This window comes from Amphiura filiformis, chromosome 11, assembly GCF_039555335.1.
Source record: "Amphiura filiformis chromosome 11, Afil_fr2py, whole genome shotgun sequence".
Classification (NCBI taxonomy): Eukaryota; Metazoa; Echinodermata; class Ophiuroidea; order Amphilepidida; family Amphiuridae; genus Amphiura; species Amphiura filiformis.
In genome coordinates this window covers 47,481,225-47,553,313 of record NC_092638.1, presented here as the reverse complement: position 1 = coordinate 47,553,313, position 72,089 = coordinate 47,481,225, and the positions used below count along the sequence as shown (strand labels likewise).

The following is a 72,089-nucleotide window of genomic DNA, read 5'->3' as shown; positions in this document are numbered from 1 at the left end:
TTTTCTGGTTCATCTTATCAGGAAGTGATCTTATGTAAATGACACCACAAACTTAAAGCTCTTGTAGCAACGTTCGGACAGTATTTTTTTGTGGGACATGAGAGCAAATTGATAATTCGAATTGCATTCTGAATACGAAGAATGCCGTTCTGATATCAAATAATTTTGATTTTTGAAATTTGCGATATAATACACATTTTATGGCAAATGATTAAAATTATATTTTTGATATTTAATCGTCCTCGAAATAAACTTTATAAATCTAATGATATGTACTTAAAGTGTATGTACTTCGAGGATTATTAAATATAAAAATTTAAAAATATCAAATTTGAATAATTTGTCACAAAATTTGTATTATATCGTAAATTTCAAAAAAAAAAAAAAATAAATAAATATAAAAATAAAATCAAAATTTAGAGAATAAATATATTGTTTTTAGCCGCTGGAGTGCATCTATCGTCTCATATAACACGGGCGACATCATTCAAACTAAATATTAAAGTATTACACATTTTACTCAAATTAAACCCTACATTTTACGAGGAATTACCTTAAAATCGATCAGTCCCGTTGTTGCTATGCCCATCCGATTGGTTCAAATAGCGACTACGCGTATCGCGTAGATGCACACGTGCTGAACCCGTGTTATATCGTGTCATATCACTTTGGTAAGAACCAATAAGATCGGAGGAACGTTCTCAAGTGCTTAAGAATATTTGATATCAGAAGGACATTCCTCATATTCAGAATGTAATTGGATATAATAATAATAATAATAAAACAGTATTTATATAGCGGATTGTAAATCTCAGATTCCTCAATGCGCTTTACAGATTTAAAAACTACCAAACTTAATTTACAATATATGATTTTAACTTTTACAAACAATACTAAGCATAAAAAGCAGACCAGCTGCAAGCAAACAACTTTAGAGTTGCCAAGAGTAACACCAGTGAGAGGCCCACCGACAAAATCCCCAAGGGGGATCGTCGGTGCACCTTACACAGGCATCAACAATAAATAAATATACAGCAAGATAAAAATACAGTTTTACATGATAAAAATGGCACTAATATTCTCATCAAAAGCACACTAAAACCAATTTAAATGACACAGTACACAACCATCTCCATCCAAAGATGGAGATGCATGTGTAGAGTGTGTAAGAGACTCATTGATGTAAACACATCCATGAGCCTCCCACACACCAACAAAATTATACTCAACAGCAATAATACATGGCAAAACAAATTAGAACACCAGCAAAAACAAACCAACTCCATCCAAAGGATGGGTGGGGCTGCCTATGTAGGAAGAATAAGAGACCCACTGATGTAGTATAAGAGCCAATCCGTGGGCCTCCCATGCCCCCTGAACATAATCAATGCAAAAACAAATATGACACCAGTAATATTATAACTACAATAAATAATACATTATTCTCATCAAATAAATACCACACACAAAATTGATAACGTACATTATTGGTGTACTCTCAGCTACCATAGAAAATACATTTTTTTACTGTTGAAATGAGGCATACCAACATAAAGTTAGAACGCTGGACAACTGATTCTTTAGAAAGGCATAGTCGCGCTAAAAGTCGATCGATACATGTTAAAATCAGCACAATTCAGATATACACCTTTTTGCTATGAAATTAATTTTCTCGGTCAAATATAAAGCAATATTTTTTTTTCTTCAGTAATGTCAGTTAAAAACATAGTCCTTTTTTCTTGAAACAGATTCATCAGGATCGTTCATAGTTCAATTTAGTAGAAAAGGTTCTTTTTCAGATCCATTTATTCTGGTACTTACTCAGAAATATTTCAATTCCTATCAGGAATCTTGATCACTCTGTTGTGGTGTTTCTAGATGTTTGATGAGACGGCAACTGTTTGGTCTTGATGACGTTTCCAAACTTCCTGGTTGCCGTTTGTTGATGAGTTGATCGTAGATCTTGTCTAGTTTGTAAGCCCCCTCGTCTTTTGTTCATGGTGTTATGCCCCCTACTTCTTATCCAGATTGCCTCCTTCAGCCAGCGTGTTGTTTTGTCTGCTTCTTGGTCAATGATCTGTGCCTCCTCCCACCCAATTACGTGATTTTTGCTGCTACATGTTCTGCTATTGCTGATTTATGAATTTCTGATGTTGAGACTTTTCTTTGAGCCCTAGTAAAGCTTTTTGCACTCACTTTCTCAGTTTCTGTTTTGTGTTCTGAAAGTCTTGTACCGAACAAGCGACCAGTTTCACCAATATATGTTTTGGGACAGTTTTGGCACGGTATTTCGTAAATAGCCTCTGCTGTCTGCAATGGGTCGCGTTTGTCCTTAGGGTGTACAAGTAGGTTTCGTAGTGTGCGGTGGGGTTTGAAACAAGTGGAAAACCCGTGTTTCTTGAAGACCCTGGAAACACGCTCGGACAATCCCTCAACATAGGGAATGACCACAAAACCTTTGTTCTTTTCTTTACTGTCATTGGAAGGCTTTTTCTTTGGTTTTGGATTCTCTTTTCTCCTTTCACCTTGTTGATGGTCCACGCTGGGTATCCGCACGTTGCGAGCGCTTGTTTGATGTGTGACTCCTCTTTTTGCCGGTCTTCTGGCTCGGTGACTATACTATCCTTCCTGTCGAGCAGAAAAATCTCCCATTTGGGTGCTTTGGTAAATTAAAGTGAATTTTGGATATTTGCTTCCGTGATCATGGTGATAGCCTGCATTATGGTTTCCATGATTATGTCGACCATTTGTCTGTTTGTTTGTTTACCTAGGTTAGTCCGTATTATTAGACGCACGTTGTACAGTCCAAACCTAGAAAAATGAGTGTGTTATTATAGGGGATTTTAATTTTCTGTCCCTCCTATCTCCAGGTGAAGTTTGTATGACCCCCCCCCCCCATCGCGGGTTGGCATTTTCATTACACCCTTCAGACTTGTGTTCGGGTTTGTTTTTAATTTGACATGTAGGCCTGTTTGTCATAATAGCGATATACTTTTTAAATGTATAGCTATAACGTGCTATATAAATATTATTATACCGGTATGTAATATTATGTATAGGTCTATAGGGGTGGGGTGGGTGCAGAGGTGTGTGAGGTGGGTAGTAGGGGGTGTATGTAGGGAAACTTTGGGGTGGTACTCAACACATTTTAAATATGACTTTCAATGCAAGGCTCATTGTTGCCACAAATGTTATTTAGGTTATTTAATAGGTTTTTTTTATAAACTTCCATGTTTAACCTTGTATTGTTTTGGCTGCCTTCTTATGACTTTCGCTGGTTTTCCAAAAGCAGTTTCAAACAAACACAAACAAAAGGCACCATACCCAGTCACCTTCATGACAATTGAAACACTAGGTCAAGTATTAACATCCAACTTATTCTGTTTTTAAGCAAGCACTTTTAATTAATTGCTTGAACAGGTTTAAGTTTTCAATGATAATGAATAGTTCTTATAAGGCACATTCTCTTCCGATGAGGAACTCAAAGCGCGTAAAGCACGAAATTGACAAACAAACATGAAAACAATCAATTTACAAAAATTGGTTTTGAGCTGGCGTTTAGATACGGTAACGAAAGTCTGGGGATGTTACGAAGGTTATTTGGAAGTGTGTTCCAAACAGTTTGCTTGATAAAACATACAGCGTAATATTTATGTTTTGTAAATGAAAGTTTTGTTTAAAATATTGCCCAATTGCATGTAAGATTGTTGATTTTATTTTACCGAATGTTGGGCAAAGTTGTTTTGAGGAGAAGCAAATTTCAACACATTGGTCCGATGATCACGGTGATGAAGAAATCAAATAATTAATCACTCACAGTGTCATAGAGGCCTTGCATGTGACGTATCATCCCGTAAATATGGCGGACTACTCAAATGCATTCAACAAAATCATGATTGCAATCTACCGTGACAGTTCGTCGCACACACATAACCCTGCACTACGATCAAATAGGTTGATGACAACATTTGATTGAATGGACTGTACTCCGCCATAACTACGGTGAAGGACACCGGCTCAAATCCTTTGTTTGGAGCCAATCGATCATTTCATGCAGGGCCTCTATAGGAGCGCTAGGCCTGGGAATTTCTTTGCTATATTGAAGTTCTGGCAACACTGTAGCCAGGCCGGTCTTCATATAGCACCCAGGGATATCGATTTACTATGCCTCAGATTTCACGCGTTGATTTTGAAAATTTTTCAGCCGGCAGTAAAAAATGGTGAAATCAAAACGGAAATTCTCACAAACTATGATATATCGCTCACGGTGATGTGCGTTAGAAAGTTGGGAAAAATCTTTCGTTAGCCAACTATATTACTTTGAAAAGCTAAAAGGTTCATCCAAAAAAGGCTCGCGGGCAGAGTTGAAGCCAATCAAAATCGAAAATCTTACACTAAATGACTGAATTTCACGCCTAAGTTTAACACTAGGATTTGAAAAAAATACAGTATCAAGCATTACAGTTTTTCCTGATATTTACTGAAAAAAATGAAATTATTGCTTTTCATTTGGCCGAGAAAAAAATTTTACACCGAAAAGGTGTAACTCAAAATTGTGTTCATTTGAACACCAAATTAAATTAAATACCTCATTAAATGACTGAGTGAGCCTTGCAGAACAAAAGAATCGGTTGTCCTGCGTTGAGACTGAATATAGCAATGTCAACACTGTCAAATGCTATATACTGATGATAGCCTTGTCAAATGCTACCCATTGCAAATAGCAATGTCAAATTTGTCAACTGTATTGTTACTAGCAATAGCAGTGTCAAATGATATTGAAGATAGCAATGTCGAATGTTATCTACTATAGAGTGCACAACTTATAAGTTCCCCCCTACATATTTTTTTTTTTAAATCGAAAACTATTTGACGAAATTCAAACCTGTAAAATGATATGGGTAGCCTTATTTGTTTTACACATGTGGACCAAATTTTAGCGTCACACGTCATTGCGTTCAGTCACAATGGTTCATTATGTAAAAAAGGAGACCGTTTTAAACAGTGTTAAAAGTTGCATCTGAGTCCATAGGACTCAATTCTCAAACAATACAGTAGGCCAGGGATATTCATGTGTTTGTAAAAAAAACGTAATCTTTGGTATTCTTCTTCTTCTTCTTCTTAAAAAGCAAAGCAGATGTTTTATTCTTTTCTTTTTAATGATAAATGTCTGAGATGGAAGGGATATGTACTGCTGTGAGAATAGACCACATCGCCAGTAGTTCATCACATGTGAAAAGTCACATTTTAATAATGCCGCGTTTGCCCGAATTTCTTCGCGGTAGAGCAATAGGTTTGCTGGATGAAAATGTACCGATGAAAGAAATTGCTCGTCGTATGGGCCAGCAAAATCTCCTGACATAAACCCCATTGAGCATCTTTGGGACATGTTAAAAATGAAAACACAACACTGCAAGAGCTAACCCGAGCAATCCAACATGTATGGAACAACATGGACCAGCAACGGGTCCGGAATTTAATAAACATCATGCGGCGACGTTGCAATGCACTTGTCAACAGTGCAGGAGGACACATCCCCTACTAAACATCTAGACTTTAAGGTTTATTTCCATTACAAACACATGCATGGACAGGCCTAACATACTGTATTGTTTGACAATTGACTCCTATGGACTCAGGTGCAACTTTTAAAACTCCCTCTTTTTTTACATAATGAACCATTGTGACCAAACGCAATGATGTGTGACACTACAAATTGGCCCAGATTTGTAAAACAAATAAGGTTACTCATAACTTTTTGCATATTTTGCAGAACATATTGTAAACGTAACTATAGACTATCAAGTATGTCGTATTCACTAAGCGTGATCGTATCTTTACTTGTGTCAATGTATTAAATTTTATGATATCGATCGTTAGTATTGAATGTTAGACTATAATGTCTTGATAAATTAACAGAGCTATTGTAACACTTTGCACATTTTGCAGAACATATTGTAACCGTAACTACAGACTATCAAGTATGTCGTATTTGCCAAGTGTGAGCGTATCTTTACTTGTGTTAATGTATTACATTTTATGATATCGATCGTTAGTATTGGATGTTAGACTATAATGTCTTGATAAATTAATATAACTATTGTTACATTTTGCACTGAAGATAGCAATGTCAAATGCTATCTACAAAATATAACACTGTCAACTGCTATCCAATGCAAATAGCAATGTCAAATGTTGTCAACTGAAGAGAGTAATTATTGTTACTAACACAAGCAGTGTCAAATGATATACAGTAAGTCAAAGAATTAAGGTACCAGTTGTGTTCACCCCTGTATATCCCTAATAAAGACAAATATGTCAAAATTAAAACAAATAGGCAATACCTGTACTATTTAGCATGGATTTAAGACCTTATTTGTTTAAATTGGTTGAGAATTAAAGAAACGGTGATCTAAAACATAACGAAGAAACCCGGGGAAGAAACGAAATCAAAAGTTGCACTTTCGTGTTCTAATCAGTCAAAGCACGACGCTAGTTTTAACGTGCTAACCACTGGAAGTGCGGCGCTAGTTCTCTTGTTCACGAACGCTCTGTGTACAAATCAATAGGGCATGCAATGAAGGAAACTGCAACTTTTACATTGGTATCTTCCTTGGGTTTTGGGATCGCCGTGTCTTTATTTCTTGAACAATTTCAACGAATGAGATCTTAAATTCGAGCTAAAAGATGTAGCTATTGGCTGCAGGTTCCAATTATGACATATCTGTCTTTGTTTAGGATATACAGGAGGTGAACATAACCGGTACCTTAATTTTTTGGCTTACTGTATAATATTATTGCAGATAGTAATGCCGAATGTTATCTACTGAATATAGCCGTGTTAAGTGTTGTATTAATAGGTATGTCGTATTTGCAAAGTGTCATCTTGTCTTTACTTGTGTCATTGTATAAAATTGTGTAAAATTAAGGATGATATTGATCGTCAGTATTGGATGTAAAAACTATGTAGCTTGATAAATTATTACATTTTGCACTGAAGGTAGGAATGGCAAATGTTATCTACAGATGCTATATATTGAAGAAAGCAGTGACAAAATAGAGTAAGCCAAAGAATTAAGGTACCAGTTGCGTTCACCGCTGTATATCCTACATAAAGACAAATATGTCAAAATTAAAACAAGCAGCCAATACTCTTTAGCTCTAATTTAAGACCTCATTTGTTGAAATTGGTTGTCAATTAAAGAAACGGTGATCTAAAACCTAATGAAGAAACGAAATCAAAAGGTGCACTTTTGTGTTCTAATCAATGAAAGCACGACGCTAGTTTTAACGTGCTAATCAATGGAAGTTCTCTTGTTCGCGAACGCTATTATGTGCAAATCAATAGGGCATGCAACATGTGCATTAGAGCAAACTGCAATTTTTAAATATGCATCTTCGTTGGGTTTTTGGATCGTCATGTCTTTATTTCTTGAACAATTTCAACAAATGAGGGCTGAATTTTGAGCTAAAAGATGCAGCTATTTGTTGTTGGTTCCAATTATGACATATCTGTCTTTGTTTAGGATATACAAGGGGTGACATAACTGGTACCTTAATTCTTTAACTTACTGTATTGTGTACTTAGATACTATCTGCTTACAATTGAAGATAGCAAAGCTGAATGTTATCCATTGATTATAATTATAGCCGTGTCAAGGGTTGTCTACTGAACTAACAAGTATGCCGTCGTCTTTGCTCAGAGTCATATTATCTTTAATTGTGTCAATGTTTTCAATTTGGTAAAATTAAGTATGATATTCATCGTCGAATATAAAGCTATGTAACTTGATAAATTAATATAGCTATTGTAACATTTTGCACATTTTGCAAAACGTATTGTAACCGTAACTATAGACTATCAAGTATGTCGTATTTGCTCAGCGTGATCGTATCTTTACTTGTTGTGTCGATGTATTAAATTTTATGATATCGATCGTTAGTATTGGATGTTAAGCGCGCTTCAGACTCCGAGTATTGTACGTACAATATTGTATGTACAATACGTACGTTATTTAATCTATTGCCATTCTATTTCCAGTAATGTTTAAGTTCTAACGAATGTTTGATGACGAAAAATCGATAATATGTTACATACAATACCTAGCAGAAATATATTATCGATTTTACGTCATCAAACATTCGTTAGAACTTAAACAGTACTGGAAATAGAATGGCAATAGATTAAATAACGTACATATTGTACATACAATATTGTACGTACAATAAAAAGTCTGTATACTGCTTTAGACTATAATGTCTTGATAAATTAACAGAACTATTGTTATATTTTGCACATTTTGCAGAACATATTGTAACCGTAACTATAGACTATCAAGTATGTCGTTTTTACTAAGCGTGATCGTATCTTTACTTGTGTCAATGTATTAAACTTTATCATATCGATCGTCAGTATTGGATGTAAGACTATTTGTCTTGATAAATTAATATAACTATTGTTACATTTTGCACTGAAAATAGCACTGTCAATATATTGATGATTTCCATGTCAAATGCTACCTACTGCAGATAGCAATGGCTAATGATATCCACTGATGATAGCAATAATATGATCTACTGAAGTGATTACTGTCAAATGGTAGTGAAGAAAGCAGTGACAAATGTTAGATACTGAAGAGAGTAATTAAAGTTAAATGATATCTACTAACAATTAGTGGGGTTCCCAGCTATTGTTCCCATGCACCCAGATGATGTATTTTTCTAACCTATTTCTTCGTAATCCTTAAAGTCCCTAGTACACAAATTTGGTTGTTTCCAAAATAAAATAGTGTCCCATGGGTGGGGGAAAGACCATTGGACTTTACATGGGGTCAAATTTCAAAACATTGCTAATGTATTCCTCTGGTCATATTCCCCGTGTTTTGTGTGCTGGGAATTCTTCAGGGCTGATCGTTCGAACGCCCGTATGGTGTGTTGTGGTTTGGTATAGTGTGCCGTGATTCGATGTGGTGTGATGTGGTATGGTGTGGCGTGCTTTAGTGTAATGTGATTTGATGTGGTGTGGTTTGGTTTTGTGTGATATGGCCTTACGTGTCTGTTGCACCAACAGGAACAACTCCGTCTGATGGATCATGTGATTGGCCTAAGAATTAAGGTACGTAGTAGTAGCATACATAGTTGATGTATTTCAGCATATCGACGAACAACTTTGATGAAGAATGCATTCCATCATTTCTTCCAAATCCAGGAATTAACTTCTGGTGCATTTTGTGGTGAGTTAGACCATTTTTACAGGTGACAAATGGTGAGTTAGGCAGTTTAGCACCAGAATTTACGCCTAACGCAGCTGTTTGTGTCTAAGTCACATACCAAAGTCACTGAAAGTCACATGAATCACCCCCAATCGTTTCTGATAATTGAATACATGAATGCAAAAGCCACCCAAGTCCATTGGAAGTGATTTTGAGAGAAAACCCTGTGTATCATTTTAATTCCTTCCGTTAGATTTACCTGGTCAATATGGTAAGTTTTACGTGTAAATGAGTGGATTAACCTGTATTAGGTATGTCGATTAGCATTTCAGGGACTTCGTGGGGTTCATTTTAAATTTTGGACTTGGGTGGTGTGTTGAATCATATACAAAGACAACAATATTAGAATGAGATTACCACTAGTAAGATAATACAAAATAAAGCACACAGGTATGTATAATGTTGATAAGCATTCTGCCATGTAATATAAAGCACACACTTTCCTTTATTAAACCCATTTTTTCCAAAAGTCACTCTCTAGCAATGAATGTGTTACAAGTGGACTTTTATACATACTGGATTTCAATCAGTGTGTTACAAGACTCAAATCATGGAATTGGGTGATTCTTTCATACATGCTATTTTTCACATGCTCAATAGACACAGAGGATGAATTTGAGTTGTATTTTCATACATATGACAGGCCTATGTATAGCAACAATTTACCATGCTTAACTCAATTTGGCCAACGTATGGACTTGGGTGGCTTTTGTATTCATATATTCAATTCCTTTCAATTTGTCTCATTATCATTTTGTTCTTGTCTAAAGATTGGTGAATAAATATGTTTATATGCATGGTTCAATCATATTTTGTACTTTTTCTCAAAATGACAAAAATTATTGTAGCAGAGTGACGATATACTGTATACCACACCACACCACTATAATACCACCCGCTCCACTCCACTCCACGCCACACCACATCACATCACTCCAAATCACCACACTCCACTCCACACTATAGCAAACCACACCACAGCAGTCCACACCACAGCACACCACACCATTCCGCACAACACCACACCACACCGCACGACAACACCAGGGGCGTAGCCAGCCCTCTATGCCAGGGTGGGCAAGGCTCCAGAAATTTCCCCCAAGTTGGGAATTAAATAGAGCGTAGCGTCCACCGGCGTGGGGTCCAGGGCCCGCTTTAGGGCCCCTGGTGGTGGTCCATGGGGCGAAGCCCCTGGAAGCCCATGGGTTTTGGGCATTTTTATACCATGAGGAGAAGCCTCCTTGCATACATTTGTAACATTTTTGGTGAACATTTTACCATACAAAATACATTTCCCTTCTCAATCCTTATCTTCTGCAGACTGTTAACTTTTCTTTAATTCCTCAATGCATAGGAATGCTATCTAAATTGCAGAGAGTCTTGTCTTAATGCCTTTCCTTTCACTTTCTTCCCCTTTCTCACATTCCTTCCCATCTATTACATTTACTTAAATTATTTCCCTTTCTCCCCTTTGTTCTCTTTCCTTCTTCTTTACATTCTTTCATCAATTTCTTCCCATTCTCTCATTCCTTCCCCTTCCTTATTACTTCCCCCTAAATTACTTCCCCTTCTCTTCCGTAAGTTTCCCTTCCTTCTCTTTTCTTCTTCATTATATTCCAGTTTCTTCCCCTTTCTCTCATTCCTTCCCCCTTACATTAAATTACTGCCTTAAGTTTCCATTCCTTCTCTTTCCGTCTTCTTCATAATCAGTTTCTTCCCCCTTTTTCTCATTTCTTCCCCCTTACACTCACTTAAATTACTTCCCCTCAATTAAGTTCCCGTCCCCTTCCTTAAATTCCCTGTCCTTCTTCATAATCTTCAATTTCTTCCCCTTTCTTTCACTCCTTCCCCTGTGCATTTCTCCCAATAAACATGCAAGTTGGATTTTTCCCTCTTTTGTTCCTCTCCCAATTCCTTCCCCCATCCCTCTTAGACTTCCCTTTTGTTTGTTTCATTTCCCTCTTTTATATTTATTCACGTTTCCTCTTTGTTGCTTTTCCTTCCCTCTTGACCCTCTCTTTCCCCATTCCCTCTTCCTTTTCTCTTCTTTCCTTTCCCCTTTTTTCTTTTGTTCCTTCTTCTTTCCCTTCTTTTCTTTTTTCTTTCCCCTTTCCTTTCTCTTTTTTCCCTTCTCCCTCTAAAATTTCCCCCCAGATTTTTCCAGGGTGGGCGAGTCGCCCACCCTGCCCACCCCTAGCTACGCCACTGGACAACACACTACTCTACTCCACACCACACTGCTGCACACCACAACACGCCACTCCGCACCACATTGCTGCACACCACATCACACCTAACGGTTCAAACTGATGTACAGTAATATAAGGCGTAAGCCTATCATGTTGGCAATGGCAGATCACATGTATTACCGTCTTTAAGAAAAACGTAGATCAATCTATAAATCAATCTATCTATCAAGTATAATTATTATCCTACTAAAATAATTACAATATACACCTGCACTCCTAAAGGGCATTTCATAGTAGCAGTCACAGCATGGGATTCAAAAATCGCTAATAATTCATAAATCTTATGTTACACGATGCTGACTATACATGCCATTCAATTTAGTTTGTGACATGTTTTCTCTAGTATATTTGAAAATTGCGGCTAATAGTTTACACGTTACATATTATGCCTATATAGGTTAGCAGGTAGTGTAATGAAAACACGTCCCCAGCATTTACATCGCTACATAAACATCAAAACATGTATATATAGAACATCAAGGTAACATTAACACACAAAAGAAATGTAAAATTGTCAAAAATGAGAGCTATGCTAGGCGGTTTTGTTGATATATGTGACCATCCACATCGAAACGCTCGTAAAGTCGGCCCCTGGTCAATTTTGTTTTCTTCCATGTTTAGAAAATATATATGATAAGCTTTACAATAATATATCATTTGACTTCAAACGATATCCAGAAGTGGAGTTATGGCTTGTTAAACTTTGCTCTTTCAGTAAAAAGGTACATTATTTTGGTGCTACAATATATCTCTTTTTCTACATTGCTGGTATTAAATATCAAATGGTCATAATTGGCGGTCACTTCAAATCATCCCCAAGTCAACGAGGTTCAGGAATGTCCTCTCATTGTTAATTGCTGGTTAACCCACCACTTGAACAGGATTTAGCCAAAGCAAACAAAGACTAAAGCTATTTACTCTAAGTATAAGCTTATTATCCTCTTTAACAATAGGATTAAAGATTGGTATAAGACTGGACTGAAATGAGAAACTTGTAGGACAATTATTAGGTACATTATGAATACAAGCTTTATGCACATTTTGGACTGTAACTCGAAATTCAATTTGCCGACTTTACGAGCGGTTTGAGATGGATGGTCACATATGTTAGCAGGTAGTCTAATGAAAACACGGCCCGTCATTTACAATGCTACATAAACATCAAAACATGTATAATATAGAACATCAAGTAACATTAACACACAAAAAAATGCAAAATTGATTTGTGACTGGATCCCACAAAACACGTAAAAATTGCCAGAATGAGAGAATATAATTATGCTAGGCCGTTTTGTTGATATAGGTTAGCAGGTTAGCAGGTAGTGTAATGAAAACACGTACGGGCCCCAGCATTTACATCGCTACATAAACTTCAAAACATGTATATAGAACATCAAGGTAACATTAACACAGAAAAGAAATGTAAAATTGATTTGTGACCGGATCCCACAAAACACGTAAAAAATTGTCAAAAATGAGAGCTATGCTAGGCGGTTTTGTTGATATAGGTTAGCAGGTAGTCTAATAAAAACACGGCCCAGCATTTACATCGCTACATAAACATCAAAACATGTATATATAGAACATCAAGGTAACATTAACACACAAAAGAAATGTAAAATTGATTTGTGACCGGATCCCACAAAACACGTAAAAAAGTGCCAAAAATTAGAGCTATGCTAGGCGGTTTTGTTGATATAGGTTAGCAGGTGAAGTAATGAAAACACGGCCCATCATTTACAATGCTACATAAACATCAAAATATGTAGAACATCAAGGTAACATTAACACACAAAAGAAATGTAAAATTGATTTGTGACTAGATCTCACAAAACGCGTACACATTGTTAAACTCAAACTGAGAGGAGATATGCCAGGCGGTTTTGTTGATATAGGTCATGATGCACTTATGGTCCATGGCAAGCCCGATTCGACCTTTGTGGCATTAAACCCAGTTAACAGGAAATTAATCCAGTAAATCGATTCAATAAAGCAAATAAGCTCATGCATTCGATCACTAACGGCAACCAGCTTCGGTCGATTACCCCAGCTGCAGCGTGTGTAAACTCTAATTTGCATAGAGGCTGTACGTGAAATTATTGATTGGCTCCAAACAAAGGATTTGAACCGGTGCACGTAATCATGGCGCAGTGCAGTCCATTCAATCAAATGTTGTCATCAACCTATTTGATCGCAGTGCATTGTTATGTGTGTGAGACGAACTGTCGCGGTTGATTGCAATCAAACAAACGATGTCTTATGTATTACTTTGTTCCGTGATGAAAATCGTGATGTTTTATTTAATCACTCTCGAAAAATGTATTTCTTTTGTAGGCCTATTACTTTGTTTTGTGATGAAAATCGTGATGTTTTATTTCATCACGCTTTAAAACAAACGATTTCTTATGTATTACTTTGTTTCGTGATGAAAACCGTGATGTTTTATTTCATCATCATGCTCTAAAACAATCGATTTCTTATGCATTATATTTGTTTTGTGATGAAAATCGTGATGTTTTATTTCATCACGCTCTAAACAATAATTATAGTTACATGCATTTCAAGAAAAAAATCTTATTAAAACGGTAGGCCCTATGTTGTTTAGAAAAATGTAGAAAGTGATGATGATGATGATGTCGATGATGATGATGATGATGATGATGATGATGATGATGATGTCTCCAAAAGTGTCCCGGTTTTTTTTTTTGCCCTAAATCGTGCGTATCTATTAATAAGGCACTTCAATAATCAATAATCAGTCCCGTGACGGCCTCCACTAACTAGCTACTAACTTGGGTTATGGGCCCTGATTTTCATGTTCACTGTCACTTACTCATCAGCGAAGTACGACCCTTTGTCAATTACCTACAGTACCAAATTTCGGCATACTATTTAAAAAACTCATCATGATGATCGAACAGAGAGTACTTTAAATGTAGCTTGTACCGTTTTCGTGTGGCATTCTTCAGAAGTGAGCGGTCCGTTTACCAAAATTTTCGGTCAAATCTCCATTCAATTAACACGGGATTTGGCTAGCTATGCCTTGCCCTCACTCACTGTTTTACCAAAGTACGAATATTTCTGAACATCTAACCTAGCTGTAATTTTAGGTCATGTTAGAGAAATATATTTGCTAGAAGTTTTTGAGAGTACTTTTAATATTGGCCGGTTATTTTTCACACATTGACGTTAACTAGGCAAATGCCTATCCTTTTAACGTGGCACGATTTGTAGAGGTCACAGCTCAATGGTGAGAGCACTGTGTATTGTGTATAGGAAAACGGACAGTAACTGCAGTATGTTAGCAGGTAAAGTAATGAAAACACGGTCACATCATTTACAATGCTACATAAACATCAAAATATGTATAATATAGAACATCAAGGTAACATTAAGGGGTGAGGTATGAACGTTTGGACAAGTATTTTTTGTGGACATTAGAGCACATCAGACATATCGAATTGCATTCTGAATACGAAGAATGTCCTTCTGATATCAAATAATTTTGATTTTTGACATTCGCAATGTAATACACATTTTATGGCAAATGATTAAAAATTGATATTTTTGATATTTAACAGTACTCGAAGTAAACTTTATAAATATGTAGGTGCGATGAAAAGCCGACGATCAATTGAAAATTTTGACATTTCGTATTGAAGATATGGATTTTTTCCCAAAACAACAAAAAAATTAGGTCTTTTGGGGAATAAAACCATATCTTCAATATGAAAGGTCAAAATTTTCAATGGATCGTCGGCTTTTCCTCTCTTTTTTCATTATAAAATTTACTTCGAGGACTGTTATATCAAAAATATGAAAATTATCAAATTTTAATAATTTGTCATAAAATTTGTATTATATCGTGAATTTCAACAAATGAAAATTATTTGATATCAGAAAGACATTCTTCGTATTCAGAATGCAATTCGATATATCTGATGTGCTCTCATGTCCCACAAAAATACTGTCGAAACGCCCAAAGCGCTGATTCCAGATCCCTTAACACACAAAAAATTTAAAATTGATTTGTGACCGGATCCCACAAAACACGTAAAAAGTGTCAAACTCAAAATGAGAGAATAATATGCTAGGTGTTTTTGTACATGTACCCATATTCGTATCAAGGTACACGTACAAGTGATTATTTAATCCGCAACTGCCCTTGGAATTTTGTTATTAAATCTCCACTCAATTATGTGCAAAGGGCTGTCGCTAGACCGTTTTGTCAACGGAAACTAACGAGTTTTAAAGCCATCAGGAGGAGAGCTGCTTTGGCACTCATATTCATGATATAGACGAATCTATTTTCACACATTCCTACACCTCAATGGCAGCCATAGTTGGGTCCCCTTTAGGTCTATTTTACCTAAAATGTGAAATGATGTGGCCTTGGCGGGGATATTAAACTGCATTCCATCACCCGTGTTACACGTAGACAAAAGAATGATGAAAGTTTACAACACAATACAATTCAGCATCGATTTTTAAGCGGATTTAACCCACCCAATTGGGCAGTAACAACACCAGTTTGGTGCAGACGGGACCCAATAATGGCCGACTGAATTCTGACATCACTTGGATCGTTGGATTCGTCTATACATTACCTCAAAGGATGGAATGAATTAAAGCTGAAAAGTAGCCGGATACAAGTACAACAGCCGAAACCTGAATTCAACCCTCAGCATTCTCCAAATATAGAGTTTCCCTTCTTTCGAAATTTCTATAAGTAGGTCTTTATAACTTAAATGCATTAATCGGCGTGGCCCCTCCTCAACTCGCAGTAATGAAATTTGTTAAAAAGCGATGTGTAAAGAAGTAATCCTGCTATGAATACTTATTTTTATGAACGGCTCTTTTCAGAGCCACCATGGGAGACTCAACTAAGTATTGAATAGTTCATATATTGTATTTGTTTTTTGAGAATTGTTGAAATGTCAACAAACTTATTGTTGTACCTGGGTATTACAACACAAGAAAAATATCATGTACGAATGTGCCTACCTATAGGCCTACTTTAATTCTCTGCCTGCTAGCCATTTGAACTGAATTTTTTCCTCAAAATATCAAGAGCTATCTTAAGAACGGCTCAACCAATACTAGGCTTGTTTGTACTCATTTTAATGCAATTTTCATGCTGATTCAAATAATGGTCACGAAAATTGAAATTTCCGAAATTTTTGAATTTTTTAAAAATATTTGAAACATGTCGTCTGCAGTCGACACCCGCGTGAAGAGAGTTAAGTAACTATAACTAAGTAAACGAGACGAGGAACAAGTAAATTGAATCGCCCATAATTCAAGATTCCATTCCATATATTAATCATAGAGCTTTCAAGATAGATAACATTTAATAATGCCGTCTTGCTGACAGCAATTCATTTTCACAAATATATTACAATAATTTCAATGTTAACTTGGTAAAGTAAAAATACATTGTAAAGTTCACTATTAACATCAAATTTAATATTTATACGTAGCACAAACAATGTGTTTACTTGTTATAGTAACATATATGATGCGATCAAGCAAAATCAGTCGGAACTCGGAAATACTGATTTTGAGATATATAGGTAAACAAAGGAAATATTTCCCTTTCTTTCCTGTTGTTTTGGAAGCTCTTTAATCATGTAATTGCTCATATCTTTGGAACGGGTTGTTCAATTTCAATTGGGTTTTCTGCAAAATGCAGCTTTGTAGATGTTTTTTACTTTCTTATAAGAAATTGACAATTTAATATTTCCGACTTCCGACTGATTTTGCTTATCGCATCACATATGTGCAAATACCTGGTGTTAGTCTTCAAGCAGGCTAAGTTTGAGAACACACATTTGTATGAACATTGTCAAATCAGTCACGTCAGTTTTTTGCGACACTCGTACACCTATTGTATTTGAAATGTTGCAATTGCCGATACAGTTCATAAAACATTGAACTTCTTTTCAGTAAGAAGAGTTTATTTTGCAGGGTTTTTAAAGTATTATTGCAGGGCTTTTTTTATGTATTATAATTCAAGTATTTGTTACAGTTGCCGATGCAGTTCATAAAATACAAATGAAATTTTCGAAGAAGAAGAAGAAGAAGAAGAAGTCGAATAATATGAAGAAAAAGTCGGAGAAGAAGGAAGAAGAAGAAGAGGAAGAAGAAGAAGAAGAAGACAAACAAAATGATATGCATCTATCATCCATTATTGTTCGGCGTGGAAAGCAAATAATTATAACAATGAGCTCCCCTACAAACACAAAACTGATGTGAAGAACACACATGCCACACCCTCCTTCACGCGGTCACGCCACTCACCATCTTATACCCGTAAACACCCCTCACTCACACACACCGGGCCCCCATATACACACCCCCGCCTATTATACCAAACCGTAGTTTACTGATATGTTAACAAAGCACTTGTAAAAGCAATGTGGACTTTCCTGTCTTAGTATTGCCTCAAAAAAATAACACTTGTACCAACCAATATAAACACACCCCGACATAAGCAAACACGGACACATACGCCCCGTGCCCCAAACACTCCCTCACGCACCAACAACGATATCCATACCCCACCCATGTAAAGCTAATTTAATATCAATGTGATTTTTCCGGTCTCGGAATTTCCTCATAAAAATGATGCTAATAATAGTGAAGGACAGAATGTAAATAAACCCATCCGTACTCTTTCTTCTCCCCATGCACACCCAGGGAAGAATAAATTCTCCAAGATTACTGCAGCGCGATTTAATTTGTTGCATTGTTTCAAAGAATTGAATATTAGTACGACCATTTTGATGTAAGGAAATATCTATACTCTATGTGGCGGCGCTCTCGCTTGGTGGATTTTTTTTGCAAATCAAATGACTTACTGAAAAAAAAATCACGCACATCTTTCATTTAGCTAGCTAAGTTGGAAACATGTAGCAACGTCGCTAAATGACAAGCAATTGACGAGATGGATAGAAATAATTTAAATGCACTGCCAGTAGCAAGGATACTAGTCATTACAACTATAGCCTTGGTGTCTAATTGCGCTTCTTTTAAGAAGGAATGTAGCGTACATTTTCAAGATGGTGATTTCATCATTGGCGGTATATTTCCTGTTTATCTATCAGTTCAGAATCCATGTGATGGTTCTTTTACTGAAAACCACGGTGTTCCTAAAGTAGAAACTATGACCTACGCTATAAGTATGGTAAACAACCGAACAGATATCTTACCGAATGTTCAACTTGGTTATGAGATCAGAACTGATTGTTACAGTGAAGAAGTGTCCATGTGGACTATGATTTCACTTGCAGGACCATGTCGGAACCAAACGTATCATCTTCAGTGTCCGAGTTACGAACGAAAGGAAACTATAAAGAAAGTTTTGGGAGTGATAGGTCCTGGTAATAGCGCTACAAGTCTCTACGTGGCTAAAGCAGCAGAGATATTTCACGTACCAGCTATTGCTTATTCTGCATCTAGCGATGAGCTGAGCAATAACAATAGATTCCCATACTTCTTTCGTACTGTACCACCTGATAAATTTCAAGTAGGAGCTATTATTGATTTGTTACTTCGTTTTAATTGGAAATATATAGGTTTGTATTTTTCTATCGATAGTTATGGAGTACACGGCGCCCAGCAGATTCGTACTTTAGCAGACAGTAAGGATATATGTATAGCCATTAATACACCCCTTCCGAATGCACCATCGCCTTCAGAGATGACTGACATCGTAAATGGTCTGAAGAACGTACCCTATGTCTCTGTAGTTGTTGTCTTCGCTCTTGAAGTTCCAGCCTTGGCGCTGTTAAATGCGATTAAAAATGGACAGATAGGGCGTAAAATAACTCTCATTGGTAGTGATGGCTGGGGTGGGAATGAAATTATTGAAGCTGGTTTTGGTCATCTTACCCACGGTAGTGTCTTTATCAGATTTCACAGTCCGCAAGACCTCGCTTTCAGAAAATACTGGCACAAACTTGAAGAATCCTCACATCCGGTCAGTCCATGGTATGATGAATTTAAAGATTATTGGAAATCATCTCATTCTTGTGAAAGTATGTCCACATGTCCCTTTCCACCAGCATCTGAAACGTTCGTAATAAATGGTGTCCTCGCACTAGCATATGCGTTGAATGCTACATTACAACAATGCCAGTCACCGATAGAAACCTGCTACGCGTCTCTAGATGAGTCCAAGCTACGTGATAATCTCCTTGCTGTTCAATTCGATGCGGACAATGGAGAATTTCGATTCGACGAAAATGGTGATTCATCAGGCAAATTTATTTTTTTGAATTTGAAACAAAACGCAGGAAAATACGTATTTGAAGAAGTTGGTCAATGGGATCCGGATGATTCTATAGATCTCCAAGATGATGTCATCCAGTGGGGAGGATGGAGTGACAACGAAGATGAGGTCCCTAAATCGGTGTGTAAGGAAGATTGTTTACCCGGATTCATTGAAGTACCGTTGAGCCAAAAATGCTGTTGGGGTTGCCGCCGTTGTCCAAACAATTCAATCGTGATCAACGCAACAATTTGTAAAGTTTGTCCGCAGTTTGACTGGCCAAATGGTAATTTCACTACGTGTGAACCATTAATACCTGTGTACATCTCCTGGATAAGTCCTGTTGTCTTAATCTTAGTCGCTTGTCCTTCTATCGGAATACTTTTGACAGTTTTTACCGCGGTAGAAATGTGGCTTTACCGCGATCATCCTTCGATAAAAGCATGTAGTAGGGAACTCAGCGCCATTATGCTTTTTGGAATATTTCTATCTTTCGTGACACCGTTTACATTACTGTTGCCTTCTACCATTATATCATGTACATTCTCAGAAATCTTCATGTCGTTTTCTTTTCTCCTGTGTTTTGCGTCAACTTTACTCAAAGTTAATCGTATTTACAGAATTTTTAGTGCAGGGAAGAAATCTGCAAGTCGGCCCAAGTTTGTCGGACCTAAAGCCCAGTTACTAATGCTGCTGCTGTTTGTCGTACTTCAGGTAAATATTTGACTTGTGTGAATATTGTGGTTATATTTTCTGGTCGTAAATTAACTAATAATACTATCATGACTATTTGTGCCCGATACTCACTTTGATTATGGGCCAAAATTGGGTAAAATTATGGGTGGTTTTCTAATACTTTTCAATGGTTAGAGAGTTGACCTCAACAACTTGGTGTGTTTTGCTCCGGTGTTTTGCCGAATCAAAACCATTTAAAAATGAACAGCGCTCTATAACTTTTAACGCTTTTTCTAAATTAGTTATGTCATAACATATTAAGTTACAGGATCCTCCCATCATCAGAATTTTTACAGTAGTCATTTTTTCTGAAAATCCATAATACCGACATCTTGGTTTCCTTATGTAGTGAATGCTTATACTTTTTCTCTTAGGATATTATGAATAAGGAAATACATAGCTGTTCGTATGTTCATATCTTGCAGCTATGATCGAAGCCATCCTTTTACATTCGAATAGAAATCCCATGAAAAATCGTGACTTTCATCAAACAAATCGAATTTGCAACAAAAGTATTGTCTCCCATGATTATGGTTTCGAAAAAAGGATGAAAAGAATGAATAAAAATATATGACTTTTAAAAATTTAATTTGATTTGTAACAATATCAAAAGCATTTATCATTTCAAGTTACACGGCACAGTGTCATCGCCCCGATATCTTCATGGTAGAAATCGCCATGATAGGTTGAATCCACAGCCACGCATGGCCATTTTATTCCACCTTTAATATGAGACGCAGTAGCCAAGTGACCTGACTAAGGCTACTGACAATAGCCGGTTGATTTCTCGATGTGTGAGTAAGCTTGTATACGACATTGCGGTCAATGGTCATACTGCCTCTACTGGAGTAGTGAGTGCAGCTATACAGGACCAACGCAATATAAAATTAGAATTTTGGTCAGATTTTGAGTTCAAGACTCTTGGCCTTTTCTCAAAGCGCAAACTAACGACTATCATATCTGTTCAACACGTATTTTCAAGTGTATGAGACCAGATCTGGTTTCTTGAGACGAAATCATTTACGGGAGATATTCATCATTTTCCACCCCGGTATCCGAAGATTTTTAGACTTGTTTCAAGTCCTTTGGCGTCCATAGTTAGTGAATGTAAAATTCATGGAAGCTTTGCCACAAAAATTTTTGTTTCAAAAGTTATTATTTAGAAATAATTATTTTATAGCATCATAACTTTGTAAAAATTTATTTGACATTTGAATTGTTGAGGCCAGATAGTGGACTTTCTTATCTTACTTTACTCCAGGCATAATGTGCACTGCAGGGGTAGTGTTTTAGCAAAATGCCCACCACGCCCACCCCACAAGGTATACTTCCTCCCTAGTTCATGTTGCCAGCACCAAGGACTTGTAGAGTTGGTAATTGATTACATAATACACCATGGGAGGCTTTCAGTTATTTTTCAAAATCTGGGAAAGTCCATTTATTTTAGTAGGTTTGTACTGCAAATTGTACACAAAATGTAAAAAGAAATATATAATATTATACAAATAATGTCACTTCATTTGTGATGGTTAAGCTTGATTTCACAAGAATGGGATATAGTTCTTCCTAGTTGAACATTTCATAACAAAAGCATTAATTAAAAAAAATGAAATTCAAAGTTGGTCCTTTTTAAAGTTATGATTCCCAAATAGCAGTGACTTAAACAGAGGAAGCCTGTGATTGGTTTCTTCAGATCTGTGTTGCAGATTATTTGCTCTCCCATTCATTTGTGTAGGGCCAGATTTAATCCAATTACAAACCCGTCAAGGCTTTCGTCCTAACACAAAAATCTGACCTGACTAAACATTTTACAGAGTCCAGTATATGATAGGCCTACTTCTACCACTGATTATACATGGATCCAATGAAGAGCATGAATAGAGAAAAAGTAAGGAGGAAGCCTTGAAAAATCTGACCTGACTAAAAATTTTACAGAGTCCAGTATATGATAGGCCTACTTCTACCACTGATTATACATGGATCCAATGAAGAGCATGAATAGAGAAAAAGTAAGGAGGAAGCCTTGATCAAGGCTAAAGATTTTCGTCTGATATCAAAATCGTGCATAGCAATTCACGTGTATCGATCCTGTGTATTCATTTTAGTGTCTCTGCTGCACCAAATAATTATTAGCCAGGCGATGTCGGTGTGCACGGGCCAACGTTTCGTTACCTGGGTAACAGGGCAAAAAAGTCAAACCCCATTGAATCATGTTAACCTTGATCTATTTGTGATGTTAACTCGGTAAAAACACCTGACATACATTAGCAGCCGAATTGAATTTTAAACATAATAATAGGCTATAGGCAACTCCAACATTGATCGGGTATAGAATAGAAATACCACTATAAATACACAATACATAAATAATCGATTTTGAATTCGTGCATGTGCTCTGTGTGCTCATCGCGTTGGTTTGCAAGGTAAAGGTAGTCAGCCTACCATATTTCTTGTAAGACGGTCTTGACGGTCTTGACATAGGTCCCCAAAGTTTCTTTCAGATATTAAAAGATTGTATTCCCATAAAGACGAAACAGTACTCTTTAGTGGGGATCTCTGTAATTTTTAAATAGATGGCTATTTCGGCATTTATTTTTTGCTAAATTCAGAAAATATTTTGGCGTATACAAAATTTAAATAAAATTCTTTGCCTTTTAAACGACACCAACTGTACCACAATTGGGTATCACGAATCGTTATATATGTTGTGCAGTTAATATTCATATATTCCTTTATACATAGGATGCATCAGTGTTTATATTTAAGTGTCAATATTTTATTGAAAACCCTCCCAATCGGCTATTTCAAAAATGATAATCAGACTTCCTCAGAATGTGCAATAATTAGCATTAAAATCAAGTTATTTTTTACGCATTTTAAAAACACTTGGCCGATGACGAATGCCGCCGTGTATATTCAATCTATGTTTGCTAACAGACACTACCTAGATAACATGCATATATTGGCCCAACGTTGGTTTTCGAACGCCAATCTTGGCATCGGCATTATTTTGCTGCCCATGTTGGGCCAATCTTGGCTTACCATCGGTAATCTTCATATTGGCATCACAGTGGCAGCCTAATGGCAGCAAATGATACTGGGCCATTATTGAACATAAATTGGGCCACCATCGGACCAATATCGCCATGTTATCTGCAATCTGCTTGTAGTACAGGGCGATCTACTCAAAAGTTGTATTCCGCCATTGCTATGGTAGTTAATCCGATTAGTACGTCACTTCTACGGCGAATACATTGCATAGTCAAATTATTATACTTTTTCTGAAAACATATAATGAGTGGAACACAATTAGATGGTTTAACCATATATTTGAAACTTGAGCACTACTTTAGCGGCCTTTTTGTTGTTAAGGAGGTGCACATAAAGTGCACAATCCCTAAATAGGCAACCTACACTATGTCGTTACATAGGTTGATTATCCTAGACATTAAATTTGCTTGTTTCGCTAGCTGGTTTTACAAACAATGTCTGAATACAACTTATTTTGTCCAATAGCTGCGTCTATAGACGAATCCAACGAGCCAAGTCATGGTCAGGATTTGGTCGGCCATCTTTGGATCCCCGCAACACCAAAAAGCCGCTTAGAAATCGACGTTAGATTCTTTTGTGTTGTAAACTGTCATCATTCTTTTGTCTACGTGTAACACGGGTGATAGAATGCAGTTTAAAATACCCTCCACGCCGCATTATGTCACATTTTAGGTCAGATTGAGCCGACGGGGACCCAACTTTGGCAGCCATTAAGGTATAGGAATGCGTGAAATTGGATTCGTCTATAGCAAGCAAAAACATTGGTGTTCCAATTTTTTCTATATAGCTCAAACGTAACTTGTCTAAAATTCTTGGGATGCAGGGGAGTGTTTGTACTTGGTGCATACGATGGTCATTCCATGTTAAAAGAAATGAGTTAAAGAACTGTATTCTGCCAGATGGACGGAATCCTACTATTAAAGCTGAGTAGCAGCTTTGTAGAAAAAGCGCTCTATCGCATGGCTTAAAACAATCGTTCGTCGATCAGCGACTGAGTGCAAATTCAACTCGTATATTATATGTCAAGATTCGATGTTATTTTTTTTATATATATTTTTAAATTTTGCTTTTTTGCGTGGATAACCTTGTTTGATTTATGTAGACTTCGAATGATAATTAGATCATGAAAGGCCTCTAACTTTGACACGTATATTGTAACTGTTGGTCGTGATGTTTTCAGGTAGCGATAATTGAATTTAGGAAAGGTGAACCTAATATTGGAACTATCCTAGCCATTTGAGTTGCCTTAGGCGAAAACCTTTTTGAAGTGATAGGCTATAAAGCATTCAAGGTTGTAAACGACGCATATATAATTCGGGAATTAGAGCACGAAACATGAGACAATTTTGCTGGGTTATTTAGGTGTCCTTGAGTTCATCAAGGTTGATAAGTTCATCCAAACTGTTGACGTTTCATCTTCCGATCTGAAGACTTCATATTATTAAGTAATGCACCTCCTCTCTGGAAACACTTCAACCACTCCACCACTCTCATTGAGCTCATCCAAAGAGTGATATGTTCCTTGCAGTAGCTGATCGTGTGCACGAGGAGACTTAAAGCCATAATGTGTGATTTGCTTCACAGCGACGCCCTCAGTTCTACTCGGATTTCTACTTTTTGCATAATTATAATGCCCAGTGGTGTACCAAAATACCACGTAAAAGACTAAGCCTGAAGTGCTTTAATAACAGTAGAATTTAACTTTTTATATTAAAACCGGATCGACCCGGTTTTATTCAGAATTCATCGATTGACTGCTTGCTAACATCTCCCGTGGATATCAGCTTATGTGTACACCGTCACATCGAGCGCGATGCTGTATTACATGTTACGATCGGCGAGCGTAGTACACACATTGTAAGCGCCGAATAAAATCGCAATTTTCTTCGTTATACCTCATTTGTTTGGCTCGAAATTAAAAGTGGATAATGTGATCAGTGAAAACAAACATTTAAATAGGAATCTATTCTATATGCAAATCACACATTATTGCTAAAAGTCATAGACAAAGACTCATGCAAGAAAACTAGATGGATCAGAAAACTAAGCCTTACCAGAGGGCATTTGTTTAACAAACAAGCTATACTCCGAGACACGCTATACCCCACTGTGGTTATACCCCTAGAACTGCTAATACCCAGTGACCGGTCCACCCGAGACCTCTCTGTTGTATTTCTTGTTGTCGCAATTTCAAAATAATTCGATATAAATGTGCTTCGTAATAATGTAGAACCTTCCATATAAAAATATTCTTTGATCATGAGCAAAATAAAACAAAATAACAACAAAATGTCGTAGTTTCAATTTGAGACAAACTTTTACCATTTACTAAGTTAAACAAGCGATAATTGTTTATTGTTTTTGCGACGATCTTCGCTTCATTCCAATTAACCACGTGATTGCTTTGAAGTACGGAATATTTGTAATATGACAAATTGAACTTTGAACTTTGAAGTACGGAATATTTGTAATATGACAAATTGCGGAGATTTAAGTGAATTATTAACGGCTCATTACATTTAAATGAATGCTAAATTTAGGGAAGAAATTAAATAAGGGTGTCAAATAATGCAAACGTCAATATTGATGCCCCCATGGGAGTTTGAAGTTTTTATTGTGCGTATCATTCATTTTACCAGGCTACATTTTTAAACAAATGCACGCATGTTTTGACGAACTCAAAAATTACGGGTATAGGTAAATTAATTGTCATATAATCTGGTAACACCATCATTGCCTATGTTTCAAAACCTGTTTGAGATGGTGGTTAAAAAGGGCTCATTTTTGCCCAAAATGACCAAAATCATTAAAAACCTGCATTTTAGGCCTACTTATGAATTCCAAGAGAAGTCATGAGGTCAAAGGAAAATGTTGTGATTTACTTTTTTGATCCAAACATCCATCTTACATGTCTTAGTAAGCTGATACACTTTCCAAGATGCATATGTCATTTTTCAAAACAATTTCCCATGTAAAAATTACGGTACTATTTTTGGTAAAATCTAGCTTAGTATCCTCAAGGACGCCTAAGCCTAAGGCTTACTAAGCCACCTGTCGAGAAACTCGCCCATGTGTCTGAATCTCTATTGTATCAGATGATGTTTAAATGCACATTCTATTCAACTAAACATTGATAGTATAAAATTAAGCGAATAAATAATTGTAAAACGCACAAATTGGAAATTTGGATTTATAAAATATGATTTTCTGGCAATACCGGATTTTGCAGGACAGAACTTGTTCCCAGCCTCAAAGTGTTGCTTCCGTTGCAATGTGTGTCTAATCATGTGTGCAAAGTGTGCAAACATTTCAATTAAGTTGGTGGTATTAAAGGTTACATGAGTAAATATGTAGAAAATACATTATTTCGAAAAATGCATTTTTTGAAAATTATCAAACTTTCTGGCAACACTGGCTTTACAGGTCAAATAGCCCCAGAGTTTTTTTAACCAAATTTGGAAGGGGCAATGTCTGCCCAAGTACCAACAAAGAGGAAATAATTCTAGGTGCTCAAGCAAAATTAGTTTTTAAGACTTCAAAGATAGGGTAAAAATTGCATTTTTTCAAAAATGCTAAATTGGCAATGTTGCCCAGCCCTAAAATTGCACATAGGGAAGTATTATTGAAATATTTTTTGCATCTGGGGAAAGCACAAAGATATTACTTTATGGTGGTAAGGTTGTTTTTTTAATGTGACCTCAAATATAAAGTCAGGAGCGATTAAAAAAAGTACATATTTTCCCTTATTTTCACCCCAAAATAAGCAAAAATCACCAAAATCATAAAATCTGCCGTTGCTATGGCAACAAGCTCCGGAGGAATTTTTGATGTGACTTTTTGTAACCTACTACCAAAGCCCTTTCACCTCATGCGATAAAAAATTTTTGACCGTTAGCAAGCACATGTGGTTTTTACCCAGAATTGCAATTGCTTCACACTGCGCATACGTTTCCAGGCAATTACATCTGATCAGCTTTTGTTTAACCTATTCTTTTTTTGACCCAATTTAATCAGCCTGTACCTGATTAAAGAAAAATATAGCATACACTATAAATGAACACAATGCAGGTATTTAAAATAGATTTATAGCTTACTAAATCAAAGTAATGAATTTTTAGGGAAACAAGTCGCTATAGATTTGACAAATATGGTAATAGTTAGTGCAACTTTATTTTTTTCAAAACGAACGATCCAGTAAGAATTTATTAAATATATGCAAAAACCGCTCTAGATTTGACAAAAATACAAATAAATAACCGTTTTTAGCTTAAAACGAACGAGTCAATTAAAACCTATTTTCAAATCTACTAAAATGTATCATGTACCGCCTCAAATATGTTGCACATTATGGCATAAAACAATAGGTGTCGTCGTGTGCAGTTACCGCATTAGTGTCCACTTAGTCATGTTAAAGTGGGACAGGTTTAGAAGATACCGTTTCATCTAAATACTAGTATGCATTTTAATGGCACGATTCACATTAAAGGGCTTTCAAGTAACAACAGAACCCACGCTCTGCTTCTGCTTCTGCTTAATAAGTGCATCCCTCTGTTAGTAACCATGGATATCATAATTATGTTTATATCCTGAATAATGTCGTACTCCATAATATCACAATGCAAATGAATAAAGTGAACAAACCGATATGCATAGTTATTTGATTTTAAACGAGCTTTTCTACGAATGGTACATTACTATTTATTTAGATTATAACGAAGGTCAAATTTAAAATGCAAATGCATCTGGCTGTAGTCATTCCGGAAAGGATAATAATAGGATATATTTTGTTTGATAAGGACAATAACAAAATGACAAATACCCGAACATTATTTGCATTCGAGTTGTTGTATGGTTTGTTGCCGAGAGACCTGTCTTTCCTTCTCCAATCGAATGCACTTTCATGAAGTTTTCGTTAAGCATGTTAAGGTTAGCAACTATTTTAAACTGTTGCGATTTGGTATTTCACAGCATCTTGCGAATGGTAGTGATGTGAACACTTGATGTTTTGCAAAAGTTCATTCTACAAATGATAAACTTGTTTGATTTACTATTGTTAATGAGTTATGTACGTTTTACAAAAGTGTTGTTGTTTCAGCCCTCTTTACAACATAACTCAAGACCCACATGACCTACAAAAGTATATCTGTGATATTTGAATTTTTCTACACACTCGCTATGAAATGACCAATGCATGCTTTGTAATATTTCATCCAACTGAAACTATAATAACTATAGCATTGCAATATACAGGGAAATCAGATACATGAGTTTGTCGACTTAACACGGTTTATATGCTAGTCTCAGATGAAATTCTAAGCTCAAATTATGTATTTATTTTTTAGGCCTAATATTTCTCATGATATTGATATACATATGGGCAATTCCACGGTAACTCGTGCTACACTTTTGGGTGTCCTTTTACATAATTTGTGCTCCAGCTTTTAAACTTATTTGATTGGAATCTTTATTTTTTGTATTTTAATACCCAACATGCAAGGCTAGATCCTCATAGTATTGCTAATCCAGGATATCAACTTTTGTACGTATGGGACGGCGGTAAAAATCGGTAACTCGTGCTACGAGCTGTGACATGCTTAAAAATCACTCATTTTTATTTTCATGGTGTTCTGAAACAAAAAAAACTAAAGTCTTATTGATTATATGATAAGTAATTGCTATGATAAGGTTTGTTTTGGTATACCTTAAAAAGTTGTGCCCCTCATAGACTGGCAAAAAAACATGGTAACTCGTGCTACGGTAACTCGTGCTACAGTTTGTCCGGTCATATATAAAATGGTATTGTTCATCTAAATGTTAATTTTTTTTTGATATTAAACAATATCTCAACAACTGGTGTAATGATCAAAAAACTCAATCTATGTTCAAATAACCCCCCAAATAATCCATCTATGTACAAATAACACTATTCAGTGTATGTATCAGCATTCAGCATATTATATACAATGTACCACACACATTACATACATACATCCCAGCATTACATACATGTACTTTTCAGTAAAATGCCTTGCTTCATCCTGTTTGACTATTTCATACTAGGGCTAAGTCAACAATTGATAAAACTTTTATTTCCAGGTTATTTGACCCTAAATTCATTCACAAAACTTGTAATGTTCATAGTTATTAATACAATGATCGGCTAGAGTTTTTTTTTTTAAATTGCTTTCTGAGGTATAGAATGTTTGGTCATCTTTTGGTTGAGACAATTTCCTGTGATTTCTTGCTTGGTGCATTACTGAAATACAATTTGCCTGATTTCAATCACCTCACCTGGAAAATGAGCCCCATTACACTCAACAACAAACCAATTTCCTATACAAATCTCAGAACTATACAAATCTCAGTATCAACAATGTCACTGTGGCTGTTAATCTCAGTTCTCAGGATTTCCAGTATCTGTTTTAATTGATTGGTTCTTAGGCTAGAGATCCTAGGGGGGACTAAAATTTTGGTTGCATCATTTTGACCAGGTATTAATAGTGGGATATAAATTATACAGGTAGCATGTTTTTTTAGAGAGACTGTACACAAAGTAAAGTCTCTGAGCTTCAAAAAAGGACTTTATTGGTGTGTGCAAAAATTTAGTACATTTACACTATTTTTGCACATGATCGGGGTGGAAACTGGCTCCTTGAATCTTTTCTCTCTCTTTGCCTTCCATATTTTTACTTTCATTTTCCTGTCAGGAGGGCACTTTTCTCTTTAATTTTTGGCCCCACACATATGTGTGCTTGCCTTGTTTTTTTGTTTCTTTCTTTGTTTTGCTAGCAGGGGGGAAGCAAATTCATTAAGCCACTGTGCAGCTCCAACACGATAACTACAAACTTGGTACCGGTATGGTGATAGGATAATGGTGGCTTGATGTGCTGTGTAGTTTTGTGTTATGTTATTTGCATGTCATGTATTTATGAATATTAATGAGCTTATTTGCAAATTTTGCCTACATTTTCATTAATCCACTCTGCAGCTTAAACGCAATAACCAATCTACTTCAAACTTGGTTTGGTTGGATATGGTGGCCTGATGTGCTGTATAATTTTGTGTCATGTTATTTGTATATTTATGAATATTAATGAGCTTATTTGCATATTGCATATTATTTTTTATTTTCAAACCTTTGTTAATGTTATTTACATTGTACACACTTGTGTGTGTGTGTGTGTGGGCACCTTAATTACGAACTGCATAATTATAGTTTGTCATGGGGCAGTCTGCGCCCTTACCCCCCCACTGGCTACACTGCTGCTAGAAAGCTGTTAACATGGTCACATATAAATGCATATTCATGTAGTTGGAAGATCCTCTATTGCTGCCAAGTGGTAATTGCATTACCTTTGCTGGTACAGGGGGAAGTGGGCTATGGTAACTCGTGCTACATCGGTAACTCGTGCTACTGGTAACTCGTGCTACAGTTTTTAATGGATCATTATTATGTGATGGATAGTGTTTTGTATATTAATTTCCTATTTTTACTCAAGGCACTACTAGTAGAAGGAAAATAATAAGTGGCATCAATTAAATTGCCAACATTTTGTAAATATATAAAAAAAAATGCATCTTTCGGTAACTCGTGCTACACCATATTTAGTGCTATGAAAACACAATGAAAGGAAACAATTAGCGGGGGACTATTCAAAATGTGATGGATATTTCTTGAAGACCATATTTCATAGATATAAAATGTATCAAATTAAAAAGAAAAGTGCCCCTGTGTAATAAAATAGGCCCACTTGGAAAATATCTAAGTTGAACAGGATTTTTCCACTAAAAATACACTCTCCGAAAAATTTTTTTTTTTAAACAAAATGTTAGAAAAATGCCGAAAAAAGTTTAGAACTTGAACATTACATCTGTTTGGAATAATATGAAAGTTAAAAAAAATACATAGAGGCAATTTTATTTTTTTGAGTCATGTCCACTTTTGCTTGGAATTGCCCATATATGAATTGTAATATCACAATTTACTAATATATAAAAAAAAGAAGCGGCTGATTTTATCCATATGTTTAAAAACCATTAAATTTGTAATACTTGATTTGGAGTTTTTTTCTGTGAACAACAACAGTATACGTTCTGTCTATTGAGAGCGTTTATAGTCCCTTTTCTCAAAGCATCTCATTTCATGACGTCACCTTTTTTCTAGGCCAAATCTGTCTCGTTCGAAGGAACTCACCGCTTAAGTTGTTTCTTGCGGAATATCAATTTTAAACGTCTTATTTTCTCAAAAATTAGTCATTTTCATTGTCCTCATAATATTAGCTTGCCAATGATATGATGTTGTTTTTGCAATAGACCTGCCCTTTAATGTTTAATGTGTTGGTATAATATCGATTGATATAGTCAGTTGTCATTAGCAGCGGCATTCTTTTGTTATTTTGGGTAGATCCATAGCAACAAACTGATTAATGTTGACACACTAACATGAATAATAACAGGGTTTTAACCTCACGTAATTTATTATCCACATGCGAACGAAAATGTTTAATTGCAATTTCCACGTTTGATTCAAATCACTACTTCTTTTGACTCTTTGGATCATTAAAGTATCTTCCACAGAAGATGTTTTTTGGAATAAATAAACATATATAGTTGTTAATTTAATTAACGTGGTCCCCAAAGCACCCCACATATACACATCTTATCCAACAACATGTATTCGGTCTTCCTTCACCAATACGTATGCGTGTTAATATATAAGGGTTATTATTCCGAAAGGGTTTAATTACCTTTTGAACAAATGACCCTTCGGAACAAAAAAACCGTTCGCAACCAAAACACTTCGGAAAATTACATTGTTCTATCTTTTAAGTTGTAAATGTTATCTTTTGTAATATTTGAAAAGTTTAATTGCATCGAAGATAATCAAGCATAGCTTCTCGTAATGGGCTATTCCATTTAAAATCCACGCTACCCATGCGGAAGATTGAGCTAAAGTGTTCTACATTTGGAGTATGAATTTTTAATAGAATAGACAATTGGGTAACTTCCATTTGAAATACTCACTCCAGTTGTGGACGATATAGGTGGAAGATAGAAAGTAAGAAGGTACTACAGCTCCAAACATGACCATCGGTATCTTTTATAGCTATGAGGCTTACCACATCTTCCCCTTAGTAATAATTATAGTAGCAGTAGTAGTAATAATAAGGACACATTAGCTCATTACTTAAAGAGTATGGAATAATGCAAATTAACATCGAAACAGCTCAAAATGAAACTCATTTCATCAAGTAGAGTATGAGCGCCATTATACGAAACAGGTGTTGTATGATGTTCTTTACCTTTTGAGCAAAGTACTTTGCAATAATTGACCTTTTCGGTAAATCTCATAAGCCTTTGCGAGTACACCTAAGAACTCGCCATTCTGCGTCACGCCGCTCTGCGCCGATGCGCACATCGTTTATCGAACATCGTTACTGCGCATTGCAAGTCGGCGTGACGTAAAATGACGAGTTCTCAGGTGTACTCGCAAAGGCTTATGGGATTTACCGAAAAGGTCAATTGCACAATTGAGTCATACAATCTGCATTATAGTTTTTTTACTTACTTAACAGTTAACTTAAGGTAAAGTACGTGTTCTTAGTGTCTACAGGCATAAGAATATCATTATAATAATTATATTTCCTTAGCATACTGGATTAATTTACTGACATTTAATTTGCTCAACATTGGCTATATTACTCTACGATTTGCGCCATTTACACTCACTCTTTCTCCGTTCACATCTCGCAACATTAATGTAGCATCATTGATATGACTATTTAGCTCATAGACAAATAATGTGTTTTGCAATAACTTTTACCAATGTTGCCAATTGATGTTTTGCTGTAGGCTGTAGAGGTTACATGGCAGGATGTTTGAGCACTTATTCAATAATGAACATTACGCTACAAGATTTTCACATCAATAATGGACATGACATTTCATGTCAGAAAATAAAAAGCAGCAAAATTACTTTGAAAAGTGTGAACAGTATTCCAAGGTAAAATGAAAGGATTTTGAAATGCATGATATTAAACAAATTTTGAAACGTATTTTCTGCATTGTCGAACTAATGGCTTCCTACAAGTTTTGACCTTGAATTTTAAACTCAAGCGGAAATTAACACATGTCATTATTAGGGAATAATATAATTTATTATTCTTAGTACCAACTCAATATTTTGGCTGATTTTGTTTCGAAAAAAAGTGTAAAATAGTTAGGAAATGATACTGCTTCAAATAATTTGGTTCCCTAAGCTCTTTGAAACACCACCACCACTTTATAAGTCACTTCTTTTCTTATGGCTGCATACAGTAATGGTGGTAAATATCTACATATGAAACACCCACATTTCACGAATACCAGCCTCTTTGATCGGGGTAACATGTTACGAATAAGAGCTAACAAACACTTGTATGCTAAAATATTGATTAACATAATAATGAAAATAGTGACTTTTAAAGAAAACCAAATGTTTAATTTAACGGATTTTGGGAGCAACAATTTCGACCAAGGTTAAAGGATCTGAAACTTCTGCCGCTCACTCCGGGTAATTACACCTGTATATATATATGTGTTGCGATCAAGCAAAATCAGTCGGAACTCGGAAATATTAAATTTTCAGTTTCTTATAGGATAGTAAAAAGCATTTACAAATTTGGATTTTGCAGAAAATCCCCATTGAAATTGAACAACCAGTTCCAAAGATATGTGCAATTAAAGAGTTTCCAAAACAACAGGAAACAAAAGGAAAAATTTCCTTTGTTTGGCTATATCTCAAAATCAATATTTACGAGTTCCGACTGATTTCGCTTGATCGCATCACATAATTATGAGCTTTTTGTTTATAGTCTATTCCTTTTTTTGACTCAATTTAAACAAGCTGCAAAGTGATTAAAGGAACTATCTGATGCGCCCAGCAAGGTATTAAAAACACGACGGGGCACTCCTATAATTGGAGCGCGTTAACTGTTACTAGACTTCTACACACAAGGACCCTTTTTTCAGCAGCTAATACCCAATAACCCACCCACCTTCTTTTAGAAGTTTAAACTAAATTGGGAGCGCATTTTTAAACATATTTAATATCTTTAGGGCAATTCTAGCTTCAAAATTGAACATTCGTGTGTACATTTTTGCCAAGAAAGTTACTTTTTTACGTCAATGGCAATTAATGTTAAGCGTTCCCACACTAAATGACCCCCATTTTCTTTTGAGCGCACACGGAATGACCCCCCGAAAATCGTATTTTTCCCTATAAAGCGAAATTAATTTCAAATACCATAGAGACTTGCCATGTGGGCTCTCTTGACATAACGGGAATGTTGGTGCCCTTCCGTAAAATCCTACCAGCGAATAAGGGCACGGACCCTTAATTCTTATTGTAATTTACAGAGGCGAGAGCTCTCTTCACGATGTATATATATATGAAAATGATTGGTTCTCATAATCTTTGTTATCTAACGATACGCTTGCGTCTTCCAAATTTAACATTAGATCATCTTGAATGGACTATATAATTGATAAACATTTTGATGAGGAAGTCTTGGCCACACTCACTCTGGATATTGATGGGTACCAATCATTGTGATACACCCTGTATTTGTATATGAAATTGACCGTAAGGCCATTAGGCGAAATTTTACGGTATTTTAAATTAAATAGAGATTTATTTAAAAAAAAATCTGTTTTAATCCTTGCGAGTGACATCTGGTATGAAGGACTTTTAGATATTATAAATTAAATGAAGGTTGTCAACAAATCCAAGATTCATGGAATAATTATTTCATCTTTCAGTAGTGAATATTGTTAATATTGTGAATAAGTGTCTCTAACCTTGGCAAGAACTTTTATTTCATGTAGCAAAAGTAATTTTCATCTTTCAAACTTACTCAACTCACTATTTTCCCCCGAAATGCTACTTCGCACGTGTAAATGTACTTTTGATTTACCAGTAATTGCATGCTATTTTTACCTGAAGCTTAGAACTTGAATAATAAAATCCACTTTGCTCTTCCTATTCATCGCTATGATGTACTTAAGGGCTGGGGTATGAGCGACCTTGAAGTACAGGTATCTGGGGAAGGAAGTAACGAGTTACCCCAAATCACAGCGACAGGTAGTGACTGGGCCGCCGATTGCTAATATATATTTATTTTGGAAGGTTCGTGTTTGTTTTAAATTTTGGGGCGTTTTTCCAAAATTTCATATTTTTATGATATTTCAAAAAGCGACATGCCAAAGACAAATCTTTTTGCACATACTTTGTTATTGCTAATACAACTCTTTTCTGCATACCTACGTTACAATTCGTTGTGGTGATTTTGTAATATTATAAATTTTGTGACTGCATTTTGGCGTTTTCGATGCGATTTTAAGCTTACCGTGATTTAACGTTGATATCTGGTCTTGCTCCTTTTATAATTTTACTTTGACCGTCGGCTTTTGTAAATAACAGAATGTAGATTGGCTCTGAATAAGTATCGTAGTCCTCTTGGTGGGTTTTTCATGATATAATTAGTTTGTATTTGCATGTAACAACCCTAAATCGACCTCTGAATTCGGGGTTGAAGGCTGCTTCCGGAATACCTGTGGACTCAAACAAGTGCACGAGTGGCGACTATGGTTTTATACTTCCCGCATTCATGATTGCGTCAACGCCTAATAATATACTTCTTTGTACAGGTTGAGTGTAGCTGGTATACAAAAAAATTGGTTACATGTCAATGACCATTAACTTCAGGGATAGACCCTTTGCATGCCTTTCTATCATGCAGTATCTTTACCCACAGACATGTGCCCGTGTCATGTGCCAATATTGCGCAACGTTAAAGGTTAATATATTTTTTTGACATGGAGAAGACTGTGTGCTTCTATGGCCGAGTGGTCTAAGGCGTTGTGGTTTCTTAGTTGCTGTTCTCAGTGTCGCTTGTTCGAATCCGAGCGTCTGTTTCTTTTTCTTATGCGCTGATTTATTTTTTCCAGCGTAGGTCCTAGAAAAACTAATTTATAATTTCTTTTTTTATTATTTATTTATTTATTTATTTATTTATTTATTTATTTATTTATTTATTTATTTATGTATTTATGTATTTATTTATATTTATATTATATATTTATTTAATGATGTTTTGTGGCTCGAGAGAACGAACGGACACATTAATTAATTAATTAATTAATTAATTTATTTGTTTTATTTATTTATTTATTTATTTATTCATTTATTTATTTATTTTATTTTATTTATTTATTTAATGACGTTTTGGGGCTCGAGAGAACGGACACATTTATTTATTTATTTATTTATTTATTTATTTATTTATTTATTTTTCGATTGATTATTTGATGATTGAGTGAGCAGATTTATCGATTGCTACTTTAGTTGTGGGACTTCTATTTGAGTTTGAATGACATCGTACATTAGTATTGATTTTTCCGTTAAACATTATCAAGAATTAATATCACAGGTTTTATTGCAGATAGGAAGTTGGATTAGTGATACCATGGAGGTATATAAATAAAGGAGAATGATCGCCAGAATTCTAATCTCTTAAGTGGAGATTATCCTATTACCTCTATTCAATGAGTCACCAAACTTGAATGGCCAGCCACTTCAGCCAAGCTATTGATCTCCACGATGGTTATGAGACTCTACCATGGTTCATTGATCGTCACTCCCAAAATTTCCTCATAGGAATTGACCCTACATTGACCCGTACCGGAAGGCTTGTAAAAGAGACTGTATAATGACGTCAGCTAGTCAATTAGCTGTTCAAAGTCGCCAGTTTTGATAGCTTATAGTTTCAATGTATGATTGTGCGAAAAACCGATGAAATTTGGATGTTCTGTTCTCAAGTTATGAAACTGTTTTCTACACTAGTTGTGCCGTAACTTGACAAATATACTTAGTTTTCATGTTCATATATTAAGCTTTTAAGGGGTCTGAGGGAGTTCAAATATAGTGCAAATGAAAGCAAAACGTTTTTACCTTCCGATTGTGAAAAAAAATTATGTTGGGCCAATTTGGGCCAATTGAGTTAAGAGCGAGTAAGATTTACCGGAAGTACTTCGGAATTCAGCTAAAATCTTTTCATCATCATTAAACTTCTCATTTTATAATAAATAATTATCAGTATGTAGGCCTAAATGATTATTAATATTATTAGGGGGCATCATTTTCTTTGGAGGGGCTTTCCAAATAGGCCTATACGGGGGTCATAACTTTTGGAAAGAAAAATAGGGGTCATAGCCTAATTTAATTTGTCAAGAATCATGACCAAAATGTAGGGGGTCACAATATGACCACAGATATAGGCCTACAGATAGGGTGTTTATTTTATTCAAAAAGACTGATTTCAATGCAATTTTTTGGCGAAAATGACATTTTGATATCAAATTTTCTGAAACATGAGCACTTTCCAATAAACATTATAAGTAACTGCATTTAGCACCCCATTGAAATAAATGACCAGTGAAACAGACTTAACAATGTAATCAGCTTAGCATAATCAATGTCCCCTGAAATTGCCTATTCAACACTAATTGGTCATAACCAACGTAGTACAAAAGATGCTTGGCTAGATCATTCTCCATTTATTTATATACCTCCATGGTGATACTATCTTTTGATTCAGAACCGGAAGGTGCCGGGTTCGATTCCCACCTATGTCTATTTTTTTAAAGACTTGGAAAATTACTGCAGTAAGTTTATTTGGCGCGCGATCTCAGTTATTCATTTTCTGATGGCTGTGCCTCTTACAGGCACCCTCCCTCTAGAATCCAAACCACGGTTCGCTCATAACACCTCCCTTAACAGACAAGTCAAATTATTATGCATGTGAAGAGAACGTATTATAAAAAAGGTATACATGTCCATTCTAGACAAAAAACAAACATTATCCGATGGTTTATTAGAAGCCTATGGCGTTTTTCATGCAATCCCATCTTGCATGTTAGGTTTTGTCTCGTATTTTGCATCTATTCTTTATTTTAATTAACACAGCATTTATCGCATGAAGTTAGTTTGCATTCTTGTCTTCACAAGCATTGTAAAATAATCGCAACCACTCTTTATTAAAGTTCAATTGCACCAAAGAAAGTTCAAATACTTCTGTCCTTGAAAAGCGATCGTGAAATGTTCAGGGTTTTCGTCGAAGTAAGTAAGTAAGTAAGTAAGTAAGTAAGTAAGTAAGTAAGTAAGTAAGTAAGTAAGTACCAAAGTATAGCATTACAACATCATTAGATTCATGGAATCAAACTATTTTTCGCAAAATTAAAGGCATTAAATTCCATTACAGGGTATGCCAGGAGTTTCTTTTTTTAAAAGCCGCTAAATCCAACTGACCAATCACTGTGCTCGTTAGGCTTTTACAGACTAAATTTGCACAGAACTGTTCTCCTGTTGACAAAAGTATATCACCTCATTATACACACACAAATACACACCCAGCAACCACACACCACAATGGCGGCGGGGGGTTAACAGAATTTTTCGTTGAAAATTATCTGATATTAAACAAATTTTGAAACGTATTTTTTGCATTCAACTAATTATTTCCTATACGTTTTTGCTTTCGAAATTTAAATTCAAGCATAAATTAACACATGTCATTGTTAGAGAATAACATAATTTATTTTAGTACCAACTCATATTTTGGCCAATACCGTAAAAACTCGATATGAAAAAACATGAAGAGTCCCATTCACAAAAGTGTAAAGTGTTTTGAGCAAATCACCGATACACATGCAAAGAACTAAACCTGTAAATGTGTGTCTCAACCCCATTAGCTCAGTTGGTAAAGCGCCGAACTTTGGTGGTACAATTTCATATTTTCAAAAGCGCTCGATAGTAAGCACATGTGCTAACTATCGTGTTTTTACGGTATTGATCCGAAAAAGAAGGTGTCAAATGCTTAAGAGATGCTTCACATAAACTGGTTCCCTAAGCTCTCCGAAACACCACCATTTTATAACCCATCCCTGTTATTATATGATACAGTATGATACAGTTTGTATCTACCTACAAAAATACCAACCTCTTTCATCGGATGTCATGTAATGAGGTCCAGGAGGAAAAGGAGGTTTACTAAACGCTTCTATATACATGTTAAAACATTTATCGACACAAGAATGAAAATAGTCACCTGTAAAGAAAGTCAAATGTTTAATTTAAGGTGCCACGCAGGATCACTCAAAGTAGGAAATTTTAGACATTGTTTTATATACTGCATCTTTAAAAGTAATGATGATAAGTACATAAAAGTATATATTTTCAGAAAGGAAATGATGCAAGGAATCCAACTAGCACAGCAGATTTTTACAACAAAAAAAAAGGTCAAATTTTGATCTTTTTTGACCCATATTTTTAAAACGAAGAAAAAGTTCAAAAATTTAAGAAAGCACTTTCTAGAAGCGTGTCTTTAGAACACAAATATGCAATTTTCATCCATTGTGATATTTTAGGTAAGTTGTTATGGCGGACCGAAAAAAATTGGCATGGAAAATCAATTTTGGCGCTTTTCTCAAAAATTGTTCATTTTTGCAGAAATATGCCGTGCTAGTTAGATTCCTTTTGTCAATTCCTTTCTGAAAATGTATTTTCAATTCCTTTCTGAAAACGTACTTTTATGTACGTATCATCATTACTTTTAAAGATACAATGCAAAATAATGTCTATAATTTCTGACTTTGAGTGATCCTGCGGGCCCCCTTAACTGATTTTGTACGAGCAAAAAGTTCAGCCAAGGCTAAAGGATCTCAAACCTCTGCCGCATACTATTACTCTGCTGAATGCATTTCCGGGCAATTACAATTTTGTTTATAGTCAATTCCTTTTTTGACCTAATCTAGTCAGGTTTTTAAAGAGAATATCTGATGCGATTCGCAATAAAGGTTTTAAGAACCCGTGGGGCACTTCCATCATAGACATTTTGAAGCAATTAACTCCATTACTCCCCTTTTCCAGCAGCTTACACTCAATGTCCGCTCTTTTTGAGCAGTTTACACCAAATCTGCAAATGTTTGGGCACATTTTGAACAAATTTAATATTTTGTTGTCAATTCTCGCTTCCCAAGTTGCAAAAGTTTGAAAGGTTTGCCCCAAAAGTTACTTTTCAATGTCAATGGCACATAATTTTAGCGGTCCCACATTGAATGACCTCCATTTTCTGTGGAGCCCACACTGAATGACCCCTTTTTTTCGAAGAGAATCATATTCTGATAGACCTAGTGTCTTACTCCGGTAGGCACAGGTACGTCATTTTCATAATTTATTCGAGTGCCCCTGCAATTTTTGCCAAAGCTCACTACCATTCGCAAGATGCTAGTGAACTACCGAATCACAACAGTTTAAAATAGTTGCTAACCTTAAGTAACAAAAGAAGGAGTGCCTTGTTTCTGTTTCTGCTTAATATGTGCGTCCCTCTGTTAGTAACCATAGATATAATAATTATATTTCTATCCTGAACAATGTCGTACCCCGTAATATATCACAGGGCAAATAAATACACGGAACAAAGTGATATGCACGGTTATTCGATTTTAAATCGAGCCTTTCTGCGAATGGTACATAATGTATTTAGATTGTGACGAAGGTCAAATTTAAAATGAAAATGCACTGGTCTGTAGTTATTCCGGAAATGATATATTTCGTTTATAGCTTTGTACTGGTAAGAACAATAACATAATGGTGAACTGATAAGGACAATAACAAAATGAAAAGTCCCTGAACACTATTTTATGCTCTGCTCCTATACTCTCGCGATTTATCGAAGTGAAGATTGCAAACGTGACTCTATGGCTAATGATTTGTACAGTGGTGGCACCACGATGGGGGGGGGGGCATGAGGGGAAATGGCATCAGTCAGAACTCTTTCCCCCTCAGATGCCCCCAGCAAAACCTCAAATTACGAACACTTCTACTTTTTTGCAGCAATTTTGAGCAAAATTGATTGATTTTTGCCCAATGTTTTTGCCCTGAATTTGTACAATAAAAGGTAATAATCTGGTTTGTCGCCGATAAACCTGTTTCCCCTCGCCAATCAAATACACTTATTTGAAGTTTAGTTAAGTAACAAAGGCATGCCGAGTGCTCATTGCAACACTTTCCTTATTTCTATTAGCTCCCTTGGGTAATGTTATTAATAAACGCGATTGCATTTATACACAACATTACCCAAGGCAGCTAATTGAGATAAGGCAATGATGCACAGCGTCATCATCCCTATATCTTCGTGTCAAAAATTGCCGTGATAGTACGGCGAATCCTCTCGTTTTTCAATAGCTACGCATGGCGATTTTGTTCGAGACAGGCCGAGCGACTCAGGCTAATCATAGTATGACTATCATGTGAGATACCACCAAGTTCTATTCTTCAAATTAATACGATTTGCGCATGTTCTAGTATCCCATATGGTGTTGCTATTAAATTCGATTTGTTTTGAGGTAAACCCCAGGTTTGTTTTTAATACACTTACTTGAATTTTAATACACTAATAAGCGACCAATACTGTTCGCTCTGGATACATTTTTACTGCATTTTTGGCGTAACGATTTTTAAATCGTAAGTTAAAATTGTGATATATTTAATTTTGAGAATTACAATTATATAAAGGAACACAAATAGCCCATTCACCTAAAATCCAGGTGCTTGTATTGAATATTCGATCACACGTGTATTTCACAATGCATATGTAAACTTTCTTTATCTATGTCAACAATAGAATATTGATTTCACAAACGGAGTATGGGGCTATGAAAAAAATATTTATAATACAGGGTGTTGACACTGTGTGATGTTGCATTAAGCCCTCGATGTGACAAAGGTGTTGCAAAATGTTGGTTGCGAGCCGAGTTTAGCTACCCCAATAGGAAACCACGTAACCAAAACCAAAACTCAAGAATGTTAAAACGCTCATTCTATCCAGGCCACATAGGCCTAATACACTGTGTCGTAGGCCTACATAAGTAATGATAATAGTATATACATAAGGACAATTGTGCCCTTTACGTACAGTCTTTGTAGTCCATTTCATTGTAAAACATTAGGGAACAGAGTGATATTTTGAAGAGGTTTTAGTTCCTAACGAGTTTGATTCTTTTAGGGGTCGTTTGTCCAACCATGTTTTCTATGGATGCTTCGAAGGCCTATTTGTTTAAAGGGTTCTACCAAATGATCGTTTGCTAGTAGGCTACTCCAAATGGTTATTATTCCGACAGATTATTTCTCCGAAATTTCGTTACGCCAACAGATTTTTTATTCCTCAGCAGCTGACTCCGAAAATCGTATAAATGTTTTCTTACAAATCGAAATTAATTTCAAATACCGTAAAGGATTCACCCAATATCGTATATAGGCTCTCTAGCTCCCTGAACATCACAGGAATTGTAGACGTGCCCTCTCGAGTTGAGAACTCTCTATTTGTACTCGAAATTTACTGTAAGACAAAGGAGTCAATGTGCGCCATTGGGCGAATCTCTACGGTATTATAATGAAATATATATTTAGGTCTATTTGAAAAATCTGCTTGAAACCTTTTGGGGGGATGCCTGGTATATTTTGCTACATACCCGTAGATGTATTATAATGTGTTGAGTAAGGGATAACAATAAATTCAAGAATAATCATGGGATATTTGCCATTTATTCATGACTATTGTTCTTTTCATTAAAAGTGTATCTAACCTTAACATGATCTTTTATTTCATATCGCAAAAGTATTTTCCATAGCTTTTCACCTTTCAAACTTACGCAACTTACTTCCCCTGAAATACTACTTCGCACGTGTAAATGTACTTTTGATTTATCAATAATTGCATGCTATTTTTACCTGAAGCTTAGAACAATAAACTCCACTTTGCTCTTCCTATTCATCGCTATGATGTACTTAACAGACAAGTCAAATATTATGCATGTGAAGAGAACGTATTATGAAAAAGGTATACATGTCCATTCTAATTTAGAAAGAAATTAACATTGTCCTATGGTGGCAATTCATTCTCCTCCAAAGCCAAGTAGGTTCCGCTCCCTCGGAAAAATGGCTACGGAGGCGACTATCCTGCATTGTGTTTGTTCATTTGCGTATGGGGAGCTATTCTTGGATGCCGTGGGACTTAGTTTTTAGATTTATCAGCTACAGTCCGACTCCGCATTGTACTAGAAATGTATTTTTAAAACACTAAAATAATATCGCCCCGGCGGCCCCCATGAACTGGAAAACATGAATTTGTTAGTTAAAAAGAAAAAAAAAAGAAATACAAATGCAAAAGATCCACCTGGGTACATATAAATGTGTAGAACTCAAATATTAATGAATTCTTCATTGCGGACATTTCTTCACTAGCAAACCACTAAAATTTGTCATGTGTTTGCGTTGTAATAGAACCCACGTGAATTTAGTGCCCACTGAAGTTAAAGTCATATATATTGCTCGGATAACATCATATCATTGGCAAGCTAATATTATGAGGACAATGAAAATGACTCCTTTTTTGAATAAATAAGACGTATAAAATTGATATTCCGCAAAATCCAACTTAAGCGGTGAGTTCCTTCGAACGAGACAGATTTGACCTAAAAAAAGTTGACCTCATGAAATGAGATGTGCTTGCTTTGAGAGAAGGGACTGTAAACATTCTCAATGCACAGAACGTATATACTGTTGTTGAATTAAGTATTTATCAGGGACAGTCTGTGTAGCTCAGTGGTAGAGCGCTCGCCCGACAAGCGAGAGGTCTGGGGTTCAAGTCCCCGCACAGGCAGGTATGTCCGGAGATTTTACTATGGTATATCTGCCTATGCATGTTATGTTTCCATTTGATGTTAAAATGTGCTAGTGTGAGATGCGTAATTCTTCTTTCCCCTGTGTGTTGATATGTTAAGAATAACGATTAAGCATCATTAATTTGATCTCGTGCGCTAGTTTGTAATGTTTCAATGTTTCCATGTTCCAGTGTATGATGCGTAAGCCTTTTTCTCTGTTTATAGCCTATAGGCAAAAAAAAAACAAAAAAAAACACAACAACGTGGTTTGCAATAACCTTCCCCAATGTTTTAACTGATGTCTTGCTGTAGAGGTTGCCCGGAGGTTGTTTGAGCACTTCTTCAATTATAATTTAAAAACTCGCAAGTCTGCTCATGCTTATCTGCTTATTACGCTGTAAGATTGTCACATCAAATCAATGGACATAACACTTCTTTACGTTGCTAGCATGTCTATCAGGAAATAATAAGCAGTAAAATAAGTTTGAAAAGTGTGAACAGAATTCCAATGTAAAATGAACGGATTTTGAAATGCATGATATTTAACAGATTGAACGTATTTTCTGCACTATCGAACTGATTATTTCCTGCACGTTTGCCCATGAATTTTAAATTCAAGCGGAAATTAACACATGTCATTGCTAAGTATTATCATCCAGTAGTAGTTTCGATTATAATATAAATTAAATAAAAATTCTGAACTCACCAACAATTATCTATTCAGTGACCATCAGCTTGGTATGTGAATTTTGATCTCTGATGCGCAGTATATGACGAAGATCCAAAAAACGAGTCGCAACGCAATTGACGAATTTGACATTAATCACTATAAGTTGGTATTGTTTTATGAAGTGTTTCCTACAGATCTGATGAAGCGTTTTCAAACATGCTCATCTAAGATGACACAGTTCTTTAACCCCAATATGATTGTACATTCATAAGATGACCTTTCAATGTGATGGGTACAAAAAATCATGCTCCTTAAGGGCTGGGGTATGAACGTTTGGACAGTATTTATTTTGGGACATTAGAGCACATCAGACATATCGAATTGCATTCTGAATACGAAGAATGTCATTCTGATATCAAATAATTTTGATTTTTGAAATTCGCAATTTAATACACATTTTATGGCAAATCATTAAAATTGATATTTTTGATATTTAACAGTACTTGAAGTAAACTTTATAAATCTGATGATTTATACTTAAAGTGTATGTAGGTGGGATGAAAAGCCGACGATCAATTGAAAATTTTGACCTTTCGTATTGAAGATATGGATTTTTTTTTCCAAAACACCAAAAAAATTAGGTCTTTTGGGAAAAAATCCATATCTTCAATATGAAAGGTCAAAATTTTCAATTGACCGTCGGCTTTTCCTCCCTGCTACATACACTTTAAGAATATATCATTAGATTTATATAATTTACTTCGAGGACTGTTATATATCAAAATTTGAAAAATATCAAATTTTTATAATTTGTCATAAAATTTGTATTATATTGTGATTTAAAAAAATTAAAATTATTTGATATCAGAAAGACATGCTTCGTATTCAGAATGCAATTCGATAGGTCTGAGGTGCTCTCATGTCCCACAAAAATACTGTCGAAACGCAATAAACGCTCATTTTGGATCCCTTGAGTTAAGGTCAAATTCTGAGCACTGCTTGTTCGATAGGGGTTGTTGAACTAAGGCATCGGATATTTGGAAGCATTTTGGCTCGTCGTGTTTATCCTTTTCAGTCAGGTCAGTTTCCATCCGCTCTTGGCACCCACGTTACAAGGTTATTATAACATTTATAAAACCTTTCTTGCCCAGTTTGAATCTGGATAAAAACCATCGGAACCTTTCGTTTGACCAGTGACGTGAAGTCATAAACAACTTGAAAGTAGTACAGTAGTTGATTTAAAACAACAGTCACAAGACTTACTATTTGCAGAGCTGTGGTAGCTTGCGACCTGCATCTACAGGTCTTCTTTAGCCACTGAAGAGATTATTCCACTTGAAAGTAGGTTGATAAACAAACAATGAAAAGGAATAACACCAAAAAACAAAGAAAAGCACGTTCAGAAAACTGCTTGGTTCAGGAAACTGCTAAGAAATTAGAAAAGAATCATTAGCATTTGCATGACATTTTGTTTTCGAAAAACTATTAAACACCTTCGTGGGATTTAGCCGCCATATTGAATCCAAGTGAAAAAAAAATTCGGAATGGCCCTCGCTTGTTTGAATCCTTTTTCATCAAAGAAACGGAATGAACATTATGGTTATGACAGTAAAAAAAAGGGAGTTTTCATGAGATGTACATGACTACATACTTAACTTTAAAGAATATACAGGTTCAAGTACGATGGTTTTGTTGATTAACAACTTGATAATTTTCATTTCAGATAATATAATATCAGTGTTCACATTTTTCTGGATTGACACCTGATATTTTCCATTTCAGATAATAATATCAGTGCTCACATTTTTCTGGAGTCCAAGCAAACCCAAGCCTATAGACAACATCTTGTTAACGGGATCACTGCATCTATATTGTAGTTATGGCTACGGTTTTGTGGCTTCGCTGACTTACAACTTCATGCTGATTGTATCATGTTGTTTCTACGCCTTCAAGACACGCAAGGTGCCCAGTAACTACAACGAATCAAGGTATTGTAACATAATCCATTATTTTCTGGATATTCCGAAATGATACATTGGGGATTTGGTATCACAGAAATGTCCATATCACATTCATATATCCAACATTTTCATCAAACACATCGTATCAAATATTTACTTTACTTTTACTTTTATCCACCACTGTTGCCTTTCATAGCGTAAAGAAATGTAACCTTCTTTCCTGGGCGAGTCAGGTAGCCTCACTCATGGTAATCCCATGTCTTGCAAGTACTTCATGATGGCTCCAAGTCCAAGTTCGGAGTCGCACCTCACCTTCCAGCTATGATGCAGGCCGAGAGGAGACGCCTTGTTCCAATCCGGGAGAAGCTGGTAGCTGAGGGAATAAAGCTAAGATCCGTACCACAGGAACCAAAGTCCAGCTCTTTGTGAACAACGTTGTTTGGAACGGCTAACTTGCCTATCGTAAGTCTACTTGCACTTGGACTTGAAATTTTGAACATGACTTTGAGTTTTGCTTACAATTATACCATATGTATCATGCTTGCCATGCTTGGTTTCATCAGAACTTTGCGAATTTCGCAGTTTGCTAAACTTGGACTTGAACTTTTCCATTAATTTGCATGGCTTCAAAGCATCTTCATTGCATTGACTCTCACAAGTTTAAATTGAAATTTGTTGTTCTCATCTTAATAAATGTTTTTAGTAACATTGTTGGTTTAATTGCCTGTTATACCACCTTAATTGTGACCTTGTTATCCATCTTATGCTCGGTTGATCTCCAACATTTCTTGTGCTCAGGTGATATAATCTGTTTAATTCATGCTCCCATAACTTTTCTTTCACAGTTCCACACAGTTCCAACTTGCTTTTGTGCTTCTATTTGTACGCTATTAGATTATGTTCATATTATATATGTTATGTATTTTGGCAGAACGATTTTATCTGGTATATCTGTTTGAGTGTTTTTTGTGTTACATGTTGGCAGCTATGGTAAGTGAATGTTATTTTATTGATATTATTGAAATGTTGTATTATTTGATACATATTAATTCTGTAATTACTTTTGAGTATGATTGAAAAATGTAATTCTTGTTAAAAACATCACGCATCACCAGCCAAATATTTTGTGTAATGGGTGTAATACATTCTATCACACCCGTTGTGTTTATTCTGATCTTAATCATGAGAGTTGGTTTTGTTTTAAATGTACCGGTGATATTTTCCTTTTAATCATTATATTGATGACAATGAATTTAAATTTGCTTTATTTAGTTTTGACCATAGTATTGATTATAATAGAATGTTAAGTCTCAAATTTAATCCGTTTGTCTTCAATGACATGTTGAATAATTCTGATAATTTGAATCATTATGATATTTCACATTCCTGTTCTTATATTTTTGATCATGATGACATTTCTGCTTCTTGTGATGATGATTTTCAATTTTGCATATTAACCCTCGTAGCTTTAATAAAATTGTGATCAAATTAATGCCTTTCTTTCAGGATTAAAACATACCTTTTCTGTTATTGCATTATCCGAAACCTGGTTCAAAGAAGATGGGTCTAATATTATTGCTATTGAAGATTATGTTTTCCTACAGGAGCCTCGTCATGGAAGAAGAAGTGGTGGTGTTGCTATTTATGTTCATAATTCACTTTCGTATAAAATTAGAAATGATTTAAAATTAATTGAAGGGCCAAGTGAAGAGATGGACCATTCCGAATCTGCTTTTATTGAAATTTCAGTTCCTGGTAAAAAAAATATTATTGTTGGTAATGTTTATCGTGCCCATAGATCCAATACTGATATGTTCTTAAATGATCTTACCAATTGTTTAACTAAAGTTAATTCTGAAGATAAACATGTTTACATATCTGGTGATTATAATTTTGATTTGTTACATTGTAATGATAATTATACCATTAACGAGTTCCTTTCTATTTTTATAATCATAATATGTTCCTCTTATTGACAGGCCTACCAGAATCACGCCCACCACAGCGTCTTTAATTGATAATATTTTTAGTAATGTCTTTACGCATAATATTAAATCTGGTGTTGTCATTGCTGATGTTAGTGATCATTTTCCTATTTATCAAATTACCAAGTCTGCTTCTGTTTCTAACATTAATTCAATTCAAATTCCAACTCGGCTATTCAACCAAACCAGAGTTAACAACTTTCATAATAATTTAAGTCTTGTCGATTGGAACTTCGTCACTGATTTTGAGTCTGCTGATGATGCGTATAATGCTTTTTGTCATAAATTTGCTGATGTTTATAATTTCCATTTTCCAATTAGGTCTAAACGCCTCACTAAATCTAGCCGTCGTCGCATTCCTCATAAACCTTGGATTACCTCAGCGATTTTAAAATCTATCCTTCGCAAAGAAAAGCTGCATAAGAAGTATGTAAGTCGTCCTACCGATTCTAATAAACTTGCCTATGTGACTTATCGTAATAAACTTACTGCTTTAATCAGAATTTCTAAGCGTCGCTATTATGCTGAGAAACTTGAAGAATCTAAGTTTAATTCAAAGCAAACTTGGAATGTTCTTAATAACATCTTGGGACGACATAGAGGACCTAAAATATTCCTTCCTTTTTCAAAGTTAATGATTCTCATATTTCTGATCCTCAAATTGTTGCTGATAATTTTAATTCTTATTTTGTTAATATTGGTCCTGATTTGGCACGTAACATTTCTCATACAGACATTAATTTTCAACATTTTATGAGAGAAATCAGTTCTCCCTCTAGTTCTCTCTTTTTCTTACCAACTGATGTGACTGAAGTCCTCTCCATCTGCAAAACTTTAAAGTCTGGTGCTAGTAGTGGATTTGATGACATAAAGCCGGACGTTGTTAAATCAGTTGGTGATTTAATTGCACCTCCTCTTGTTCATATATTTAATTTATCGTTAAGTTCTGGTGTAGTGCCCGATAAGCTCAAGATTGCTAAAGTAGTCCCTATCTTTAAAAGTGGCGAGAATTATATCTTTGGCAATTACAGGCCTATTTCAGTCCTACCTGTTTTTTCTAAAATATTGGAACGTATAATTCATAAAAGACTTTATAGCTTCATTCATCGCTTTGATTTACTTCATAAAAATCAATTTGGTTTCCGTCCTAATTTTTCATCAGAAATGGTCATTCTTCAAGCATATGATAATATTATTTCCGATCTAGATAAGAGAAAGCATACTATTGGGTTATTCCTGGACCTCTCGAAGGCTTTTGACACCATAAACCATGATATTCTTCTTTCCAAGCTTTCTAATTACGGTATTCGTGGTATAGCCTTCGAGTGGTTCAGGAGTTATCTCACAAATAGATCTCAATTTGTTACTTATAATCATCATAATTCGTCTTTATTAAATATATGTTGCGGGGTTCCTCAAGGCTCAATTTTAGGGCCTTTACTGTTCATTATTTATATAAATGATTTAATGTCTGCTGGTACACATTCTCGTTTTATTTTATATGCCGATGATACTAATATTTTGGTATCTCACAATGATTTGACTCAATTAATTAATAATGTTAATTTCGATCTTGCGAATATTTCTACTTGGTTCAAGGCGAATAAGTTATCACTTAATGTTAACAAAAGTAATTATATGATTTTTAAAAATAGGTTCAGTAACCGCAATTATCCAGATATTCATATCACCATTGATAATCACATTATTTCTCGCGTTTCAAGTACAAAATTCCTTGGTTTAATTTTGGATGAATGTTTAACTTGGAAAGATCAAAATGTCCAAGTTGCAAATATTGTTTCAAAGTATTCTGGCATACTCTTCAGACTAAAGCACGTTTTACACGTGAACATTTTGTTTTCATTATATAATACCTTAGTTCTCCCACATATTCAGTATTGTAGTTTAATTTGGGCCGACCGTAATAATTGCAATTTAGATTTAGTTCATCGCAAACAAAAGCGTATTATGCGTCTCTGTACGAATTCTCATTTTCTTGAACATTCGACACCTTTATTTGCCAGACTTAATACTCTTACTGTATATGATATTCATAAATTATCTAAAGCTGTGTTTATGTATAAATTTACGAATGATTTACTGCCTGTAAATTTTTCTGATTATTTTGTTACTGTCAATAGAATTCATAATTATGGTACCAGGTCTTCTGAATTGTTTCGCCCTCATAATTTTGTCTCTGATCTTGCCAGAAATACGATCAGAAGACAGGGTCCCATTCTATGGAATGCTATTGAGACATGTACTCGTAATTCCTTATCAGTTAAAAAATTTAAACTAATGTATAAAGTGAATTTACTGTCTAATTATCATTAAGTGGTGATTATTTTATGCTCTGAATATTATTCACGTTATTTAATAGTGTTATCTATTTGTAGTCCGCACTTCCAGACATTTCTGTCCTTTTCGTGTCATTTGCTCTCTTGTTATGCTGCTTTTGCTTTTCCATTTTGCACGCTTGTTTCGTTCATCCTTATGGACCTAACCAACTGTCTGGGAGTGTGGTTTACTCATGGATCTGCCTTTGTTGCCAACATGTAGCGAATGTCTGTCCCACTTGTAGGTAATGTCTTTGTCTACACATAAATGGTGTCTTTGTCTTTGCACTGTTTTGTATTTTGTTATTACCTTTCAGGGTGGCCAAAGTCTTCTCGAGCTTTGCTCTTTTTTGGTCATCCTACCATTATGTATTATATATATTTTCATTGCGTTGATATGGTAAATAAATAAACTGAAACTGAAACTGAAACTTCATTTACTCCATCTGTCCACCTCTTTCTTGGTCTTCCTCTAGCCCAAGTTCCTGTTGTTTTACTGTTATACGTTCTTGCTGCAGGTTGGCTAGGGGCCATTCGCACAAGGTGACCGAACCACTGAACTTGTTGTTTTGCAACATATTCTGTGATTGGTGTGGTGCCCATTATCTTTCTGATATCCTCATGCCTAATTTTATCCTTCCTTGGCTTATTAATTTCTCTTAGGCATATCATCTCACAGGTGATGAGTGATGAGTCCAGGTTTGATACTAGTAGCAGAGTGTTGGGAAAATACCGTAAAACCCCGTCTACAAGCATATATAGTGGTTTTTTTATAAAAGCTTAATTAATTCGAAGCAAGCGTTAATATACCAATACAATAGATCGGTCTTAAAATAATACTTGTTTGTATATGCTTGGATCCGTAATTTATTTGCTCAAACTCCATAATGGCGACTGGATTGATGTAGCTTTCATCAGAAGCACACTATATGCTTGTAGACGGGGTTTTACGGTATGGCATTGATGAGTTTTGCTTTGGTATCCATCGGCATTGCAGAAGTAGGCCTAGTTGGTAAATGTTATTATTTCTCTATTGATACTTCCATCCTCAAAGAAGCTTGCTTGGTAATCGGCTAACCACCATTGTCTCTGTTTCGACTATGCTGACTTTGATGCCATATTTCTCACATGCTGTATTTGGTTTGACCTTGAAGTCCTGCCGATTCCTTGTGGATGATGCTCTGATCATCTGCAAATAGAAGCTCATTTATTTCTCCACTAGTTGGATTTGCTTCCTTGGCGATCTTGTCCATATATATCTAGAAGAGCAGTGGCGACAGCACACCGCCTTGGCGCACCCCTGATGTTACTTGGAACCACTTTAACTGGCAACTTCTGGTTCTCACCATGCATTTGCAGCTCTGACAGTTGATTTTTTATACCATAGCCCTCCATTACATCCCACAACTGTTCTCTACCCAACCGGTCAAAACCCTTTTCTCGGTCTACGAAGACCATGTGCAGTTCCTGGTTGAACACGATACACTTTTTACGAAAATGGTATCTGTACATCCCCTGTTTTTTCTGAAACTAAATTGTGTCTCACTTAGTTGCAGCTCCACTAGGGGCCGCATTCTTCTCTCTATGATCTTTGCAAACATCTTGCTGCGTAACTCAGCAAGGAGATACCCCTGTATTTTTCACAGTCTCTCTATCTTTCCAGATAGGAATCACTATTGCCTTTTCCCAGTCACCTGGTTCTGCTCTCTCGTTCCATGCTGCATTGAAGACGCTAGTCAGCCACTTGATTCCAACATCTCCACATGCTTGGATGGCTTCTGTTGTTATGTCATCAGTATTTTTGGCACTTTCTTTCACAACAGCTCGAACTCCATCTTCCAAGATAGAGGTTTCCTCTTCATCAGGAAAACCTGGATTGAAGGGTTCCTGGGAGAGTTGACTATCCCCGAAGTTGAGGAGACCATTGATATATTCTCCCCATCTGTTGTTTATGTCTTCTTGGTCAGTGAGTAGGTTTCCAGCTTCATCATTTATCAGTGATGTGGGGTCAAACGGTTCGTCCTTTTGTCTGACAGCTTTCACTGCCTTGTAGAATTCTCTCGGTGATTTTTCACTTTTCTCTGCTAGGTTTCTTTTTCATATTTCTGCCAAGATGCATTCATAGCTGTTTTGACAACTTTCTTGCCGTAATACCTCTGGGACTTTGTTCGGGAAAACTGCTAAAAGAGTTTCTTCTTTCCTTTGATGGCTTCCTTTACTGTGTCATTCCACCATGCCCCACTCCTCCACTGCTGTACCTTTCCGGTCTAAAAGATTGTCATACATTGTTCTGTGCCATCTCCATTTCTATTTCTTGACAGGTGTCTTGTTGTCTGAGTGTCTTCCAGATGATAGTGATTGTCACTGGTTTTGACTTTCTGTTTCTTAGTTGTTGTGGTACCCTGGTTTCCAAAATGATTGGTCGATGGTCAGTGTCCATCTGTATGATGGTCATGGTTTGAGTCTGTCATGTCAGGTCATTCCACTTATACTAGGCGTAAATTTGACCTTTTCTGTGTTGGAAGAATGTATTCGTGATGAACAGTCCATGCTGAGCACATAGCCTCAGTGTTAAATTGACCGTCTGTTGGTTAGGGTGGGCGAAAAACACTTTTTTTCTCGGATCGACTTGGAACTCTCGGAGAATTTTACTAGGGTACATACTACTATTGTGCTGAAATATCAGTAATATCGGAGCATGTTTCTCCCAGGCAGTAGATTTTCACAAAATCCCTACTTATTTTCCATTTCTTACTGTACGAGGGTTACTCAGTATGTTTAAGAGTTGACTTGTGACGTTATATGTGTATTGTTTTCATTGCATTTCTCAGTGATATAATTTTTACATGTGTTGTTTGAAAGGCAAAGGTACAGTGTTTATGTAATTATCGAGAACTGCCATGAAAACAATCTACATATGACGTCACAAGTCAACTCTTAAAACATACTGACTGACCCTCGTATAACTCTATTTGGAGAAATCAGTAGGGTTAACCTGGGAAAAGTATGCACTGTTAAAAATTTCCCTGTGCAGTGTGCATTTTGTTTCGGGTCAAAATAGGGTACAACAATTGCAAACTTTTGCGCGCTTCGCGCGCACTGGCCTGTTAAATAGCAAAATTCAGCTTCAATTTGGGCTAAAATAGTCGAAAATTAGTTTTTTTCGCGCGCAAGAGTGATATCTAAAAACTTGCCCACTTCAGGAAAGATGCCTTCATCACGGTGTGTTGGGGACCTCCAAATTTTGGCCTGGCCCAGGGCCCCAAAGAAGGTAAATCCGGCCCTGTCTAAAACATCACCAAATGGCAAACAATCTCCAATTGGTTACCAATTTGTTTGTTTCAATCTCGAGATATGTTTAGTTAACAACGAAAGGGTAAAATCACAATTGTGCCACTTTAATTAGGGAATTAGAGGACTGTATTGTACATGTAAATCAATGATAGCTGATGTTGATGCGTCTAATGCATTCAGGACAAGTGCATTAGACGCATCGACATCAGCGCCCAAAAAGAGAATCATTATACCTTTATCATGATAAAACAGTAAAAAACAGTATGAACAATTTTGTATTGTTGTGTAATTGATGCATTCTTTGGATTTCACAAAGGAACTCTTTATAAACTTGATGCTATCATTTACATGTACTGCCCTCTTCCCTAGTAAAAGTGACACAATTGTGATTTTACCCTTTCGTTGTTCACTTAAGATTAACACAAGCAAATTGAACAGAACAAACGGCATCTGAGAGCTAAGACTCTGCCCTTGACGTTGATGTAAGCATCATGTCATAACAGTATTTTCTAATTGCCAAAGAGGGTGCTTTTCACTTGTACAATTTTTTTGAGACAGGCTGTATATCTGTCCTTTTCCATATAAATCCATTTCCTAATGAACTTAATGACTCGTGTTGTATAATACCAATCATAGGGTCAAATTATCTTCCGGTTAATACAGACTTCCATTTTTCAATTCAGTCAAATAATGCAAATGAAATAGTACTGCACTTTTCTGTTATAACCATCTAAACATCTCAAAAAAAGTAACTAACCCCCTTAAATAATGACCATTATTCAAAAACGGGTGATTGTATTATATACAAATCTGTAAAATGCGTTGGAAGGAGAATTTATATCTGCACATTTTGACACCTCATTTGCAGCAATTGACTAAATATTGACGTCACAGCATACATTTAAATCAATGTAACCCAAGATTTAAAAGTTGCAGTAAATTGTATTGATTTTGTATTCAGTGAAATGGAAGGAAATCTGTGTAATAATATCTGAGTGTTTTTGTATTGTAAAAATTTGTATGTAAGTGCAACTTTCGAATCAGGACCTCACTACATTAAATTGACCGGTGTTTTATTGTTTTCTGGGCTATCGTGTCAAATGAGGTGTCAAAATGCGCAGAAATTAATTCTGCTTCCAACGCATTTGACAGATTTGTAATAAAATAGCCCCTTTTTGAATAATGGCCATTATTTAAGGGGTTAGTTACCTTTTTTGAGATGTTTATTACCAACTACAAGACTACAAGAGCAGTACAGAGTTTCTTTTATTTTGACGTGATAAACAATTTTTCTGCGCTAAAATAAAATGAAACTGAAATTAGAAAAGTCTTTATATTATTCAATAGGAAAATGCAATTTATTGAATCTTAGATTTAATCGATGAAGCTAACATCAACAGTATTATTTTGTTAAACAAGTAATATGAAATAAATTCAACATGAATTACATATTTCATATTCTATTTTTTATTTTCAATATCTATTATGATAACGCGTAGACTCAAGTAATTTTTAAAAAGTGCTATTTAGATTTCTCTTCTCTAGATTAAGAATTGCGCCAAATAAAAAAGAATGAATGACGTAATTGAATTGGAATGACAATGCAAACTTTTTTTCCAAGCAGATGACGGACAGAATTGAGTCTAAACATGTGTTTTTACACTAAACATCAGAAACTGAACTCATCTACCTCTACAATTAAAAAAAATTGTAAAAAGCATACAGATCATGATGTAATTCTTGTAAACTAACTCTGAGCACACGCAATAGCTTGCACGAACGCCCACATCTTCGCACCACACAAAAACACAAATAGTATCCGGAGTCACGTCATCGTAAAGAAACATATACGGCAGATCACGTTACATTTAAATTACGTAATTAATGTAATTATAAGGGAAGACGTGTGGAGATAATTGAAATGAATAAGTAATTGAAAGAATAATTAAATAAACCATATCCATCAAGTACGCCTGTATCACAGGTCTAATGATAATGCCATTATTAATTATTAAGTTATTTCAAGCCTAGGCAATTTTTTATATCTATTTTTGAATTGACCGGTTATAATTTCAATAATTATACCTATTTTTGAATTGACCGGTTGTCATTTATTGTAGGTTAAAATGAAATAAAAGATTGCCAATCGATTCAAATTTATTTGTACCACGATTTAAAATTATGTGGAGTCACGATGCTCACTGGAATGTTAGGGTGAATCAACTGCAAAGATATCACAGTGAATGGCAAATGATCTAAATTTGAGAGGAGCGTGGCCCAGCAGTTGAGGTCATTGATTCCTGGTGTAAAAGGCATGGAGGCAAACAGAACAAACATGCAAAAAGAAAGAAAGAAAGAAGAAGAAAAATCTCTCTACATTTGTGCGGCAGATGCAGTGAATAGCAAATACCTCGCTGTCAGTTTCAATCAGGGTACCGATACCGTTACTGTGGCATTATAGGATTACAGTGTTTTACGTGGAAGTCCTTCATACATTGTTTTTCTTTTAATTTTTAGTTACTCCTTGTACTATAATTGTCCTTTTAGTAGACTTGCTAAGGGGTGAAAATAAGGTGAACGCTGCATTTTTTAGTACAAAGGTCCCACTTGGTATGGATGTACCTTGGGGCAAGAAGAAAAGAATCATCCAAAGAGACACTCTGTCTCTATGCATAAAACCCCCTAATTTGCATAAAGTATGCTAATTAGTACCCAAAATATGGTATTCCCTACCTTTTGGACAATTTCGCCTACAAACATGTGTAAACATTTGCAATTGGCTTAATTTAGGGTAAGAAATTCATTTTTGGGATTGTTTTGAGAATCCGTGGCCATTTTGACCCTCAAATTCAAGAAGGCCGCTGGCCGCCATCTTTAAAATTGGCGTTTTTACAACGTTTGAACCGTTTGAGCTACAAACTTAAGTGACATATCAATTTGAACTAATTTTGAGTGGGAAACTCATTTCTGGCACTGTTTATATGATAGGAGGTAATTTGAAAAGGGTGCAAGTGTTTTTAAATGTGAATTCCATGGTACCTGTCATTGGCTATATTGTAGAAGGATGAACATAAAACTTATTAGTTTGCCTCAACTGAACATATTGGGTATAGGTTATCAGAATGAATAGCTGTGCCTGATACTTGATGCACAAGGATTGACGACAAGTCTACATGTACACTACATCAAAAGACAAAGCAAAAAAAATTCTGCCAAACCTTTGCCGCTAAATGTCAGCTTGCCAGCGCAGAAGAACCTGCTCCTAAAGTTCAGCATTCAGCAACGTGCTCAATGGAAAAGATATCCTTCAAGGTCAAAGATGTTAGGAAGCTTCTCAGGAATCTGCAACCAGATAAAGCTACTGACGAAATCCCTGCAAGAGTCCTGAAGGAGTGCAGGGCAAAACTTACAAGACCATTCAGCCTGTTGTTTCAGCTTTGCTTCTCCAAGGGAGTTTACCCAAGACAATGGAACTCCCACACAGGGAATTTCAAATGGGGTTACCTTCTCCAAGGGAGTTTACCCAAGACAATGGAACTTCCACACAGGGAATTTCAAATGGGGTTACCTTCTCCAAGGGAGTTTACCCAAGACAATGGAACTTATAGAAGACTGCATCTCTCATCCCTATTCACAAGAGAGATTCGAAGTCTAATCCATCTATGTACCGCCCATCTCTCTGCTCTGCATCATCAGCAAGGTCATGGAGACTGCTGTAAGGGTGGCCAAACTCACTGGACAGAGGCAACGAACTGCGCCTGCTTGCCCTGGACATCAAAGGAGCATTTGGCAAGGTTTGGCATAATGGCCTTTGCTCGAAACTCATGTCAAAGGGAGTATCCGGCAAGCTGCTCACCTGGATTAGGAGCTACCTGACAGATCGTTCCATCAAAGTTGTCCTATCTGGCCAGTCATTAAGTACTTCCTCCATCAATGCATCAGTTCCCCAGAGGTCAATATTGGGCCCACTTTTATTCTCTGTCTTCATTGATGACCTGAGTGATGAGTGTGAAAACCAGCTATACCTCTACGCAGATGATTCCACCTTGTTTTGCGAGATTACATCAAGAGACAACACTGAAGCTGTTACTGCTAGCCTAAACATAGACCTGGATGATCTGGGCAGACAGATGGAAGGTGACCTTCGAGCCATCAAAATGTAAGGTAGGGTCTAATGACAATATCAAGAAAGAGGATTCCAACCAAGCTAGATCTTCTGTTTGGTACCACCAAACTGGCCGAGAAGGAGGGGTGGTGATCCCGGGAGTCACAGTTGACAGCAAGCTGTCCTGGACAAAGCACATCTCCAACGTTTCGTCCAGAGCAGGGCAAAAGCTTGGCACTCTGAGGAGAGTTGCAAACAAACGTGATGTGAGAGGCAGAGCAAATGTTTACAAGGCCCAAGTTTGCAGTGTTATGGAATATGCCTCACTGTCTTGGATGGGTGCCAGCACAACCACTCTAGGATTATTAGACTATCCAGAGGAAGCCCAATTGATTCATAGGTGTGAGCAAAAAGGAAGCGATTACAGAGCTGAACATCACATCTCTGCGTAAAAGACGTCAAGTTGCTGCAGCAACAGTCCTGTACAAAATGCACCACAGCTCGTGCCCACCAGGCCCTGTTACCAAAGTCATTTGTAGTCAGAAGAGCTACCCGCTCCAGCTTGTCCATGCCTTGCCATGCTCTCACAGTATAACAGTTTCTAGAACCATATCTATATCTACTGGCAGGACCTTCATTTAAACTACAGTTCACGTTTGGAATAGCCTACTTGATGAGTAGCCGGAGACAACGGCGCACCATCCTTCAAGAGCAGAGTGCATAAGCATCTCATTTCATGTATCTGATGCTCAAGTTACTGCACCCCTTCACTCTTGTTGTTGCATGCGCGTATTTGGGGGGGGGGGGGGTGGGGGCGCCAGCCCCCGGGGTCCAACAGGGGGCGGCAAAATCGAAGGGGCGGCGGGAAGAAGAAGGGGCGGCAAAAAGAGGGGCGGGGGAAGAAGAAGGGGCGGCAAAAAGAATTAGTAAAGAAAAAGGGCGGAAAATGTGAAAAAATTGTACTATACACCAAAATGTGTTGCTTTGGGGCGGTAGCGCCTATAAATCTTTTTTTTTTTTTTTCTCTTCACTTTTTCAAACGACCGTAAAAAAATTTGGGGCAACCTTTTCGGGCTGATGAGGAAGGGGCGGCAAAATTGGCTTTTCTTCAGCCCCCCCGGGGAAGGGGCGGCCACGGTACGCCACTGGCTGTGAACCACTGATTGGCCCATGTGGTTGTCTTTTATAATGCCTAGGTGCATATATAAGTTACTCTTCATGGGCTATTGTTCACTCTAGCATTTTATTAAAAAAACAAAAACATATCTAGTCCTGCAAATGTGAGATGCATTAATGAACGACTGTGCTCTCCCACTGTTTATTCATAGCTGTGGTCCACGAACTGCACTCCAACCTGTCACCTAAAACTGACCACAACATCATGGCCCCAAGCAAGACAAGGTACTTAAATAATGTCGGTATCTGAAAACTTCCACTGCAAACGCTTTGCAAGTGTGTACAGTAGCTGATCAGCTACCAAGACAGGTGTCTGTCCTGGATTGAGGTACTCAATGGCGCGTTTGATGGTCATCAATCATCATACAGTGAAGCATATTGCAGTGGGGCTGTTTGCTGATTCTGGCAGCAGTGGGGGCATATAGGGCAATTCAGTTGTAACTAGTCAGCTGCGATTCCAAGTGATCATCTACATAATTCAACCACTGATAGCCATCTTGGAGGACCTGCTGCAGTGATCTGGATCCAGGTATTGGATGGCTGGTAATGTCATGCAGTGATGGAACATGAACAGTTTCATCCTTAGACAAAGGTACATCCACTGGGAGTGGCCACATAGTCTTTCGGTACATGCCGCAGATAATGTGGGGATTTGCTGATATTTTGTAGACACAACTGCACACGGTGGATTGAGCCAGTGATAACACAAACTTATCTGAAGAGGCAGGATGTATATTGACATCGATGCAAGGGCCATCTAACAGCATAATAGAAAACATCTGAAGAAAGTCTGCTTCTTATTTGAGAAAGAGCCTGAAAACATCTGCTTTTTATCCAGCATATCCCTTCACAGAATCTTGACTACTTATGCCAAAATTATCATGTCAGGTGAGATGATGTCCTTCTTCTCCTGACCACTTGATTGAGATCTTCATTAAACACCAGATCCCAACAACCAGATGACCTTTGTATTTCCTTGCTGTCAGGGATCGAATTGACCATATATCTTGTCGAAGAGGAAAACCAAGCCAAGAGATACAAGACGGTTATCATAGAGTGTTGTCAATTTAGCCGTGGTCAAAGCAGTGCCAGATACTCGATGGTCTTCAATGTATAAATCAAGAAGTTCCTTGAAACCTTGGGCTTTTCTAATTTTGACAGTGTGGCTTTCACGAACTATATCTGCCTTCATATAAAGACTGCTAAAGACATGCAATGTGATATTCATATACCATGCTACAGCTCATATTCACCTTGTTGTCACCGGGCTGTTTCGGTATGTACTCCTCTCAGCCTTTATTAGCCTTGGCTGATCCTCCTTCTGTTGGTTGACAGCGCTTCTGCAATGGCTCTACTACTGCACTGCTCGCAACACCGCCACAACCAGAGATATCATCTACTACTACAAGGGAGGGCAAATCACCATACTCACTCAGATCTGAGATATTTTCAGCTGTTTTGTATAACAAGCTTCTATTTTTTAGGTTGGCCACATCATTTTACCGATGCGGGAGGTGTAATTGGTTCATAGTGCCGCCGACAAGGGGGGTTAAGGGGGTGCGTTACCCCCAGGCATGGGGTCCTAGGGGGCCCGTAAAAATAAAAAAGAACATACCTTAATGGACCCATACAAGCAAAGAGAAAAGAACCTCAGGTGACCTGTAAAAAGGGGGCATGCGTTCATTTTACCCCCGGGCCCGCAATGGCTCTCGGCGGCACTGTTGGTTCATCTCTGACTAACTGACAAGCATGACAAATAAAACACAAAATTCAGTCATAATTATGTATCCATCCATACTGGTAATTTTAAATCAAATAACGCTTGGTGCTATCAATAGAATGACCAGAAAATAATAGTAAAACTGTGTAAAACATGCATTATAAAGTGTGTCCTGAACATGCTTAATGGTGCTTAAAATTAAGGTTTACATATTCATAAGTAAGTTTGATGTTCATCCTTCTACCATTATAGTCAGTGACAGGTCCCTTGGAAGTCACATTCAAAAACCCTGGTACCCTATTCAAATTACCTCATATCACATAAACAATGCCAGAAATGAGTTTCCAACCCCAAATTAGTACAAATTGATATGTCACACAAGTTTGTAGCTCAAATGGTTCAAAAGTTGTAAAAACGGCTATTTTAAAGATGGCGGCAAGCGGCCATTTTGAATTTGAGGGTCAAAATGGGCACGAATAACAACCCAAAAAATTATTTCCTTACCCTAAAGTAAACCAAATTAAACTATTTATAGTTTTTTTTAGGTGAAATGGGCCAAAAGTTAGAAAATACCATATTTTAGGTACTAATTAGCATAATTTATGCTAATTAGGGGGGTTTTCTGCATAGAGACAGAGTGTCTCTTTGGATGAAATATTTTCTCTTGCCCCAAGGAACATCCATGCCAAGTGGGACCTTTGTACTAAAAAATGCAGCGTTCAACCCCTTAACAAGTCTACTATTTTTGTGATGTTGTTCTGCAATATAATTATTCGTTCTTTGCTAGCGATTTGAAGGTATTTTTCTCTTTTCTCTGCGAGTGAGATTTACTACTACCTATACTTTACATTATAGCAGGACTATTTGCATTCAAATTATAATCAAAACGTGGTTTAATATCAGTCCTGAAGATCATTATAGTAGTGCATTCCACGTCTTTTCATAAATTGAAGTATTTGTTCGCAAACGAAGTGGTAAGCTAAGATTATGAATTAATTGCTTTCTTGGTAAAAACAGCGGCTTTATCAGTTATAAATTCAATATAAAGCTAAACAAATAACAGAAGCGGAACGATTTTTACAAGTAATTACTATTTAATAGATTTCATTAAATTTTTTTTCCAGCCATGGCTTAATTCCGAATTGTCACCTAATTTGGGTGTACTTTGTCTTGGGTCCAATCTCTATCATGGAAAGTTTGCTATATCTTTCTAAATATAATGATTGTTTGTTCTAGATTTGTGTTTTAGCGTTTCATATTTGAAAGAACTTATGTTTAATTGCAACATTTCGAAACTACAAACCCAAACTGGGTGCTATGATGTACAAGATTGGGCTACGAGTATGCATTTTACCAAGTTAGCAATTAGGTATTTCCTTCATGTTGCCAATGCATGACTTTCTTTATTATACTCAAAAACGGATTTTATTATACATGTACTAGAAAGTTGTTTACGTGCATATAGGCTCCTTCACAGTCGGTTTGTGTTGTGTATGTTTACAACTGAGCCACATATAGACTGGGTTGCCGGGACTACCAGACAAAGAATCTGTTTTTTGACTATAATTTGGCCTCCTATGTGGTTTTACTGATAAGATGGCTAATTGATTTGACTATAATTTGGCCTCCTATCAGTTTTACTGATAAGATGGCTAATTGAAAATAAACACTTATTTTGTAAACAGATAATGCTCTGTGGTTATTTATGGATGGAAACTTAGGAAATTGCTATTAATGAAATAATTAATATATTAAACATACATTTTGCTTTGTTAACGATTAAAATCCGTTCAGAAATAAGGTTTTTAGAACATTTTCATGATTTTGAACAATTTTGCTCTATGAAAAAGGATACAATTGCACCCCTGCTGATCTGACTACTGATAAGCTGTAAAGTAAAGTGTGACCACTAATTAAACAATAATAATGAGCATTATCTGACCATTCCCTGATCTGACCAGAGCTGGGTATAAATAGTGCACTACTACCAACACTAATTGATGTTGGGAGTGACACTAGTCGTCGAGGGGGTACCAGTAATTGGGGTAGATAGTGGCTTTGGTTTTATACATTTTTGGTACGTGTAGAGCAACCGGGAATCCCTGGGATTGAGAAATCAGTCTTTTTGATTAGGCCAATGAAAGTCGATTTTGAGTTTCCAGTCACCGCCCTCACTTCATTTTCTGACCCTCATTTGAATTCATTATTGTGACTATTTTTAATATACTTTTGAATCTCATTAGGGCTAAACATCCATCTTCAAGTGAGTGAGTGGCAAATAACAACACATTTTACATTCGTGTTAGTCCGATATAACGAAAGGCAGAAAAATAATGAATAATGAAAAAGTTACCTCACTTGTTTTCAGAAATTATGTGACGGGAAACTCAAAATTGACTGTTAGTGGCCTTATGATGTGATTGTAACTACCAGTAAACTATACATTGCGAATAAATATATCTAAAATTAATTACCATGCTTCAATATCAAGGTTAACAGTTACTGATAATAGATAATTGGATTGTCATGAAATGTGGTTGATATGAAATCCCTTAATTAAGCAGCAAACATTCTTAAGGTTATCTGAATATAGATTGTTGGATTGTTGTAAAACTCAGAGGATGTGATTTCAATTGAGCCGTTTGTTACAAGTATGAATTAAATGTAGACCAATTTAGCACACATTTTCCAATTCAGCTTTCGACATGAAAATTTTGAGTATTTCCTAGTATGTCATTGGTGGTATTTACCAATAAATGCCAATATTTTGCACCCGGTTAGTTGTGCCAAACATTCAAATTTACTAGCTTTCCAAGTACTTGCAATGCAAAATTATGAAACATGATCTTCATCCATGGCGTTGTCTTTTTAAAGACATTTCTTGTTATATATTGTTTACTCTAATAGTACATCGGCATAAGAACAAACCCACATAATTTTCAAGTGATCAATCGCTCTTCGCTAGCAACTGACATTTGCTTTTTTTTCTATTTCATGCAGGTTTATAGCGATCAGCGTGTATTCAACCCTTATAGTCTGCCTATCAGCACTACCAGTTTACCTCACAGGATCGTCCGTTCTTCATAAAGTATCTACCATCAGCACAGCTCTGATCCTCAATGGGTATCTCACTCTCGTCTTATTATTCTTACCTAAAATTTATGCTGCCAAATATTTACGGGCTGAAATGGCGATGGAGTCTTGGAGGTCAGCAACAGCGACGGGAAATATAAATCGGGTCGGGGTGATGCGAGGGAACAGTGTTGAGACGGGAGAATAACGTTGGGAATACTAGAACAGTTTTATTATCTGCAAGCTTCTGGATGTTTGTAATTGGCTCTCTATTCTGTGAAACATGACATTTAGCATGTTTAGTGTAGATAGGGCCTACGAGTCAAGAAGTACAAAAATATAGGATTGACACACGTGCATAAATGTTTAATAAATGCCGGGATAAATGCTTTATAATGGATGGAAAGAGGAGGGTGAGAGAGAGAGAAAAGATAGAAAGGGAGCAGTCATAGACCTTAAGCATCATATTTCGAGGCGCGGAAAGACACCAAATTGGTGTCGTATGACCTTTGACATTCTATTGTGGCGAGTGACATGGTCTTTCAATTCACGCCGAGTGTCCTTGACAGGCGTGACTATGCTTCAGTGGTCATGAAAGAATTCAAAAGATAACTTCTGCCCCAATAATCCCGAGCTATTGTCTGAAACTGCTCCTTGGAAGATGTATCATAAGAACTCAGTCTTAAAATGATAGTCATGTAACGACCAAAAGATAAAAGATGAAGACTGAGTTCCGCAGTCTAGAAAGAGAGAGAGAGAGAGAGAGAGGTGGAGATAGAGTCTCGGGGATAGAGTATGTGTGTTGTTCAGATAGGCGATGGCCATTTCCCTCCAATTAAACTTAGACTTTGCCCACCCCCTCCCCAGTCAGGACAAAAACCAATTACCGAAAAACCACTATATTCGGGAAAAATGCCAAATGTTATCAAATTTTAACCCATATTTCACTTTCCCACTCCCCCCCCCCCCCATTTTCATCATGTTCATGTATAAATATCTCATTTTGTTTAAGAAATAGTTAAACAGTTGAATATATGAATACAAAAGCCACCTAAGTCCATACTTTGGCCAAATTGAGTTAAGCATGGGAAATTGTTGCTATACATAGGCCGGTTATATGCATGAAAGAACAACTCAAATTCATCCTCTGTGTCTATTGGGCATGTGAAAAATAGCATGTATGAAAGAATCACCCAATTCCATGATTTGAGTCTTGTAACACATTGATTGAAATCCAGTATGTATAAAAGTCCACTTGTAACACATTCATTGCTGGAGAATGACTTTTGAATAAAAAATGGGCTTAAGGAGGCACACAGGATCACTAATTATCCATTATTATTCACCTCATAACTCGAAAACTATTCATGTAAAGTATATAAAAGTATACATTTTTTGAACGGAAATGAGCTCATAAATCCATTTAAAATGTCAGATTTGGGGCAAAAAGTACAATTTTCGAGAAAATCCCAAAAAACGGCTTTTTTGACCAAAAATTTTTGGTCCGCCATAAAAAAATTATTTGAAAATCAAAAACTGTAAAACATGAATTTTATTAATTTAGACAAATAAATCTAGAAAGTGTTTTTTTATTTTTTCGAAATTTTGCTTAGTTTTTAAAATATAGGCAAAAAATCAGTAAAAACGTGTGACCCGTGTTCAAATTTTTGAATCATGGGTGATAAAAAAAGTTCTAGGCCCTAATTTAAAAAATAAAAAACACTATCTAGATTTTGGCCATATCTAAACGTTTGACTTATAAACTTACCTCAGTGATGCTTCATTTAGACGCTATGGCGGACCAAAATGGTTAAAAGTGGTCAAAAGTAAACTTGCTGAAAATCGCGATTTAGAAAAATACAGCGGATTTTAGGTCCATTTTTGAAGATTATTCCATAAATATATAATCCGGTGACTTGTGACGTTTGGTCAAGTTAGAAAATGAGAAGGGGCGTCCAACTGAAGCAGATTGGCATTTTTTTGGTGATTTAGAAGGTAAAATATACAATATGACAAAATTATCCGTGCACATTCGGCAGAAGTTTATCCACATGGTGTAGCCATTTTATTTACTGCAGTCTTGTTGCCATGGTGCAGCAGAGCTTCCGGCAAGGCCGCGGCGTCGCGTCGGCGTTTGAGGAGCGACAGGGCGCGCGGACAGACAGACAGGTTACGCGAATAAGTTGCACAGTGCATGGTCGTGTTGCCGCGAACGAAACTATGATTATTTAAGCACAATTTTGTCCTGTTCAAAAAGATCATGCTCTGTATTAAAATTTGCGGACATCAGAACATTGGGCCTAAAAGTAGCATAGAATAACTGGCAAGCAATTATTTTAGCAGGAAGTTTTATGAAATGAAGAATCAATTGAGACATATTCATGATAATTGCGATTTCTGTTTTGTACTAATTTTCATAATTTTGCTTTAAAAATGCAATGTTTTTAATTTATCGTTTTTGGTGATTTTCTTTCTTTCTTTCTTTTTTTTTGGTGTTGACAAATAGTGCATTTTTATGTTCATTGTCCTTTTCTGAACCGCAAACATGATGTTGTTACTACTCGTTGCTTTTTCTTTTTAGTTGGTGCTTGAGAGGCACCACAGCGGCCTGTCCGCGCCAAAGATACGCATTTTAACGCCCGTTATAGCTAGGCCTACACCACAGGAATCCCAAGTAAAATTTTAAAAGATTCTGATGTGTCGCATTACTCAATATGCCGTTTTTGTTATTTTCATTGTTTGTTGTTATCATATTTTATTTTTAACTTTTTACGGAATATCAAACACGTACAAAAGTCATAGGCCTATTATAGGCCTAAAGCCACAATAAAGTTGTAAAATATTTTAAAGTGAATAAAATACAACAACAAAAATATTAAAAAAAGTGTGTCTGTTGTTGTTTTCAATCAAATAAACATGTAAAAAGTGGGATAAAAGTTGTAATATGTCTTGAATAAACTTCTTGTAAAACGGACAAAAAAGTAGGCCATAGGCCTATTATATGTTAAACGGCCAAAACACGGAGAGGTCACAAGAAAACTGAAAAACACGGAAATTTACATAGCCTAACAAAACCGAATTTCAAAAGTAGAAAACGGAACACTTATGGCTTTAAATTAGATTGTGGTTTATGCAGTAGGCCTACCGTATATAGGCATCATGCTATAAAGAGCGTTTTAAAGCACTGCATGAAAACATTCACGGAACATGCTTTAAAAGCAGTTTACCTTTTAAAGTATGCAGAAAATATTATAAACATGAGAGTTGAAAGCCAGACAAACATTGCAAATAAAAAGGAATTCGGCCAAAACATTCGCAAAAACTTTAAGTGTTGTAAAACCAAAAGCTTTTATCGCAATCATGGTATATGGTAGTCCTAATAGGCCTACTAATGGCAATGTAGTTAAAATGGGTTATGAAAAAAGCACGAATTTGCGTTTTCGATTATATTTCTCGTTTGAAATTATTATTTAGCATTAAAACATTCATGAAAATGATTTCATAAACGCGTGCTCGCTATGCCGATTTCAAATATCGACATTTTTAACATCGTAGAGTTGTAGGCCTATGCCTAGATGGTCGATATGATGTATTGAAATGTCAACGTTTTTGACATTGCGTTAATGGTCAATCAGGAGTAGAGAACGTACGAATCTTAAATCCGTGTTTTATTAACACTTTGAAACATTATTCAGGGCCTTAGGTATCTAATATAGGCCTACCGGTAGTAACTGCTTGCCTATTTTTATGGTCTTTAAAATTAAGACGAGACTGAACGACCGCAGAGGCTCCCGAACCAAGCTAATATAATAGGCCTATATTCTTGTCCAACTACACCAACTTGGTAAATCAAATATTAACAATGAAATGAATGAATGAATGAATGAATGAATGAAATAAAACAAATTTTTAAACATAAAATAATAAGCCTAATGATGCACTATGCGGGCTAAGTCTAGCCTACTAGCAAAATATTTAGGGCCTACGTTTTCTATCGTATCTACCAGATTGCGTCATCATTACAGGGCTTCTTACGGCTAACTACTTCTTACAGATAAATTTCATCTTTTCAAGTTCAGAATGAAACTTGAAAAACAAAACAAAAACAAACAAAAAATTCACTATTATGTTCATATAAAAAAAAAACCTATAATTTATACCACTATATCAGAACTTTTTTGGCGAAATTTATCGAGTAGGCCTACTGATTCTGGGACGGGGACGGTGGTGGTCTGTCGACCCGCAGTTTCGCAATGCAATGGTGCAAGCTTTACCTACCTTGGAAGAGATCAATACGATAAAATACGGTAGTGATCGCGATTGGCGACTCCAGCGCCTCAATCAGTAATCACCTTGCCCATCCAGTTTACCATGTGTGCGTGTCTTTGCTAGCTGTACGCCGCAGTACGCGTTACCAGAACGCGATCTATTGCGGGAAAACAATGATTTATTTGCTTTTGCATTTTGGCGAATTTTTAATGAAAAAGGGTCTTTAAAATAGCTTTTCTTGTGGTTCAAATTTTAAGATTTCTTTAAAATCTATTAATGACAAGGTAAAATACGGTTTGAAGATGACATTAGTGATGAAAACTCAATTTTGGCCATGTAACACTTCAGTGATCCTGTGTGCATCCTTAATAAAGGAAAGTGTGTGGTTTATATTACATGGCAGAATGCTTATCAACATTATACATACCTGTGTGCTTTATTTTGTATTATCTTACTAGTGGTAATCTCATTCTAACATTGTTGTCTTTGTATATGATTCAAAAACCACCTAAGTCCAAAATTTAAAATGAACCCCACGAAGTCCCTGACCAGGTAAATCTAACTGAAGGAATTAAAATGATACACAGGTTTTTCTTTCAAAATAACTTCGCATGGACTTAGGTGGCTTTTGTATTCATGTATTCAGTTTCAGGTTCAAATTCATGACATAGTGACAGAACATGATTACAGTATTCAGTATAAGTCCTCAGTACTCAATCTGTGATTTCGGATGTAAAGTTCTGTGACCGTTGGCATTTATTTCTGAAAAGCTTTAAACATGGTGTTGTTACTATTAACTGATTAATTTATTAATGAAAAATATGCTCATCAAAATGTATTTATTATTTATTTGTAATTCACATTTGTAATTGGCAATTCATAACCTCATTAATATACGCAGCAAGTGCGATCCAATCATTTTTTATTTATTTGCCAAAACGCAAACGTAGAACGCGGTTACTAATTAAAACAGTGGACGACAGTGGACCTCCGCGCCGTCAGCGTAAATATTAGTAACTTCCGCGTGAGCCGTGTTGTGCGTCGAAAAAACTACGCGCGCGATGACCGCCGTATTTGGATTGCTCGCTACTATATTTGCACAGATTGTTATTTGGTCGTCTTGTTTTAGCCTGTTTTAGCCTGGAAAGGCAAAACTGTAAAAAAACAATGTTTATTTTTGAGGAAAATTGTGTGTTGTTTTGTAAAGTAAAGATATGAAAGTGACGGTTATGAATGAAGTGGATAATTTTCCATCGGAAATATGTCGGGCATTGTGAAAAATCTAAACATTTTGCTTTGAACCTCGGAATATCCTTCGGTTCCAAAGGCAAAATGTTTAGATTTTTTACAATGCCCTCCAAATAACCGATGCGCAGTTATTAACCTCTAAACAATAACCACAGCCATAAAAATATTAAATTTTAAACAATCAATTGAATCTTGAACAAATTTCAAAACATTATTTGTTAATTTAATCACTAAATTAAATTGTACATGTCCACTAAAATATTACAATTTAAAATTTGAACAATTTTAGAACATAAGTTGTTAATTTAATCAATGAATTGAATTGAAACGTTCGTTAACATTCATTTTATATGATGGCCTTGACATGTGAACAAAAGTAAGTGTGAACTAAATGGAAATACAGAGATAATCCGAACCAAATTGTATTTGCCCTAAGATTTGATCAAAGGGCATAAATAGATGAATTTAATGATAGCTCGACATGCTTTGTCATGAAATAACCCCGGGGGGTACTCAGTACAAATGACCATACGGGGACGTGCAGCAAACATGGGTAGCATTTTCAGCCTTCTGGTATATCAATGACCCCTTTTTCAAAGCCTATTTTGGTATATGAATGGGTCCTTTTTTCAAAATTTTCTCAATTTTTTTCGGAAAACAGCCCAGTTTTTCCTTAATCTAGCAAAAATTGTCAAAATTTTCCCAAAATTTTGGGAAAATTTGTAAAAACTAAGACAATTTTGGGTACATTCGGCCGAAAATTTTGACTTTTGGTATATCAATGGGTCCAAATTTCTTGAAAAATTGGTATATTTATGGGTCTACTTCCAAAATCTCAGCGGCACGTCCCTACCAAAACCCAGCTTGAGTACCCCCCGGGGAAATAACAACCACGTAATTAGTTTTTTAGCGGGTTCGGCGTCGGACAAGTTTCAAACTTAAAGCGTGTTTATAGTGAGCCAGGTTATCCGTTATTTAGCGTAAAAGCACTGTAAAAACAACGGATATTACCAGAATGCAGTTTAATTTGTACATCAAATGAAACACAAAGTTATCCCTGCGGCTGAAATGTGATCGCCCTCGTGAGGTCACGCGATGTTTTCATGGGGAGCCAATTGGGTGCCTTGTTTGGTATCAGGAGGGCCAATCACGGGCATCATTGCTCGGGGCCGTCGGTGGCCATTTTGTTTGCTAAGGCCATTCTCTGTCAGTTTTTCAGCAAGAACGGATGCAGAAATTTTTATCCGTATATAGCCACTATAAATACGCTCTTATTGGAATATTATTATTATAATTTTTTCCGGTGGTATAAAAATCGCAACTTAAAAAAAAGTGGGGGACAAGACTATAGAGGGTGTATGGATTTCAACTGGAATAACCCAATAAATGATCACGACACGAACCAAGGAATTATATCTATGTTTGAATGATAAATCGACATGATTAAAGATGGAAGTAAAGAAAAGTTAGTTAAGCGGGATTCGAACTGGCGCAGTGATCTCTGGAATGCGAGCACAGTGCTGCTTGTCTTAGGTAAATTATTCTTGGAAGTTTAAACTTTGAAGTTTGAAATACGTTTGATTACTTCGAGACTTTCTTAATAAAGAGATTTGTTATTTCAATACCACATTCTTTGTGTAAATCATTATTAATATATTTACATATTTCCCCCCTCAAAATGTAGCACTAGTTACCTGTAAAACAACGAATTATTTATAAAATCTTTTTATATGCATTTACATGTCTAAATAACCAAGCCCCTACATATCTCACTGATCTTTTCCAGCTACTTCAGGATGCTGCTTCTGGTGGATTCAGACACAGACTTCGTTCTTCTACTGATATAACAAGACTCGCTGTTCCTCGATCTAAAAAACGAGTCGGAGACAATTCCTTTGTTGTTGCTGCACCTCG

At 36.1% G+C, this 72,089-nt stretch overlaps 1 protein-coding gene across 1 annotated transcript; it reads left to right on the top strand.

The window, feature by feature from the left end:
- Positions 1 to 18,467: 18,467 nt before the first annotated feature.
- On the top strand, positions 18,468 to 65,008 carry LOC140163733 (metabotropic glutamate receptor 1-like). Its single transcript, XM_072187049.1, has 3 exons — positions 18,468 to 20,507; positions 46,792 to 46,997; positions 64,587 to 65,008. The coding sequence occupies exons 1-3, from the start codon at positions 18,468 to 18,470 to the stop codon at positions 64,864 to 64,866; spliced, it is 2,526 nt and encodes an 841-aa protein (XP_072043150.1). The 3' UTR covers positions 64,867 to 65,008.
- The last annotated feature ends 7,081 nt before the right edge of the window (positions 65,009 to 72,089 follow it).

Bases quoted from the DNA above. Each gene is read 5' to 3' on its own strand.
- LOC140163733 (XM_072187049.1), top strand. From the start codon at position 18,468: ATGGATAGAAATAATTTAAATGCACTGCCAGTAGCAAGGATACTAGTC. The intron at 20,508-46,791 runs GTAAATATTTGA...TTTCCATTTCAG, and splicing joins TGCTGTTTGTCGTACTTCAG to ATAATAATATCAGTGCTCAC. The intron at 46,998-64,586 runs GTATTGTAACAT...TATTTCATGCAG, and splicing joins AGTAACTACAACGAATCAAG to GTTTATAGCGATCAGCGTGT.